At 39.2% G+C, this 72,089-nt stretch overlaps 1 protein-coding gene and 1 long non-coding RNA gene across 4 annotated transcripts; both read right to left on the bottom strand.

The window, feature by feature from the left end:
* Positions 1–1,648: 1,648 nt before the first annotated feature.
* On the bottom strand, positions 1,649–42,691 carry LOC121382800. 3 transcript variants are annotated; one of them, XM_041512418.1, is made up of 12 exons: positions 42,388–42,691; positions 30,859–30,918; positions 20,252–20,501; positions 17,335–17,429; positions 13,646–15,669; positions 13,199–13,279; positions 11,032–11,148; positions 9,228–9,369; positions 6,380–6,506; positions 5,218–5,330; positions 4,366–4,464; positions 1,649–2,638 (listed from the first exon to the last, which is right to left on the bottom strand). In XM_041512418.1, exons 1-12 carry the CDS (start codon positions 42,464–42,466, stop codon positions 2,574–2,576), a joined length of 3,252 nt encoding a protein of 1,083 aa, XP_041368352.1. In that variant the 5' UTR covers positions 42,467–42,691; the 3' UTR covers positions 1,649–2,573. The 3 variants fall into 3 exon arrangements, with proteins under 3 accessions (XP_041368352.1, XP_041368351.1, XP_041368353.1); XM_041512417.1 differs by having other exon boundaries at positions 30,859–30,924; XM_041512419.1 differs by lacking the exon at positions 30,859–30,918.
* A 26,864-nt stretch (positions 42,692–69,555) lies between these two features.
* LOC121384589 lies at positions 69,556–70,856 on the bottom strand. The gene is made up of 2 exons (XR_005959412.1): positions 70,518–70,856; positions 69,556–70,075 (listed from the first exon to the last, which is right to left on the bottom strand). It is a non-coding gene; the product is annotated as an uncharacterized LOC121384589 (long non-coding RNA).
* Between the last annotated feature and the right edge of the window lie 1,233 nt (positions 70,857–72,089).

Raw genomic sequence — 72,089 nt, forward strand, 5'->3', positions numbered from 1 at the left:
TAGTTAATTACACATCCTGAAATATGTTTTACATGACCACAGCTCGAAATAAACACTTGTCTATTTGTCCCGACAGATGAAATCTGCTCGGTTAAGTCAAATGTACCTCTGTGGTTGTCCAGTGGACAAGTAAAAATGTTCAATGAAGTTTCATTTTGAGCAATCAAAAACATTGTCCTTGAATAAAACAACCAGTTATTTGGACAAGTAAAAATATTGGCAGACTGTGAGACATCTAGAGATGTACTTGTTCAGTGAACTAGTGAAAAATTATGTTTATTTCTATCACTGATGACTAGAAATAAAGAAGTTACTATAAAAACCAAAAACAAAGTTGAAGTCAGAAACACCATGATAGTGTACACAACGCTGTAAGAGGACCAAGTATTTCTCCATCACTGTGTGTGTGTAGCTTACGAGTTTCCACCGACGATAGATAATCAGAGCTTCAAAACTGACTTATGCCTTCAAGAAATTCAGTCTGCCAGAGTGTGCGTGATATTTACAGTATGGTTATGGATACTCTGGTGTGTGTCATTTAATGTATGCCACATCTCCAGAGTGTGTGATATTTAATGTATGCCATATCTCCACAGTGATATTTAACATATGTCACATCTCCAAAGTGTGATATTTTATGTATTCAACATCAATGTCTTTCAGTCTCTTGTGCTGTTATATACTTATTAAATAATATTCTTTCCTAAATGAATGAATTGGTGATTATTAATTATGAATATTGCAATGTATGTTATGTAAATATACAAATACAGTGTATATGTATATACATGTATGTTTTATTTATTTTTTAACTCCAATTTTGTGCTTGCTTGCATTGTAAGATCGAACCACCTCAGTGGACCTTTTCCCATCCCAATCAATACCCCATGACTGGTGTATCAAAGTTTGTGGTATGTGCTGTCCTGTACACGAAAGTGCATATAAAAGATCCATTACTGCTAATGGAAAACTGCAGAGGGTTTTCTCTAAAACTACATGTCAAAAATGACCAAATGATTGACATCCAATAGTTGATGATTAATAAATCATTGTGCTCTAGTGGTGTTGTTAAACAAAAACATATCTATTTATGGTTCAAGCATGCAGTTCTGGAGCCACACCTCAGCTGTGTTGGCCGTCTATCTAGGACTGTGGTTATTGGTTATAGTTGTTAGTGGACAGTGAGAAGCTTGCATAGTGCTTTACCACTTAGTAATCAAGTTTTTAAAAATGTATTCTGGGTTTGATTCGTTCGTTATGTTTTTAACATGCTCCTATACCACTAAGGTTTTGAGCATGTCCACCCCGGGTTCGACCTCTGGAGGCCAGGGGCCCAATCCGGGGCAGACCTGGGTTTGAGCCAAGCTGGTTGACCAAAAAGGCACAAGATGGCTGCCCCCATTTAGCATGAATAATCATGTTTTTGTTTTTTTAATTTAACTTTATGTGTTTTTCATTTGTTAAACTGTCAGTATGTGTTTCTGGTCCAGGTATGCATTTTTCCAACACAGGGCAGGAAGGGGTCGGTACTGTGGCTAACAAAATGTTTAGGAAGGGTCAAGTTATGCTTCTCTCCCAGAATATATTGAAACAAATATATATATATATTTGCTTGGAGCCTGGTTGAAATCCACACACAATACAAAAATACTGTTTGCATTTCATGTTTTAATAATTAATATTTACAGCTGTTAACAAAGAATAAGATAAATAAAATATATAATATAAAGTAATCATTAACATATACAAAATGCAAATATTTTCACAAGATAAATTCACATAATCATTTTGTATTATCTAATATGTGTGTTTTGTATAATAACACAATATGTTTATTTACATGTCAAATAATAGCCCATCAGATTGTTTTTCAAATATACACTAATAGTTTATAGAAATATGCAGTGTACATCAATATTTATAATCAGTTTTTGTGCATGTGTCAGTTTGATTTAAACTATATTTTATGAAACTGTAGGTGCAAGTCCATAGGAACAATATCTGAAGTGTGTGTGTGTGTGTGTGTGTGTGGGGGGGGGGGGGGGGGGGGGGGGGGGTGGATGGGTAGAGAACAAAACTTTTATCATATATCTACATTGAGTAGGACAAAAATGCCCAAGTAGGGGTGAGGCCTGTGTTTGTTTCAGTGTATTCTGAGACTTATTTTCTCGCTTACATCCATTTAAGGCTCAAGCACACTGTCCTGGGCTGACACCTCAGGTATCTGGGCCATCTATCCAGGACATGGAATTGATCGTTAATACATGTAGTTAGTGAGAGAGAAGTCGGTGTAGTGGCCTTACACATACCCACTGAGCTGTTAAAACACTTGAGTGGGAGCCGGTACCAGGACGTGAACTTGGTCTTGCTGCAATAGCTCTGTTGTCATCTTAGCACTGGATTGTCGACAAACTGCAAACATTCCTTTCCTTTTCTTTCATATATGTGTCCAGTCTTTATATTAATCATTTTTTTTGTGCCACAGTCTCCTTAAAACACATGGCCATCAAGTAGATTCCTTAGCAATATTTGTCTTTTCATCATGTTAACAGTTTCCCACGGCCCTCAAATGGTCACCACAATTTTAGCAGTCCACACAAACACACTGTTAGAAGAGTCATCGATGCCTGGTTACAAACTGTAAAAAGTAAATTGGTTGATGTGTGACAAATATGTTCATCAATTTCCAATTCAGAACTGAAGCTATTATTGAAAACAGTTACGTAACGCTCTAGGGGATATCAATGAAACATGGAAGAGAGAAGGTGGTATATCAAGGCTTACATGTACATGTACATCATTTTCAAAACAATGTTTCACTTTAATTAAAATGCAGCCAGCTATTGCTATTTTGTTCTTTAACAGATGATTTTCTATCAAATATTTATTACCAAACCAAATAAGCATAAATACAAACAGAAAATGCAATAGTATTGGTCAGATTGTGTCATAATAATGGGGAAATTGGGGGAGGGGGAGGAATTGATAGCAGTTTAATTTTCAAGCATTAGTGGTCTTAGCATTATAAAACATTACTGGAATGGGGTACAAAAATACCAAATGTTTTAGTATTTATTGAATGGTCACCTTAAATTTAAGATGAGTGCATTTTATACAAGACTAGGATATTTTAAAATGTACTTTAGTGGGCATTCTATACCATACTGGTTATGTCTGTCTATATTCTGTAGTTCCATCCTAAACGATATTTTAAAATGTACTTTAGTGGGCATTCTATACCATACTGGTTATATCTGTCTATATTCTGTAGTTCCATCCTAAACGATATTTTAAAATGTACTTTAGTGGGCATTCTATACCATACTGGTTATGTCTGTCTATATTCTGTAGTTCCATCCTAAACAACTTTTATCCCAGTAACATTCTGTAGTCACATGCTAAACCAGTCATATATCCTGGCAACAATTTCATAGTCCCATACTAATCAAGTATCCTACTAACTTTCTGTAGACATGCAAAACCAGTCATATATCCTGACATTCAATATCCTGGCATTCTGATGATTCAGTATCCTAGTAACATTCTGTAGTCACGGGCTAAACCAGTCATATATCCTAGCAACAATTTTACAGTCCCAAACTAAACAGTCAATATCCTAGTAACATTCTGTAGACATATGGAAAACCAGTCATATATCCTGACATTCTGATGATTCAATATCCTGGTAACATTCTGTAGTCACTGGCTAAACCAGTCTTATATCCTAGCAACAATTTTACAGTCCCAAACTAAACAGTCAATATCCTAGTAACATTCTGTAATCACATACTAAACCAGTCATATATCCTAGCAACCATTTTATAGTCCCAAACTAAACATTCAGTATCCTAATAACATTCTTTGCTAAACCAGTCATATATCCTAGCAACAATTTTACAGTTGTATGTCCTAGAATCATCCTGAAGTTTCATGCTCAGCCAGTCGTATATCCAAGATTCATTCTGTAGACCCTTGCTAAATTAGACAATAATATATCCTAGAAGCATAATATACCCTTGTAAAACTTGTGTAGTCCAATATTATAGTTGTATATCATTGCAAAAATCTTATATATACTGAGCTAAGCAGTGATATTTTAATAAAAAATGTATAGTCCCATAATAAACAGTCATACATCCTAGTGAACATTTTGTAGTCCAGTATTATACAGTCATATATCATTGTCAAAATCTGAGCAGTCCTATCCTAATAAAAATCATATAGTCCCATAATAAACAGTCCTACATCCTAATAAAAATCATATAAGCATGTGCCAGACAGTCATTTTGTAGTTGTAATATTCTGCTGTTCTATACTGGTGTCACTCTAGTAATCATGCTGTTAAATATGCTTGGTATTCCTCACCTGTTCCACATACCACTGGGCTGAATGATCCTAGTACAGTCTTGTTAGACGATTTCAAAATATTTACAAACTGTATTTTCAGAGATGTGGCTTGATCACCTAAAATGGAAAATACAGTATTACAAAAAAAGAAAAGAAAAAAAAGACGACCCCCCCCCCCCCCCCCCCTAAAAAACAACAAAAACTACCAACATTATAATATCATTTGTTGTGTGTATTGGGTTATTCTTGTTCTCGCCAAAGCTCCACAGCTAGTGTTACAAAAGCCATTGCATGTACTATCCTGTTTGTGGAATGGTGCATAAAAGATCCCATGCTGCTAATAAAAAAAAGAATAACCCATGGAGTGGCAGCAGAGGTTTCCTCTCTTAACTATAACTCTGTGGTTGTTAACCATATGTCTGATCCCGTATACCCATATTACAATGTGTTGAGTGCCATGTTAAATAAATATACACAACTTCATATACATCGTTTTCGCTTCCTATTTGCGCAAAAATATATAGAAAGTTGTGAAGTTCTGTATTTATTACATACCTTCTTTTATTTAAAAAAACACCTTTTTTTAATTTAACGTCATAACAACACCTTAAATGATTTCATCAATCCTCCTTTCATGGATTTACTTAACCTTAAGAATCATACCCTGCGGCAATCTTGTGTAATGTTTAAAATACAATTTGACATAATTTGTAAATCAGACATTAACTCCAAAAAAATAAGGCAATTCCCCATTTACAAGTTCCAGTCCAGATCGCTTATGTGTAATACTTTATCACACAGTTTGAAAATGTCTGTCACTATAGTAAGATTAGATAGGTATGTAATAAAACATCTTTCTTTCCTACTGACCTGTGAAATAAACATCAACGGACAGACAGCCATTGTCATCACTGTTGACAACCACAGCGAGATTCCACCAGCCAGTTTGAAGGGCCTCAGCGTACTGCCGCAGTATGTCGCGTCTGTAACAACCAGAACTCTTATATTAACAGTCATAACTCTTAAACTAACAGTCATAACTCTTAAACTAACAGTCATAACTAACTCTTAAAGTAACGGACATAACTCTTAAACTAACAGTCATAACTTAAACTAACAGTCATAACTAATTCCTAAAGTAACGGACCTAACTCTTAAACTAACAGTCATACAGGGTATCTCTACTTTTAAAGTAACAGTCATAACTGTAAGGGCGATGTCACATTGTATGCAAATAGCCACAGAAATAATCAGTTACATATATCGTAATGTTTTTTTTATGTAAATCCGCTATTGTCGTACAAGACACTCGTATTATGTGGTGTTGCCTCAACTCTTCAAGTAACAATCATAATTGTTAAAGATCAAGACATATTAAAATACTGACACAGTATATGGTGCATAACATTAATTTAATAATTACATGTAACTCTAAAAGTAATAATAATAAATATTACCCACAACCATAAATGTTAAAGTAACAATGATACAGGTCTCTTAAAGTAACAATGATAACTTTTGAACTAACATTACTCTTAAACTAACACTCATAACTCTTAAACTAACATTCATATTTTTAAGTAGCATTCATAACTCTTGAATAAACATGCATAACTTTCGAACTGACATTCATAACTCTTTAACTAACATTCATAACTCTTAAACTAACATTAATAATTTTTAAAGAACATTTGTAACTCTTGAATAAACATGCATAACTTTCGAACTAACATTCATAAGTCTTTAACTAACACTGATAACACTTAAACTAACATTCATAACTATTAAACTAACATCCATCTCTTAAAGCAACAGTCATACTTACTTGTGTCTAGTCTGTAAAAATTCAAATACAAAACAAGTTACTTTTAAAATAGATCTAGCATTCATAATTCTTAAATACCACCAGCACATATGCCTATTAAAATAGTGTTCCAGTATATCACTGAAACAATCATAGCAGTGGCTGGTGTCTTTACTGTGATATATACGGTAGTATTGGTCGTATATTAACTAAAGAATGTTGTTATACTTGATCAGAGTGGTTGGTTTCTTTATGGTGACCTGTACTACGGGCATGTCCACGGCAATGATATCTGCACACGCAAGTCTCCCCGCTCCTCGGTCCGGCACATGGATCACAAACGATCTTCCAATAACTGAAACAATTAAAACTTCAGGTTAACAATCCTGGGGCCTATATCACAAAACAACGTAAGTTTACGTCTGCGACTAGCAGTTATACCAGACATACATTTACACGTGTTTGGCTTCTATTTCACGAATAAAATGACATCATTACGGAAGATGGAACGTTTTAAGAACAAAAGAAAATGAAATACGTGTACTTTTAACTATATATATACTACTCAAAAGAATTTAAGGGTCAAAAATTTATAACCAAATAAGTTTCAGAGTGTATTAGATTGATGATGTAAACTACACAATTTTTTTTATTTATTGTTCCATATTTACAAAACGCCACAAATAAACGTCACTGTATACAAGAAAGTCACACGACATGCTGTCAAAGTTGAAGGTTGTCAAACATGGATTTTACACATTAGAACATTCGTTTAATAGTGTGTGAATCCACCCCTGGCGCGAATACACTCGACACATCGTTGCCTCATGCTGTTGATCAGACGTCTGAAGAACTCTTGGAGAATGGCCTGCCACTCTGCCATAAGAAGTTGACCCAGATCATGAAGGTTGGCCGGAGGGGCATCGTTATCCCGAACTCTCCTGCCTAATTCGTCCCAGGCGTTCTCTATTGGGGCCAAGTCAGGCGAATATGCTGGCCAATCCATCCTGGCGATACCTTGTTGTCTGAGAAAGTCCGTTACCACCCTGGCGCGGTGGGGTCTGGCATTGTCATCCTGCAGAACTGCCCCGCCGCCAATCTGCTGAAGGCCTGGGAGAACCAACAGCCGGATAATCTCATTCAGATAGCGGATTCCATTCAGATTGCCATCCACCACATAGAGGGGGGTCCTGTGGTGGATAGAGATGCTGCCCCACACCATGACGCTGCCACCACCGAACCGGTGACGTTGTCTAACGTTAACGTCAGCGAAGCGCTCCCCAGGACGTCTGTAGACACGAACCCGACCGTTGTTGAACTGGAGACTAAACCTGGACTCATCAGTGAACATCACTCGACCCCACTGAACACGTTGCCACCGCAGATGAAGCGTGCACCAGTGACGTCTGGCCGTTCTGTGACGTGGTAGGAGTGGTGGTCGAACAGCCTGGCGACGGCAGCGTAGATTATTGGCTCTCAGACGATTGCGTATGGTTTGATCAGACACTCGAGTTCCAGTCGCAGTCCGCAGATTGTTAAGTAATCGGCGTGCAGTGGTTGTGCGTTGACGTAGAGCCATATTGGTGATGTAGCGGTCCTCTCTATTTGTAGTGCTTCGGGGTCTTCCCGAACGTGGACGATTTCGAACAGAATTCGTTGCTTGGTACCGTTGCCACAGTCGGCCAACGACACTCTGACTGACACCAAGTCTCAGAGCAACATTTCTTTGCGTATTGCCATCCTGAAGCCAAGCAATAGCCCTCGATCTTCGATAGTCAGTTGAAGTCGTACCATTGTCGAATTTGGAGTGTGCACCGTACACGAACGCAAGCTCCAATTATACGGAAATTCAGCATTGGGAACATGGAATACACGTGCAAAGCGTGCAAATGAAGCGCTTTGTGAAAAAGCAAGTTATGGGCACTTAGCAGACCTTTCGCTTTCGCCCTAATTTACGTGCAAATGTAAGCATGTTTTCGCCATTATAACTAGTCGACAGTGTCAATGACAGTGGATTTTAATTCATTTATGGGTTGCTTAGACCCACTTTCGTCAAAATGGAACAATACCATGCGTGACATTATGGTCTAGCTAATATAATTGACATTCAGAAAATAATGTCGAAAATATCGTCTGACCCTTAAATTCTTTTGAGTAGTATATATTTATCATACTATAATAGTAATAAGAATTGTTGTTAGTCGTAGATTTACGTTTACGTGCAAAACTAGGCTTACGATGTTTTATGAAATTGGGACCAGACCCGTAGAAACCTGGGTGGTGATGTTCGGGGGGGGGGGGGGGGAGAGAGCCTGGCTCCCCCTCCAAAATAAATATACTGCATGAAGAATATATAATGAACAAAACTAAGGTGGAAGGAAAGGACATGGGACCCCTATGTAGGGTGTAACATGTCACTACAAATAGTGTTGTTGTTGGGTTTTTGGTCATGTGTTATCTTCAACTATTGATAAGGTCCTCCGTTTACTAAGGTATAGTAACGTTATTCAAAAACAACAAGTCTCACCAAAATGAATCATAGTAACATTAGATCTATTCAGCAAAATTTCACACCGAGATTAGTAACATTATTGATAACAAAAAGTCACAGCAGATTGAGACATTAAATAAAATTTTTTTATCCAAAAGCAAACTGTCACACCAAAATGAGGTACATAAGCAAAACGTCACACTAGACTGAAGTATCAAAAAAGTACAAATATGTCATATCACATTAATACGCACCCGGCCTCGGCGGTGTCGTGGTTAAGCCATTGGACATAAAGCTGGTAGGTACTGGGTTGGCAGCAAGGTACCGGCTCCCACCCAGAGCGAGTTTGAACGACTCAATGGGTAGGTGTAAGGCCACTACATCCTCTTTTTCGCTCACTAACCACTAACAACTGCCCACTGTCGAGGACAGACAGTCCAGATAGCTGAGTTGTATTCCAAGAACAGCGTGCTTGAAGCTTAATAGGATATGAGCACGGAAATAAATTGAAATAAATGAAACTGATACGCGAGTAACGTTGAGCAGAAGCAAACAATCATACCAGACTGTGACTGTACGTTTTACCTGAGTAGGGACCCGACAGAGGAAGATCAACGTCGGTGAAAACTCGCTTTCCTCCACCCATGTCGTAAGTTCCCACTTTGTTGGCCTGATCTCCGAGTTCACACCTCAACGGATTGCTGGCCTTGCAGTTTTCATAGCCAGTCTGACAGAAATAATACCATCAAAATAAACAACTTTGTTCCAATATAATAAAATTATTGGTTTTCAGCCATTTTTGCAATACACGTAGTTTTACTCATCTAGTGTCTCACGAGTACTCGAGCACAGGCCGAGTGTAACAACACTCAGTCCGTTCATAGGACTATAGTACCCGTGTAAGAAAGTGCACTCTCATTTAATAAAATATCTCTTACGTCATTTTGCCAGATGCTTGCCGCCGGTTATGTTATACACCTATGAGACATGGAGGGAAAACAAAAGTCGAATGTGTGGAATGCAATACAATGGCAGGATTTGGTATCCATGTTTAGCGCCGGAATTAAGATGAAAAATGCTATTTTACTTTATTCCAAGGTGTCCGGTCCCCCCCCCCCCCCCCACACACCTCAAATTTGAGAAGTGCCCCTTTTATTTAGGATTTTTACAAATTTATTTATTCTGTCAATGTATAGATCACTGTAGAATACGTCTGCCAGCGTCCCTGTTGTAGCACTATTATATTATGGTCCATGTGAACCGTGTGTAATTTTTCAATAGTGCATTTTCATAATGTTATGGTGCCCTTTTTGTCTTGGACCCCCCCAAACTACCCCCCCCCCCCCCCCCCCCCCCGCATCAGAAAAGCTGGATCCGCCCCAGTAATCCGGATAATCAGCTTCCGGAACCGGACGGTCATAATTCTGAACCAAATGTAAAAAGTAAAAGCAAATTGCAGTGTGTGACCGGTCGCCACTGATTGAACATAAAAGCAATCCGCCAATTAATGCTAAAGGAATCGACAGAGATAAAATGGCTGCACAGGGTTTCACACCGCAGTTTATTTAACCATTCACCTGTGTTTATTTAACGTTAGTCGGGTAGAGCACAAGTGTTAACAAATGTTTTTGGTTTTTTAAATATAATTTTCTTGATCTATAGAAATGTTAAATGAAAGATTAAATACCGTATTCTTTAGTAAATGTCCGATTCATGAGTTAATACAATTTTGAGCAACAGTTGTCAACAGGTCCGAACATAAAAACAAATGTACGCCAATTATGACACAATTCGCTGTCAGTCACTATGGTCGAGTCAAGCAAAAAAAAAAAAGAAAAGAAAGAAAACGTCATGAAATTATTGTCCAAGAAAACAGAGAAATCTGCCGGTATAAATCGGTAAATCCAAAAGCGAGTCTGGATGGCATGTCAAAATATTTTGCTAATAGATTTGGCCAAGAAATAGGAAAATCAACAATTGGCGACATTCTGAACAAAAAAGGAAAATGGCCTAATATAGCTGAAGATGAATCGTCACTTTCTAGATCGCGACATGCCAAGAACCAGAAGTTAGAAGAGGATCTCCACCTGTGGCTAAGTGACATGTCCAGTCGGAATGCGGTAATCAATGACCAAATGTTTTGGTTTCATGGAAGCCCTATACTCATCCAGAAAAATTGCCAATTAAGGAGCCTTATTAGTTAACCATTCGGATAATGAATGAATGAATGAATGAATGATGATGATGATGATGATGATGATGATGATGATAAATAAATAAATGAAACATTTTCTGCAAATTATTTACTTTTATTTTTTTATTTTATTATTACAAAAAGTGTTTATTTTTATTTTTTAAAATTGCAACATGACCATGGACACGAGCTTACCGTAACGTTGACCATATACGGGTTGTAGTGCGGACCTACACTGCTGCAGACCTTGGTCGCTGCCTTACCATCTCCAGATATAGGCTTCTCGTGAACGTGCCAGTTGTGTTTTAGAGTCTGAAACAATGCATTAATATATACTTAAAGCTACAAATAACAATCAGTCAATCAATCAACCATTTGACTTGTGCTTTCATCCACTGAAGGTTCAAGGTTCGAGTGTCTTGAGCACATTCTCAGAGATTCTTTGGTGGACGTGTCCAAGATGGGGGGTGGGGTGGTGGTGGTGGTGTGTGTGTATGTGTGTGTGTGTGTGCGTGATAAGGGTATTATAATTATATATATATATGTGTGTGTGTGTGTGTGTGTGTGTGTTTACGTCAGTCCTAATTATGAAATAAATTAGTCATAAATAGAGCGGGCAGCCACAAACCAAAAAAATAAAATAAAAATATTTAGACTCCATTCCAGTCCAGGGGCGGGACGTAGCCCAGTGGTAAAGCGCTCGCTTAATGCGCGGTCGGTTTAGGATCAATCTCCGTCGTTGGACCCATTGGGCTATTTCTCGTTCCAGCCAGTGCACCACGACTGGTGTAATAAAGGCCGTGGTATGTACTATTCTGTCTGTGGGATGGTGCATATAAAAGATCCCTTCGAAATCGAAAAAGAGTAGCCCATGAAGTGGCGACAGCGGGTTTCTTCTCTCTATATATCTCTGTGGTCCTTAACCATGTGTTGAGTGCGTCGTTAAATAAAACATTTCCTCCTCCATTCCAGTCCATTGAAATTTCAGCAACAGTTTGTAATAAAGGTTGTCAGGATTAGTTGTAACTTCAAGTTAACAGGGATAATAGATTAACTTTCAATTCACCATATTATAATATAAACAACAAAACCGGTAACATGTTCAAAATCGTATCTTTGGAAAAGATGGAGTTCAAGGGATATTTGACAAGGTCATGATTCTTATTGTGAAGCAATGTTTTGAGTTTCGCTATTAGGAGGACTGCCACTTCCCAAAACGCTATCTCTATATCATAATTCACAGAGGCAAAATGCAAACAACTAGAGTTTAACAAGCATTCTGAGAGTACTGCTGAAGCAATACACGTCTCCTTATCAGGCCCAACACATTTTCGTATCTCCTAAATTTAAGGGCCATAACTGTAAAAATTGGGAAGGTAAACTTTTATCTGTAATAGTACATGATAAAATTATAAAGAAATTTTCAACTCAGTATTTCGAGGCACTGTGAAAACACATAGAGAAAACTATATGTGAGACAGACGGACCGACAGACAGACATATGGACGGACGGAGATGAAACCCCCCGCTAGCCCGGTAGGGGACTAATAACCCTGTGTATCATCGCACAAGAATATTTTGGCTCGGTGCATGCGCAGTTTAAATACATTTTTAATTTGTGGGTTGTGGGTATCTAAACATTATCTCGTCCCAATACTGGAACTTCCTAACAAGGGGGGGGGGGGGGGGGGGGGGAGGAGGATACGGGTACACATATATGCTAAAACGACGTCTGCTGCATGCTTGTAAAACAATATCTGGAGGAAGGGGGAATGGAGTGCAACATCTGTCGATTGGAGCACAAGCGAGATTTTTATCTTTATATAATTACAAACTTTACGAATTTATACGATTTACTGTATTCTGATTGGATGACGTCACTAAAAAAACAAGCGTTATCCTTCCATAAAGCTCATAAAAATACGTCATCACGGAAGACCAAGATCGATTGGAACTATTTTTAGCTGGATGGGCGAGAAGCCCAAATGACTCAGTTCGGTGATCGTTTTAAAAATAGAACAAGGAAGTGACCTGTTTTCTCGATTAAAAAAATAAGGGAAACTGGATGAGATATTCATGTTATAATTAAAAAAAATTACAATATATTTTTTATTTGTTTTTATTCTGTTACCCCCCCCCCCCCCCCCCCCCCCCAAACATCCAATAGTATGTATACATGTATTCCTACGCTTATTTACAGAACATGGTTGACGGTAAGAACGAAAGAAATTATTTTTGAGTGTTTTAAGGTACACTTCTTGTACTGTTTGTAATTATAGAGTAGGAAAAAAACAAACCTTTCGTCCCATAACCCATCCACAATCACGTTCTGTACTGTACATTGTATTCGTGTATTACTTACATGAGTTTTTTCATCCGGGTAGTTTATGTCCATCAGTATGTTAGTGTCACTGTACGAACCATCTGGATACACGTACTGACCCTAAGTGTATACAAACAAAACAGGTAAATGATTAGCAGTTATGTAGGCCATGACACAAACACAAAACCAGCACAAAAATAACAAACGATTTGGACTCATCCTTTTACGGGTATGGGTTAACGTTGCACACGACTATTATCAATCAAATTCTGACACGCTCTTTTTGAGACAAATTGAAATATATTTATTAGCCATCATCTGATCATAGATTCAACTTCTAGGATTACCAGATTCACTTCAAATGTTTATAAATCAACAACCTCCAAATAGTAAATAATTTGAAGAGCCATGACAAAATATTTTCACGAAATATACACACAGGTTGATAGGAGGCATGGGTTATTTTAAAAGACGTTTAATTCTTACCATTTGTATGTAACCTGTCAATGTAGTCTCGGTCACTCGGAACGTGGCTGATGCTTGAATGTACGTGCCTCCTGTAAGCGCGAGATCCTGTACAATCGATGCACAAACCCATCGAGACGAGGCAGCGTCATCCCTGTGGATGACAATCGACCGCCCCACGATGCTGTTCACCCCAAACAAGTTGAGATTGGAATCTGTTGACGTTCTGCTATAGATGATTCTGTTAGAGATGAGGCCAAACTTCCCGCTTAGGTCGCCTACCTCGTACTGGTCGTTAGTTCCTTTAGCTGGCGCCGGACTTCCGGTGAAGCTTACGTTGAATGGGTTAAAATGGCCGCCAACTGATTTACTGCTGCACGGATTTGTGACGTCACTTCCTGTCGGAACAGGGAACAGATGAACGTGATATTTTTCAGCCATGTTGTTCAAATTTTTAAGATCAACATTCATATCGGTGAATTGATGAATCACTCCAGCCGTTTGAGAGAATTTAATGAAACCTGTCACCGACTCCGACCAGCCATCCACCTTGGCCGCTTGTGTTCTCACTTCCTTTATTGTTGCGCATGCGATTCTGACGTTGGTCTTTAACCCGGAACCGTAGACAACAATAGATTTACCAATAACGGACGACGGACCGGAGAGCGGAAGATTTCCGTCCACAAAGGTGAATTTCCTAGGCACTGCTTTTCCCGGCGTCAAGGTCACGCTCTGAGACAACTTCCGGGTCAGATCGCCGACCCGACATCCCCGCTGGTTGCCTGGGAAACACTGATTCAGATTCCCGGTTCCCATCATGCTCGGGTCATACGTGCCAAGGGTGGACTGGCAACGGTCGAACTCTGCCGCCTGGTCATCGTAACCCACGGGGGAGCTGTGGATCATCCAGCCGGCTATGATGAACTCTGGGTGCTGCTGGCCATCGGTGTAGTCCAACGACACGAACACCGACGTCTCGACAAAGTCGTCGTCTCTGACCTGCCTCAACAACACGTGACCACTGACCGGATACTTAAACGTAGCCATGGCGGTGATGGTTGCTTTCGATTCTATTATGTTGGAGCACACCCACCTGGCCCCACTTGTGTAGTGGATGACCACCGATTTACCCATGATGCTGCTCGGCCCAAACATTGGGAGGTTGTTGTCCCAGTATGTGGCTGATAAAGCTGTTTCTCCGGTCAGTAAGCCGAACTTGCCACTGATGTCGCCCACCTCGTACTTGTCAAATGATTCCTTTTTTGGATCCGGATTCACCGTTATTCTATAGGGGTTGAAATGGCCCCCGACAGACCCAACGTCACACACAGACTGAGTCTCCAATGCTTTATACGGGACAGGGTAGGCGTGGATGTGATAACCAGCCGCTTTGTTTTGCAAGTTATAAACACTCACACGGACTTCCGTATAATCGAACGGAGATGTCTGAAGGAACTGAAAGTTGCCGATCACCCCGTCGTTGCTGAATTTGGCAACGCTGTGTCTCCCGCTGACGGCGACAATACGCGAACACCCCATCACTTCATCAGTCGTTTGATCAACAATAACAATGATTTTCGAGGAAATGTCAACGACGCCGCTAATATTGAAGCTAGTGTCACGGAATAAGGTCCTGGCCGAGCCGTAATTCGACCCAACCGGAACTTCCCCCAGCTTCCCACACAGGTCACCAACTGCGCACTTCTCAGGATCCGTGGTGGTGCAGCCATTGCCGGATACATGCAAAGGGTTGTAACTCTGTCGTGTCGTGACGTGAGAGCACGACGTCACAGTCTCGGCCACTATAGTCCAGTTGTAACTTCTGCTATGCGCTTTCTGCGTGTCGTGCACATAGAGGTTTGGTAAGATCTGCACGCCACCGCCGTCCACGAACGATCTGAACCAGATGGATCCCATGACGGCGCCCGCCATGTCGGCCACGTAGTAGTTGTACTTGGTGTGGACGTTGTTGACATCCACGTTGATGGTGGCGCAGGCGGTGTATGTCGTGCTGCCCGATACAACACTGATGTGTAGGGTTCGCCCTGCAATGAGAGAAGTCATGTGATGACGTAATATATACAAATGATAAAAACATTTGTGAGAATAATTTAATTATTTGTATATTAAACTCTCATATTACAGCCTCCATTAATGTTACAGCTATTATTGTCTCTTGGTACATGTTTCTCTTTACCCCTGCGCGTGCTGTAACCTCACCGTGGTGCAGGGGTGGCCAATACAGGACAAAATTGAAATTTTAAGTAAAAGTCAGTATCTATCTGTGATATTTGTATTTGTGCACAGTTATTTACACTGTTTTTGTTTAAATCTTGAATTCTTGTATTGATGTTGATCATCACTTTATTTGTTTGTATTACCATAGTTTGACACCCAATAGCCGATGTGTTTTTCGTACTGGGGTGTCGTTAAACATTCACTCATTCATTCATTGTTTCTCTTTACAGCACACAAAGGGTTAATTTACTAGGCTATGTAGCATTTCCATAACTACAACCTCAATTTCCTAAAACTAGACGTCCAGCCAGTTCAAATGAGAAAACAGTTTAGTATATATCAGGAATTAAAAATATATATTATTAAAAACAAATGTTTATATGGATCTGATGGGGCCGGTTTGAGGTTACCTAATGAATCCCTAACGCGCACGCTCGCTCGCTCGCTCTCGCTCGCGCTCTCTCTCTCTCTCTCTCTCTCTCTCTCTCTCTCTCTCTCTCTCTCTCTCTCTCTCTCTCTCTCTCTCTCTCTCTCTCTCTCTCTCTGTTCATCTAATTAAAATTAGCTCCACTATTACATGTGGATCTAACAGCAGCCAGTTGGAGCTCATGTCCACCAATCAAAACCTTACTTGCAGAATCATGCCAGTCATTTAAAAATAAATTGAAAACATTCCGAATTATCCTGAGGGTATACGACATGTTTCATGTGAATTACGAATGCCTTATTTAGACCAGTAGAACTAATTTTAATCAGATTGCTAACAACACTGCGTAGTCTCCAATGTCCAGGTAACATTTCGTCTGTAAATAATAATTTAAATATTGACCAATCACACTTCGCCTTTTATAATGTTATTTGGGAGCATACAAATTCTAAAAATATCGGGCGAGTCTATATTAGTGGCTGCAGTACAGCGAACCATACCAATACGTACGGGATGGGTTATCAGTCTTCAATTTTACATTAAAAATTATTTATTTATTTATTAAAAAACCCAAACTAAATCAGTCTTCAGTTTTACATTACAAATTATTTATTTTATAAAATAAAACATGTTTTAAGGCATTCTTAATTCACACGAAACATGTCGTATACCCTCAGGATAATTCGGACTGTTTTCAAATTATTTTTAAATCACTGGCATGATTCTGCAAGTAAGGTTTTGATTGGTGGACATGAGTTCCAACTGGCTGCAGTTAGATCCACATGTAATAGTGGAGCTAATTTTAATTAGATTGGCATATCTATATGCTGGAATGAAAACAACGAATTAAAAAACAAAAAATAAAACAAAAACAACAACAACAAAAAACTAAACAAAAATACCCAAACAAATATATCTAAGCAAATTGACAGACAACATTAACGATCTGAAAACTAGTATATATTTAATTTTTAAATTAAATCGTGAAACTACAAATGCAATATGCTATATTGTTCTATTGCTGCTCGTTTGACGTTTAACTCACCTTGTAGAATGTTGGCGTCATTTAGAGAACTGCCTGGTATTGTAATTCTGACAGGATCAGATCTAGAAGTGTCTGTACTTCCCAGCGCACCATACCTGTAAACGACAACAGGACATCTGAACGACAAAGCCATCATTTTGAAAACCGCATCTCTGCATAAGGCAGTGCCAAAAGGAAGTTTTGACAATATGACTGCTCCCATGTGCCTGCCAGGAAGACTGCTAATTCCCCACACACCCTTACTACTTCGCCTGTAAGTGGACTGCCACTCACAAGATCGCAGAATCGATCACTTTTCTGGACATTTGAAAATGGTAATTCTAATAGGAAACCCGGTAAAGTTTTCCATTATTAGTAGCAAGGGATCTTTTATATGTACTTTCCCACATACAGGACAGCACATACCGCGGCATTTTAGATACAAGTTGTGGTGTACTGGTTGGGACGGTGAAAAATAAATCAGAAAATATGTTCTCTGAAGTGATTCGATCCTACGATGCAAGCACCTAAAGCGAGCGTTCTACCCATTGAGCCAGATCCGGCCCCTGGACAATATAGGAAGTTTATTGAATTTTATTTTGTTTAACGACACCACTAGAGCACATTGATTCATTAATCATCGGCTATTAGATGTTAAACATTTGGTAATTTTTACATTGTCTTAGAATGGAAACACGCAATTTTTTTCCATTAGTAGCAAGTGATCTTTCATATGCACCATCCCACAGACAGGTTAGCACATACTACAGTCTTTGATATACCAGTCGTGGTGCACTGGCTGGAACGAGATATAGAACAATGGGATCATCGACGGGGATCGATCCTAAACCGACCGTCATATTAGATACAGATGAGTTGCACCAAGAAATCAAACTTCTCGGTGGGGCTGGAACGAGATATAGAACAATGGGATCATCGACGGGTATCGATCCTAAACCGACCGTCATATTAGATACAGATGAGTTGCACCAAGAAATCAAACTTCTCGGTGGGGCTGGAACGAGACATAGAACAATGGGATCATCGACGGGAATCGATCCTAAACCGACCGTCATATTAGATACAGATGAGTTGCACCAAGAAATCAAACTTCTCGGTGGGGCTGGAACGAGACATAGAACAATGGGATGATCGACGGGGATCGATCCTAAACTGACCGTCATATTAGATACAGATGAGTTGCACCAAGAGATCAAACTTCTCGGTGGGGCGGGACGTAGCCCAATGGTACAGCGCTCGCTCGATGTGGGGTCGATCTCCGTCGGTGGGCCCATTGGGCTTTTTCTTGTTCCAGCCAGTGCACCACGACTGGTATAACAAAGGCCGTGATATGTGCTAGCCTGTCTGTGGGATGGTGCATATAAAAGATCCCTTGCTACTTATTGAAAAGAGCAGCTCATGAAGTGGCGACAGCGGGTTACCTCTCTCAATATCTGCGTGGTCCTTAACCATATGTCTGACGCCATATAACCGTAAATAAAATGTGATGAGTGCGTCATTAAATAAAACATTTCTTTCTTTGTTCTTTCAACCGAACGCCGAATTCCGTCATCAGCCTCTAAAGATTCTCCAGTAAAATATAGTTTTACCTAGTATACTAAATTATGTGAATGTAATTTTAATGGGCATATAATTGAAGGTATAATGTTTACATTTCAAGGCAAAAGATAATAAATAATTTTGGCGCGAAGTCGCCATTATGCAAGTTTGAGACTGCACCTTTAAAGGTAGGGTCAACTCAAACAAGAGCCTTATGTGTTGGAAAGATGCATACCCGGACCACCAACACATACTGACACTTTAACAAATGAAAAACGCGTAATTTTAGAGTTAATTAAAAACCATGACTTCTTCCTGCTAACTGGGGGCAGCCATTTTTTTTCGTTTTTGTGACGTCCGGTGGAATAGCTTGGGGCGAAGTGACGTCAGCTCCTGGCCATCTCCTTAAACAAAAGCAGTAATTTTCGACAAGGCGCTTCTCTTTGATCAACCTGACTTGTAAAACAGCATAAATGACGTAATAATATAATAAACTATTTAACTAAATATATTTCAAGTTGCATTAACGGAACAAAATGGGGTTATAGTATTTTTCTCTGTTAAATAATCCAAAGGAAAAATGTACACTATTAGGCCTATTGATATGCTACGTTGGAGCAAAAACGACAACCCACAATACCCAATAATTTTCTTTTCTTTGGGACTACGTAATTGGTCAGTTCAGTGGTTTTAGATGGAAAAGTCTACTTAATCAATAGTTTTACAGAACTATTTACCATTTTAGGGGCGACAGGTAATATCCACAATACCGGTATATATTTTTGTGTCTAGACAGCGTCAATTAATTGGGTCGTCTGGTTACCAATCAAATACACACCTGCCAATCAGGAATCACAGGTAGAAGCAACTAACAGCATATACCAGTTAACTAAGAAAACACTTCGTGTATCATTTCAGTACGTAGGTTAATGCATGGACAAAACATTGTTAATTATTTCGACTTGTTGTGTAGCCACTTTGACAATGGTATTTTATTTTGTATTGAAAAATAATATATATAGTGCTGGATATACTTATTGCTGGCTTACTGGGATGTGTATTATTACAGAACATTGCAATGTACGACTATTTATCATCCCGCAAAAACCAGGTAGATTGTGTTTCTCTAGTTCTAAGGCTCATTCCTGACATTACGCGTTAAGTATTACGTAACCACCAGCTCTCCAGAGGGCGTACTCACTAAGATGGTACAAAATGGCTGCGCCCGTTATATATAATAGCCGTCACATTTAACCGTTTTATTAATTAACTATACGATTATACTTGTTGATATTAAGCAATAATGTGCATTATATATCGTTGAATATGCATACCGGGCCAAATGCCTTAATTGTCACTTCCTTTAACGTTCTCTTACCTCATCCCAGCACTGGCGCACTTCTCCTTCACCGACAGGTCTACCCAATGGTTTCGGATTTCCCACGTGACGTCACCGGTTACTGGCGTAGTCGTAACACCTTTCTTGATGGTGATCTCAAGAGTTACATCCCCTAGTAGCGCCACTTGGCTAAATTTAGCATCGCCAGATATTCCTCCAAGGTTAAACTTGGCCACTAGTCTGGTGTTCACAACAATACTGGCATTTGTCAACGGTATGGCTGTATAAACTACGTTTAGAGAGAGAGAGAGAAAGAAAAAATCTGTATAAGTATTGAACAATTTAGTCATCTGTAATTTGAACGTTTTCGTATAATAATAAAACATTAATCATATGATTTAAGCATAATAAAACAATTTAAGGAAAAGTAATACTCGCAAGGCAAAGCGAACAGCTATAGTAGTTTTACCACTGTACGTGTAAAAGTAATAAAAGCAAGCTGTTCTGTTGATTTCATAAAGTAAAACAAAACACATTTCGCAACTGTCCACTAAATTCTACTTGTCCAGATTTTAATTTGTTTGACCAGTCTTAAGAGTGTCAGTCCTACAAAGTAGGAAATATAGTCCACAAGAGCGGCCGCCTATAAAAGTAGAGTGAAATGTTATGGAAGGATGACAGTCCTCTTACAAAGTAGGGCGTATTGTTACAGAAAGTGGCAGTCCTGTTACAGAATAGGGCGTATTGTCACGGAAGGTGCCAACCCTGTTACAGAATAGGGCATATTGTCACGGAAGGTGGCAGTCATGTTACAGAATAGGGCGTATTGTCACGGAAGGTGGCAGTCCTGTTACAGAATAGAGCGTATTGTCACGGAAGGTGGCAGTCATGTTACAGAATAGGGCGTATTGTCACGGAAGGTGGCAGTCCTGTTACAGAATAGAGCGTATTGTCACGGAAGGTGGCAACCCTGTTACAGAATAGGGCATATTGTCACGGAAGGTGGCAACCCTGTTACAGAATAGGACGTATTGTCACGGAAGGTAGCAGTAATGTTACAGAATAGGGCGTATTGTCACGGAAGGTGGCAACCCTGTTACAGAATAGGGCGTATTGTCACGGAAGGTGGCAGTCATGTTACAGAATAGGGCGTATTGTCACGGAAGGTGGCAGTCATGTTACAGCATAGGGCATATTGTCACGGAAGGTGGCAACCCTGTTACAGAATAGGGCGTATTGTCACGGAAGGTGGCAACCCTGTTACAGAATAGGGCGTATTGTCACGGAAGGTGGCAGTCATGTTACAGAATAGGGCGTATTGTCACGGAAGGTGGCAGCCATGTTACAGAATAGGGCGTATTGTCACGGAAGGTGGCAGCCATGTTACAGAATAGGGCGTATTGTCACGGAAGGTGGCAACCCTGTTACAGAATAGGGCGTATTGTCACGGAAGGTGGCAGTAATGTTACAGAATAGGGCGTATTGTCACGGAAGGTGGCAACCCTGTTACAGAATAGGGCGTATTGTCACGGAAGGTGGCAACCCTGTTACAGAATAGGGCGTATTGTCACGGAAGGTGGAAGTCATGTTACAGAATAGGGTGTATTGCCACGGAAGGTGGAAGTCATGTCACAGAATAGGGTGTATTGCCACGGAAGGTGGCAGTCATGTTACAGAATAGGGCGTATTGTCACGGAAAGTGGCAACCCTGTTACAGAATAGGGCGTATTGTCACGGAAGGTGGCAGTCATGTTACAGAATAGGGCGTATTGTCACGGAAGGTGGCAGCCATGTTACAGAATAGGGCGTATTGTCACGGAAGGTGGCAGCCATGTTACAGAATAGGGCGTATTGCCACGGAAGGTGGCAGCCATGTTACAGAATAGGGCGTATTGTCATGGAAGGTGGCAACCCTGTTACAGAATAGGGCGTATTGTCACGGAAGGTGGCAGTCATGTTACAGAATACGGCGTATTGTCACGGAAGGTGGCAGTCATGTTACAGCTTAGGGCATATTGTCACGGAAGGTGGCAACCCTGTTACAGAATAGGGCGTATTGTCACGGAAGGTGGCAACCCTGTTACAGAATAGGGCGTATTGTCACGGAAGGTGGCAGTCATGTTACAGAATAGGGCGTATTGTCACGGAAGGTGGCAGTCATGTTACAGCATAGGGCGTATTGTCACGGAAGGTGGCAGTCATGTTACAGCTTAGGGCATATTGTCACGGAAGGTGGCAACCCTGTTACAGAATAGGGCGTATTGTCACGGAAGGTGGCAACCCTGTTACAGAATAGGGCGTATTGTCACGGAAGGTGGCAGTCATGTTACAGAATAGGGCGTATTGTCACGGAAGGTGGCAGCCGTGTTACAGAATAGGGCGTATTGTCACGGAAGGTGGCAGCCATGTTACAGAATAGGGCGTATTGCCACGGAAGGTGGCAGTCATGTTACAGAATAGGGCGTATTGTCACGGAAGGTGGCAGCCATGTCACGGAAGGTGGCAGTCCCCATAAAGACACCTGGCAGTGATTCGTGGATTCAATCACGATCATGTAGAGATACGACTTTTAACACGTTAATGGTTTTGTCGTTATGATGGTATTTTCGAGACGATCTAGAGTGTAAAGAGAGGAAACCCACTGTCGCCATAGAGACTACTCCTAAGAGAAAGCAGCAAGCGATCTTTTACATTCACTTTCTCAAGTAGTGTACACTGAGCTCGGCAATCGATCCGTCGACCCGTTGCTTCTCAGGCATGCTCTCCAAGACACACACACACACACACACACACACACACACAGACACACACACACAAACACGCACGCACACACACACACAGACACACACACGCACGCACACACACACACACACACACACACACACACAAACACGCTAACACACATGCGCACACGCACGCACACATTGCGAATTGTCTGGACCCTAGTTGTCGTCTAATGCCATTAACATATATAACGATATGATGGTCTGAATAGTGTTTGTGTTACATTGTGATAGTGATTCTAATGAATACTTAGCTAACCTGTGTCAAAACATCTAAGACATGTTGAACTGATCAGTGAAATATATCACAAATATCACTTGTTAAACCTATTGCAACCAGGCCATAAAAGTAAAAAAACCCAAAAAATTCTGATGGGACAGGGCATCTCCTAAAATCCGACCTGGACACCCCTAGGGTGAATCTTACACCTGGAAACCTTTACAGGTTGCCAGCTCTGTCATCGAACTACAACCTTCCCCCTTTCTTCACATAACTACCAAACTAATAGAAGAATTAAAACTTTGACGGACGGTAACCCAGCATGTGTAATCAGTTTAATCCTTCAGATGACGATAGGTCGCTCCATGCGCGTTTTTAATCTGACACCTTTTCTTTTGATGGCATAATGAAAGCAAACAAGTTCGCTGAGGATGTGGTAGTTAAATAGATTTTATATAACGCGTCTTAACGTCGTGTAGTGAAATGAAATAAACGTCCTTTAATTTGCATAAATGATCTCTACTGGGTGTGTCTTAATCTATAAGATGGGTTAAAGTTGTTGAAATCATTCTTTAAAACCGGAGCTCATCCAGAATAACAATGGATGAATGAATGAATGAATGAGTGTGTGTGTGTGTGTGTGTGTGTGTGTGTGTGTGTGTGTGTGTGTGTGTGTGTGTGTGTGTGTGTGTGTGTGTGTGTGTGTGTGTGTGTGTGTGTGTGTAATTGTGGTGGGTGGGGTGGAGGTGGCCGGTATGAGATATTGGAAGGGAAAATGAATGAATGAGTGAGTGAATTAATGTTTGACATCCTAACAGACAAAAAAACCCAACATGTATACAATATATTTTCCGGGGAAACATGACTCGATCCCCTATAAATTTCGCTCGCCACAGCCTAGACCCTCAGCAAAATGCCCTGCACATGCACCTGGTGATTTGGTGTCTTTGTCTTTATCTGGGTGTTTCTAGGCAAGATTCTCCGTACATAATATATAACGTATAGTGCACCTTAGAATAGTGGAGGTGCCCTTTATTAAACTTGCACCCCTCTTAAGAAACATCGTGTAACCGCCCTTTTGTTGTTGATTTATTTCACCTTGATTATTTGACATGGACATTCAGGATCGCGTATCAACACACACACACACACACACATATGTCTTGTCTTTTGTGCTGAAATGTGGCCTGTCTGAATTTATATTAACGACAAAGGAGGACATATTCTGTGCACATTAAAGTGTAAGTAATTGAAAAATATCCACTGGAAATGTTTGTACCTGGGCTTAAGAAGAATTATAACGAAAAGGTGAGTGAACCCGAACAACAATGGCAAACAGAAGCACAAACACAAACATACACAACAGAGTCATAAAGCATTGTTCAATCTGCCAAGGTTATTTCGAAATATTAATTATTAACGGATTTATTTGCACCTGAGCGCCCTAGCCCGGGCCACAAACAATAAATAAAACAAGCCCAGATTCACACATCCCTGCGGTTTTTAGTAAATTCACATTCTAAACTGACCGTCAAACAAGTGGAAGGAGAAATTGAGCTGCTGGACAAATACATTGTTGTTGTTTGAATGGTGCTTTGTGTTACAAATATGAGATACGTATCAGCCTGGACAATACGCTCTGTATGCCACACGCGATCAAGCAGTCTCGTAGTGTGCACCATTGTGTAGCAGCACACACACACACACACACACACACACACGCGCACACGCACACGCACAGGCACACGCACACACATACGTCTGTGTCTGTCCCACAAACACATAAACACGCACACAAAACACACATTCTTTCTCACTCCCTCTCTATCGCTCTGTCTGTCTCTCAGTCTCTCTCTCTCTCTCTCTCTCTCTCTCTCTCTCTCTCTCTCTCTCTCTCTCTCTCTCTCTCTCTGTCCTTTATATTCTAATTTACACAGCTTCCGTTGAGACATGCTGTAACATGATAAAAAAGCCTCCCACAAAATGATAACCAGTAATCATAGCCACCATTTAGATTGTATTAATGGACTACATACATCCTGCAGGGCTCTGCTGCTAAAACTAATTTACTATAGACGCGACTTCGAGGTCAAGGTGAAAGTTATAGTAACGATCTGAAGGCACCTGTGCAGGATATTGTTGGGGGGTCTAAACTGTGACGAACAAAGTTGTCGTTTGTTTTGGGTGGGTTTTTTTTTTTTTGGGGGGGGGGGGGGTTTGGGGGGAAGGGTGTGTGTGTGTGCAGGTCATTCTTAACGTGAAAATACATAATAAAAAAAAATCGCCTGGAGCACACGCAATCAAACTAATCAGCGAAAACGGCTCACTCAATCAAAACTATCGTTCTAGCAATTTGCAGAGGCCTGCAAGTATATTTAATTTCCAATGACTCCAGAATAAGAGGTTACACACCACCATTGATTACTCCATGCAGTTCAATACAATTTCTATGTTATATATTCTTTAAAAAAATACAACATGTTGAGGGTCATGTAACAACTAGTTTTAGAGAGTGTTCTTCTTTAACAGTGGCGGTATACCACTTACACAGCTGTTATCAGTTAGTAGTAAATCTGACAAATAACTTCAAACCAATGGGTTATTTAAACACTACATAGGTCAACCTACTTGTCCCAGTATGTGCCCAGGACAGCGTGCTTGAACCTTAATTGGATATAAGTACTAAAATAAGTATAAATAAATGTAACGGCACGACAAATGGTGGTGTGGTACCAGAAAGGTAGGATTAGCCCAACTTTGACATACAGGGTTCAATTAGCCCAACTTTGACATACAGGGTTCAATTAGCCCAACTTCGACAAACCCACTAGTCCCCGGTGCCGGCTGGTAAATGCCTAATCTGGGCTACCGTCGGTGGACCCATTGGGCTATTTCTCCTTCCAGCCAGTGCTCCACAACTGGTGTGACAAAGGCCGTGATATGTACTATCCTGTCTGTGGGATGGTGCATATAAAAGATCCCTTGCTGCTAATCAAAAAGGGTAGCCCATGAAGTGGCGACAGAGGGTTTCCTCTCTCAATATCTGTGTGGTTCTTAACCACATGTCTTACGCCATATAACCGTAAATAAAATGTGTTGAGAGCGTCGTTAAATAAAAAAAAGTCCTTCCTTCGTCTGGGCTAGTGGAAATTATCAACTGTATTACTTTAATAGATAGGGCACTAGCCAAAGCTTCTGTGAGGGCCAGTGACTTTCTCAAACATTTGTCGGACACTGCCACATAACTAATCCTAATCACCAGTAAAGGTATACAGCAGATGGTTGTGGAAAGTTGCACCGTTAGAACACGCCTTAAGAAATCATTCAACGATGTCCACATCAGACTGTTGGTCGTTGCGCTCTCTAGCTCGAGTCACATTTATTATCCAAGTTACGTGAGTTGGCAAACAGAAAGCCATTTACTGACAGTCTGCTGTTTGTCAAAATGACTATTTTGTATACATCTGAATTAAAGGGACTGGTCCTGAGTTTGCTGCAGTTGTTAAGATGTTGCCAACTAACAGAATTTTTAACGACAATAATTACACACGCACAGGCACGAGCACATACATGCATGCACACACATAAATTACATTGTATATATATATATATATATATATATATATATATATATATATATATATATATATATATATATATACACACACACACACACACACACACACACACGCACGCCCCCCTCTCTCTCACACACACAAATACACACACAGATATATATATATATATATATATATATATATATAGTCAAACCTGTCTTAAGCGGTCACACAAGGGAGTAGATAAAAGTGGCCGCTTAAGACAGGTGGCCGCTGATTACAGGTTGCGACATATAGTCTTTAAAACATATGTTATTGTTTCTTGATTTAGCGTCTTTACTGCTAATTAATGGATGTGTGCTTCACAGTTTACTATAAATAAACTTTTGACATGTCGCCTCCTTCAGAAAAAACTGCAACTGGAATGTATTAAATTAACAGTTCTCAGCCAGTTTGTTTTCTCTTTCTCAGAAATTGAATATATAGACACTGATATTTTATAGCTATATTGGTATTGTGTGTCATGGGTTTTTTGTTTGTTTTGTTTGGGTGGGTTTTTTTTTTACTTTTCATATTATTTTAACAAGTTGTGATCACAGATGAGATCGAACTATTGTTTCGGTAAACTTTGACCCGTGATATACACAACAATCTTGCACATGATGGGCTTTTCGTGCATTTATGAAAATTATCGGCTAGGATATTTAACACGTAGTATAGGTTTATAGCGATACTTGTTATTTTATTCGCTCTAAATTGCTGTGTAAATCATTACGTTTAAGAATAGGACACAGTTGAAAAGTTTGTTTTATTTAGCGACACCACTAGAGCACACAGCGTCGACACCTTATAAAGGAAGAAGCTGTATTTAAAAATTTTTTTATTAAGTATTTAAACAAACATACCGAAACTATTTACTTGTCCTTAATTAGTTTTGTTGAGTATCATGTCAAATGACGCCCTATGTTATTTATCACCGAGGTTCGCCGACTGAAGAAAACAGAAATCACGTGGTGTTAATTTATTTCTTACTCTATACAAAACGCTCTTTCCGACAGGACAGGTTTTCCTGTCATGGACGGAAGAGCCGGCCAAGGCCGGCTCTTGTGCCCACGACAGGTGTGCGCTACAACAGCTTGTTCTGAATGTGCACATAAAACCCTTTGACCTGACCCGACCAGGACAGGTTTATGTGGAAATATCATCTTACGCCACTCTGAATGCTCTGATTCACAACATAAACGTTGCAAAGGAAAAACGAAAAAAATCAAAAAAAAAAATCCATCAGCACATTAAAAAACCCCCAAAACATGTACAGTCAAACTTCGATAATTTGAAACTGCATTACAGCTGGATGATTTCGTTTAATATTGTAAGAAGCGTGCCTATCTCTAAATTCTGAAAACTACACATCCTCAGTTGAAATAACTGTCACCAGACTCCCTTTGTTGGCATTTTCCGACGCCTGTGATGCATTTATTTAGCGTATATTGCAAAAGTAAGTAAATAACAATACAAAAAAGATAACCCATATTAATTTCAAATACATATGCTTGGGCATATACATGTATTTATTGACAGAAAAAAACAATAACGAAAAATGAAGGCATTCACATACATAAGAGGAAGTAAACTGAGGGTTGGAAATATAATTACGCATGTAAGATAATTAGGCCCAATTTATGTTTATGAGTTTTAACATTGCTTATTAAAGAGTTACATTTCAATTCATCGGTTCCCTGTTGACGCAAACGGACTACAAGGGGAAGGGGAGACTAGCTTTTGACGCAAACGGACTACAAGGGGAAGGGGAGACTAGCTTTTGACGCAAACGGACTACAAGGGGAAGAGGAGACTAGCTTTTGCCCGAATTAAACGAAAATGCCGAATCTGAATCATAACGTCTATTCATATTAGCACTACTACCAAACAGCTATATAGTGTTGCAAACAAAGCACTACGCGTTTTTATATGGATTACAACTAATTTTGAGGGTACAATGATAGAAATACACGGTAGAAATGTCTCAAGTTAGCACATTTTGCCCGAATACCGAATTTGAAGTTTTACTCCAGCACTAGGGGACAGTTTGCCCCCTGCCTCCTGTCTCGTACGCTAATGACTATAGTATTAATAGCAATACAACATAGCGTCAGCGCTGTCCTCGGTCATATTAATAGTACCGGTATTCAACACACGTTCCTGTTTTTGGCTTTTAACGAAATCTTCAAGTATGCGTTATTATAGACGGTGTACGGTGTTTAGTTGATGGGGATACGTCTTTAATAACATAATTAACACTTTAACTTAGCAAAATTAAAGTTGCGTTCAGCCTGCGAAGCAGAAAAAAAGTGAAACACCCCCTCAAAAAAAAAAGAAGAAACAAAAAAACAAACAAAACATAAACAACCGTTCGGTTGCTTGGTTTCTGCGCTTCACGTTAAACTGAATGACCACATCAGGAACCAATCAAATCGTTCTCGAACGTCAACGCTGTTTGCTTTCGCCGAGGTAGCAGTATCGTATACAGTTAGCTCTCTTGTATACCCTGTCACGAAAACAGTTCACGTGGGTTTATTTGTGTGTGTTGTTTGTTTTTTGTTGTTGTTCTACTCATTAAATTTGGTCGCTAGATTAGATCGGGTGGTCAAAAAGAAATTAGATAAGATCGGTGGTCTGACTCGGGATGGAGAATGGGGGGGGGGGGGGGGGGGGGGGAGGTAGAGTTGAAAATGGGCAGAATTTTGAAAATAGCAATTAGTAAAAAAGTTAATAGACTTTAAAAAAAAGAAGAAGAAAAATGTTCCAAGCCAAAATTAAAAAGAATTGACTGCTCGGTCGAATATTTATATAATTTGGAGCATTTTAGAAAGACAGTCCAAAAATAAATAAGAGAAAGAAGAGAGGATCGGACTGTTTAATAACATTAAAAAAAGAAAGTAATTTCGACATAAACTTTTGAACGAAGGTCTAAAAGTTTAAAGTCCGATCTATATGTCCACGTGAGTGGCCTCGTTAAGTCCGTTATGGTGCACAGCTTGTAGGGACGAGATGGGTTGCATCCCGTCAAAAAAATCCCTAGATTGACAGTCAATAGACGTTGAAGGTGTAGTGTGTGCTGAAATACAGATCTTGAGAAGCCGGATCTGTCTGAACGAGAGAGAGAATCAGACTAAGGTATAGTCCAGTCGTCATGGGTTGGTATAATGGTGCGGACGGGCCTGACTCCGGAGGATACGAGATGGTATCACAATAAAACAAAGTAAAGTCTAGAAAAGAGTAGTAGGGGCCGACCCCGCTTCCTATTTCTTCTTAGAGTGGGGCGGTCAATCTTCCAGTGCTGCAAGGACAGGCTCGGACATGTAGAGACTAAACGCGAACAACCGTGGCATTCTGCAGAATGGCCGTCATACGAGTCACGAAAAAAACAAGTCAACATAGTCAGACGGAGAAATGACGCGGAGGAATCTCGCTAAAAAAGAATCCAACCTGGTGGTGCAGACTGTCGAAACGAGAAGCGTTCCAGCGTTCAATCAGTTCCAATGGCCGCATACATCCCAGTAGAAAACTTCACTTCGTTGACAAAAACAACAAAAGTGAAGGATCCCCAAGTCGAGCCGCGAAAGCACGTGCAGTGTGCACAAACACGTCTTACCGCGACGAACTCCAGACTGGGAATAACCAGGAATGCAAACGGTTTTGCTGTAATAAGGCTTGGTATTCAAGCACCAGGTTTTCCTTGTGGCAAAAATGGAGCGGGATCATTTTGGGTAATTTTCAAACAAGCTGATTTTGTGAAAATTTTAATAGCTTAACCTTTATTCAAATGAGTATTTTTGATTTGATGATGTTAAAGTTTACACAAATATATGCGTCATATCCGACAACACCGGCATTGGTTGGGGACACATTTTGGAAATTTGGGTATATTATTATGGAAGTAACACAAAAATTAAACTCAAAATATTTAAAATGAGTCCGACTAAAAATACATGTATCTTTCTTTATTTTTAAACCATAGGTGGACTTTATCGTTCATTTATAATGTGACTTCATTTACTGAAATACATGTATGTACCGCCTTACCTGTATTCTGTTTATGGTGTAACATTATTCCAAGAACCATGCATCCGATTAGCAGAAGTCCTATAACTGAATATGTCAAAAATATAAAATGGGAAAGGCATTTTAGAGTTGTTTTTTTAGGTCCTCCTAGATCAGAACAGAACTTTATTACACTCAGGGCCAATGTTCGATGAACAGAACTTTATTACTCTCTGGGCCATCGTTCGATGGCATTTGAGGAATACAAATATACATATATAATATAATAGCATCAATATGACAGGGTTTGAGAAAAAACAATTCATAAACTGTAAATAATGAAAGTCTTAGGAGGAACAAAAATATTTGTTGATAATAGTTATAAATCTACACATATTTCTATGGGTGCCTATATTTTTGGAATTAAAAAGCTGCTTAAATTTGTTTACATTTAGTCATGTAAAATAATGTTTGTGAATATATTTACATCTGTCTTCTGTAAAGTTTGTACATATAAATAAGTAGTGAGGTTACGAAATTTTAAAAAAGGTTATCAAAGCAGCATGACCAGCAATTAGCATATAATTAGTATTGCACACACTCAGGTTTTATATACAAAGGATAAGTTTGGTAGGTTTAGAGTGGCTGAAGATAATATTAATTGATAAACAAGGGAAATATTAATTGTATTTTCCTATTCAGGACAGCACATACCACGGTATTTGATGTATCAGTCGTGGAGCACTGGTTGTGGCGTTGTTGCGGATAATAACCCCAGTTCATTGAGGACGATCGATCCTACTACCCATTACACCATTGGCGAGGGGTTTTTTCTAAACTTTTATTTTTTAAATTTTTTTTATCTCTGAGCTGCATCCCTCCCCCAACCGACGCGATATAGCATATCACCATCAGGCTCAAATAAATATAACCTGAGATCAGCAACACATACTAATCTTGTATTGCCAAGACCCAACACTGAATTGTATAAACACTCCTTCAGATATTCTGGTGTTGAAACATGGAATACAATCCCAGATTCTATTAAAAAAAGTGTATCCTTACCTTCATTTAAAAGACAATATAAAAAATTCATAACAACACTGGCTCTTGATAATGTTTAGTAAAATCTTTACTCAGGAGTCTGTACGTTTAAATTATATTTTTTTATGATTATATCAAGTTGTGATAACATTGGTTTGTATATGTGAAACAAACCCAATTGTATTAATTATGTATGCATCATGGGCATTTACCTTACAGTTTCGATGCATTTAATGAAGAATAATTATGTTGTGTTTTGTTATTACACTGTTTATTTCATAAGATTATTATTATTATTATTATTATTATTATTATTAAATACAATTTGTTGAGTGCGTCGTTAAATAACACATTTCCTTCCTTCCGTCTCCCAAATATTTTTTTTATTAAAAACGTCCATAAAAATAACACACACATAATTTAACGTACGTGGAGCCATTATTATTATTTTAATTTTGGTTTTATTTTGTTTGCTTGTTTTTGTTTCTTTTAATAGTTAAAAAAATCCCATGTAAAACTAATTACTTTCAAGTAGAATGGAATGTGACGTTGTAAAAAGTCAAAAGTACTGTTTTGTTTAACGACACCATTAGAGCACAATGATTAATGAATCATCGGCTACTGGATGTCAAACATTTGGTAATTCAGACTCATAGTCATCAGTGGAAAGCCGCTACATTTTTACTTATGCAGCAATGGATATTTTATATGCAGTTTTCCACAGACAGGAAGGCACATACCACGACCTTTGACCAGTTGTGTTGCACTGGGTGGGACGAAAAAATCACCGTCGGTGCACCACGACTGGTATGGCCGCGGTATGTGTTATCCTGTCTGTTGGATGGTGCACCACGACTGGTATGGCCGCGGTATGTGTTATCCTGTCTGTTGGATGGTGCACCACGACTGGTATGGCCGCGGTATGTGTTATCCTGTCTGTTGGATGGTGCACCACGACTGGTATGACCGCGGTATGTGTTATCCTGTCTGTTGGATGGTGCACCACGACTGGTATGGCCGCGGTATGTGTTATCCTGTCTGTTGGATGGTGCACCACGACTGGTATGGCCGCGGTATGTGTTATCCTGTCTGTTGGATGGTGCACCACGACTGGTATGGCCGCGGTATGTGTTATCCTATCTGTTGGATGGTGCACCACGACTGGTATGACCGCGGTATGTGTTATCCTGTCTGTTGGATGGTGCACCACGACTGGTATGGCCGCGGTATGTGTTATCCTGTCTGTTGGATGGTGCACCACGACTGGTATGGCCGCGGTATGTGTTATCCTGTCTGTTGGATGGTGCACCACGACTGGTATGGCCGCGGTATGTGTTATCCTGTCTGTTGGATGGTGCACCACGACTGGTATGGCCGCGGTATGTGTTATCTTGTCTGTTGGATGGTGCACATAAAAGATCTATTGCTACTAATGGAAAAATGTAGCGAGTTTCCTCTAGATGTCAAATTTACCAAATGTTTTGACATCCAATAAATTAATATGCTCTAGAGGTGTCGCTAAACAAAAAAAACTTTGATGCAGGTGTTTAAACTGAACCACTTAAAATATACAGATGGTAAGAAACACTGAATTACACCAACACTAACAGAAAAGAGACTGCAACCAAAGACCTCAACCATAGTGACAGCAAGTTATTTTTAGAACTGAAATTGAGTCACTGCTCACGACTGACATTCATTCCCCATTACACATTGTACTTTAAAGGGAGGGTAAACTCAAATAAGAGCCTTATGTGTTGGAAAGATGCATACCCTGACCACCAATACATACTGACACTTTAACAAATGAAAAACACGTAATTTTAGATTTAATAAAAAACCATGATTATTCCTGCTAACTTGGGGCAGCCATTTTGTTTCGTTTTTGTGACGTTCGGTGGTATAGCTTGGGGCGAAGTGACGTCAGCTCCGTCCAAATCCTCTAAGCACAGTGTAAACAAACGCTCTAATTTATGACAAGGCTCTTCGCTTTTATCAACCTAACTTGTAAAACAACATAAACAACTTGATAGTATAATAAACTATTTATCTAAATATATTTCAATTTGCATCAATAGAACGAAATGGAGCTATGGTATTTTTCTCTTTGAAAAAAAAATCCAAAGAAAAAATGTTTATTATTAGGCCTATTAGTAGGGTACGTTCGAGTAAAAACGACCACTCACGATACCCAAGTGATAATTTTCTTTTCTTTGGGACTACGTAATTGGTCACTTTTGTGATTTTAGATGGGAAAGTCTACTTAATAAAGGTTTTTACAGAATTACTTACAGTAATAAAGCAGGACGGCTAATAATGTCCATTACGATTTGAGGGGTGTCCGCGCGGCTATCAAACAATACCTCGTGATCTTAATAAAAGAGGCACGTCTTTTTAGTATGTCTAGACACAGTGTCTGGGGACCGTCTAAATATACACCTGCCGATCAGGAACCACAGGTACAGACCACGTCACATTTAACCGTTTTATTAATTAATACGACTATACTTGTTGATATTAAGCAATAATGTGCATTATATATCGTTGAATATGCATGCCAGGCCAAATGCCTTGATTGTTCCTTCCTTTAATACATTACGATGCTAACTGGTGACTGATATGTGGTGCACAATACCAAGTGTTCCCTTATTTCGTGCTCTCAGTATATCTAAAAAATGCACATTAAATAGTTATAATACAACACACTGAAATAGATGCCCCGGAAAACGTACGTTGAACACACAATACGCTCCAGCGTTTATCGGTCTTCTACGTATAACGTATACAATGTACCTACAACAGCTTGTCACGGCCTTAACCAGTTGATGTCAGTTAGGCGGGCTATTGAATTTTTAAGGGGGCATACTCAATTGAGTCATACACATAATAACACATTCCAGCAGATTCTAAGGGGGTGGGTTAGGGGGTGGAGGTGGTTGTTCCTTGCGTCACAGGCAAACTCTCTCAGGCGCGTGTTGAGGAATTTTAACAGGTGTGTGTGTGTGTGTGTGTGTGTGTGTGTGTGTGTGTGTGAGGTGTGTGTGTGTGTGTGTGAGGTGTGTGTTTGTGTGAGTGAGTGTGTGTGTTTCTGTGTGTGTGAGGCGCGTGTGTGTGTGTGTGTGTGTCTTTGTGTGTATGTGTGTGTGTGGTGTGTGTGCGAGGTATGTGTGTAAGGTGTGTGTGTGTGAGGTGTGTGTGTGTGTATGTGTGTGTGAGGCGTGTGTGTGTGTATGTGTTTGTGTGTGTGTGTGGTGTGTGTGTGTGAGGTATGTGTGTAAGGTGTGTGTGTGTGTGAGGTGTGTGTGAGGTGTGTGTGTGTGAGGGGTGTGTGAGGGGTGTATGTGTGTGTGTGTTTGTGTGTGAGGTGTGTGTGTGTGTGAGGGGTGTGTGTGTGTGTGAGGGGTGTGTGAGGGGTGTATGTGTGTGTGTGTGTGTGTGTGTGTGTGTGTTTGTGTGTGAGGGGTGTGTGTCTTGACTGAAGTGAGCGAAATGTATGGGATGTGTGTCAAGACGTATTGAAAAAACAAACAAAGAAGAAATGTGGCTTGAGCGGAGGGGGTGGGGTTTAGGGTCTCCACAGGTACTCGAGTACTAGGGCACGGGCCGAGTCTAGTAAGACTCGAGACCGTTCACAGGACTCGAGTACCCGTGCATTGAAGAGCACTCTCATTTAATTATACTGTTTACGTCATTTTGCCGTATGCTTACCGCCGGTTATGTTATACACCTATGAGACATGGAGGGAAAACAAAAGTCGAATGTGTGGAATGCAATACAATGGCAGGATTAGCGATGTAATTAAAATGCACAATGCTATTTTACTTTATTCCTTAGTATAATTATTGTCAATGTTTTGGACTCGTGGATGCCCTAGGGGGGTTCGACCCCCAAACACTCCCTTAGCACGCGCGCCTGTTCTTTGCTTCCGAGATAAATCCATAATATAATTAAAACTAAACATTATCAAAATCCTATACAGATAGAAAGCTAAATTAACAGTGTTTAATAATAAAGATTTTGGCTGCCACCATTTTTGTAACGCAGCGGTGTGTTTTTCGAAGCCAGTGCATCACGACTGGTATATCAAATGCCCTGGTATGTGCTATCCTGTTTGTGAGATGGTACATATAAAAAATCCCTTCCCACTGAGGGAACACGTTGGCGAGTTTCCTCTCTAGGACTATACGTCAAAATAATCCAAACGTTTAACATGCAATAGCCGATGATTAATAAATCAATGTGCTCTAGTGCTGTCGTTAAACATAACAAACCTTCTTATTCGACTGGTACCTTACTCGCCAGACCCAGACCGAGCTCCAATGTGTTTTCTAGGCCAAATTGAGCATCCCCACTGGTTCTACAGATGTCGACGAGCATACACATTCAACTGGTTATAAACTGAACAACTTTTAGCCTATTATTATTATACATGTATTCATTTTTTTTAAAACCGTGATACAGCATTTGTACACGAGTTCACACCTTATTATCAGATGTATAGAACAGGTCTGCGAGGTTGAAAAGTTAAAGTTTGTTTTGTTTAACGACACTACTAGAGCACATTGATTAATTAATCATCGGCTATTGGATGTCAAACATTGGTAGGAGTTTCCTTTGGCACTGTCACGTATAAAGGACATTATAAATACTTATCATAGAGAGTTAGGGTTAGGGTTAGGGTTAGTGACAGTGCCAAAGGAAAGTCCTTCCCAAACATTTGGTAATTCTGACAGTCATCAGAGGAAACCCGCTACATTTTTCCATTAGCAGTAAGGGATATTTTATATGCACTTTCCTTTGACCAGTAGTGGTGCACGTCTTGGACAGAGAAAAAACCAATCAGTTGAATGGATCCACCGAGGTGGTTCGATCTTGCGAAGCAAGCACCTCAGGCGAGCACTCGACCGACTGAGGGATGGGGTTGGGTTAGTCTTTAGAGCCTTTGATATAGAGGGGTACGGGTCAACTATTTTCTAAAAACATGCACTTTCTAAACATGTGTATTACTCATATAGATAGGTAGCAGTATACGGAGAAGCCACTCACCCGATCCGAATACCACAAGTTTAAATAGAGCGCTGAATACTGCTGTGACGGCCATAGTGGAGATACAGGTGGGTTCTCTGGGCGGCTATCTCGTGTAATGGGAATACCGTACAACGCAGCTAGTATACAACCAACGAAAAGGCGATTTCTGGACAAATCGTCAATGTTGAAGGACACGCTGAATCAGGAAAGAAAATCAACCCAGTATTTTTGGTCAGCTTCTCCTTTGTTGTTTAAGCGGTCTCTTTTAGTACTTAAAGTATTTGACTGGTTCTCTTTGTTTCCTTAGCGTGGGTCGTTTTTAATCTGTTCACCGGACATGTGTTTGTTTTTAGTCTCATTTGCATTTTTGTTATTACATTCCTCTGAGAAAGTTTTAAGTTTTCTAAAAAGAAATGTGATTTAAAGAAAAATTTCGTTCAAGCATTTGGTAATTTTGACATACAGTCTTAAAGAGGAAACCGGTACCTTTTTTCATTAGTAGCACGTAATCTTTTATATGCACCATCCCATAGACAGGATAGCACATACCACGGACTTTGATGTACCAGTCTAGATGCACAGCTGGAGCTAGAAATAGCCACATAGCTCACCGATGGGGATCGATCCCAAACCGACCGCGCATCAGGTGAGCGCTTTACCACTGGGCTATCGTCCCCCTCCCCCCACCCCCGTTTATGGATAGAGTCAGATTTAGGGTTAGGGTTAGTTTTAGAGCTATAATTCGATTTAAGCTATTATAAACACCAGAACAGCCAGAAAAAACAACCAAAAAAATTAACGTTTTCGTAACATAATTTTATAAGGTAAGGAGTCACTGTGCCGCCATAGCTCGGCAAAGCACAAACGACAGCCTGTTGTCAGTTTCAGTTAACACGTGCGTTTGCCGATTTCAAATTGTAGGGTTCGTCTCAAAAAATTAAAAGAGAAATCTTGCGCTGTACGAAGAACGTTCGGTTGAGGATACGGTACTAGAGTCTTTAGTTAAAACCGGTTTGATCTTGACAACGTATTATCGACAGTCGTACCTTCCTATTTCAGAATTGATCTTTTATAAAGTGTTAGTAGAACTTTCAAAGTTTAGTTTGTATACTAGTAACACATTAATCATGTATATATTTTAAAAATAAAATATACTAAAGTAGACAATGAACGTTTTCACTTCTTAATTTTACGTGTTAAAATCGACAAATTCAAATAAATATTATTTCGTTTGGAAAGGGTAAAATTAGGGGGGGGGGGTGTGTGTGTGTTGTTTAACGACATCAAAGATAAAGCATATTGATTTAATAATCATTCGACCCCATACAACCGTAAATAAAATGTGTTGAGTGCGTCGTTAAATAAAACATATCCTATCTTTCCTTCCATCTGCTGTTGGATGTCTAACTTTTGGTAATTTTAACATATAATCTTAGAGAGGAATCGGGTGCATGTGCAGGGGGAGGGTATTGGAGGTCGAAACCCTTACTGACCAAGCTTAAAAAAAATTGAAATGTATTTTTGGGGGGAGCATGGCCCCATATAAACTTCGCTTAACACAGTCTATAACCCCAACCCCGCTGAAATCCCTGCACACGCGCCTTGGAAACCCGCTACATTTTGTTTTAGCAAGGGATTGTACCATCCCACAGACAGGATATCGCATACCATGGTCTTTTTGTATACCCGCCGATGGGGATCGATCCTAGACTGACCGCGCATTTCCAAAAAACACCTTTTTAGGTCTAAGTAATGAATAAAAATAACATATAGTCTTGAAAAATGTTACGTAAATCGAACACAGTACCCGCTTCCTCTACCCCTAGAGCGTTACGTAATTAGTAACACCCCCTTACATGTAACGCGTATGCCAACAGCTGGCCACTGTCAAAATTTCACGGCAAATCCCCCACTCACCGACCCCTGGAAAGGCGTTGTACCATACCTCTGTGGATATAAATATGTTTTGGAGATATGAGACGACCCTTCACTCAAGACAGTTAAATTTGTTCAAAAATTGCGAAATCTCACGTGATCTTTTGTTGGGGAATTCTATACTTGTGATAAGCCAATGAAAACCAAGATCGGTACGAGCCCGTCAAAAGTGTTCCACTTTCAAAATCATGGCTTTGTTTTTGACCTGGATAAGCCAGCGTAGTGAAACCAATGCGGAGTGTGGCGTCATATATGCACCAAACGTAATTATTTTTCTGTTCTATATGCTTAAATAATAAAAATATTCCAGGGAATGTAGTTTTAACGGACCAGCAAGTGTTGTTTTATCATTTGTTGATAATTGTGACGTCATTGGTTTGCGCTGCTCGCAAGCTTTAGAACAAATTACGTGCGCGGCTATTGATCACTCTACGATATAGTTCGGAGTAGTTCGGAAACGCTTTTACAGCCGCTGATTGGTGGAATGGCTCACTGGCAGATGTCTCGCTACTTGTTGACATGTGGTAATCTGAATCCAGATTGCAAAGAAATATATACCACCCCAACCCTAATTATATAAGAAAGTGATAACATAAAAAAGGGAGTTTTACGTGCACCATGCAATATTCAGTTAGCACCACCTCCGCCCCCCCCCCCCCCTCAAAAAAAAAAAAAAAATATATATATATATAATAACCAAACCTAAAAACCCAAACCGTTTTAAAAGTAAAACAATTTAGATTTTTGTTTTGTTTTATGTATTTGCCACAAGCTTTCTACGGGCGACCAAACAAGCCATGAGTAAAAGACCGTGGTACATGCACTCTGCAATGCTCTAACCAGGACTCGAACCTACATTTTGTTATATATACTGACGTTTGTTTTTGAAGTTTTGAAAAAGTAAGGTAGAATTTAATACTGACACATAACTTGTTGTGACTAGTATATTTTGTCAGCAGGTTGAGTGAACAATCCGTAACTGGGTCATGTGCTAACCGTATTTAACACCAAAACACGAGTCTACCTCGTTACTGCTGAGAAGGGATGACAGAATCGACTGTCCTGTGTAGTCTGCACATACAGTGTGGGCAGAACACAACTTGTTCGGTGACGACTATCAACAGGTTCACCACTAGGTCTACCAACCAAAATGAAAACTGCTTAAAGCCGCACACCCTAGTTCCATCCAGCGAAAATAAATTATAATTTGGTTAATCTACAAACCTGTAACACACTTAGAGCACGTTTTTATCAAATGGAGTGAAAAAGCAGGTTTTATATCGATAAATACCATGGGAATCCCCATGTCCCAAATGCTTGAAGTAATTTTGAAAGTTTGTATTCTGATGTCACCGGTAGATGTCGCTCGAAGCACAACAATGCCTACGTCACGACAAATTTCACAGACTTGGGGTGCGTTCTTTTCACCTCTCCTGGACATGTTCCAACTGTTCTGTCCTGGTTGTATCCCCTCTCCAGATATCGTAGGACTTAGCAAAATTATTGGTTTTAAGGGTTTGTAACGTTTTGTATTGAGATACTTACTTGTCTGAACTTTATTGTTACTGAAAATGTTCACGAACTGTGAAGAAAAATCTCACAAATGAACAACAACAAATCGGATGTTGATTGCGCGAACCGTGCACGAGAAAACAAACCGAACCAAAATGATAACGGTCACGTGGTATACCAACGTCTGTGACATTGAAATGGAAATATCCCGTCTAAAAATAGATTAGACCTTGTCTGCTCAACGTTTTTTTCTCAAACGTGCGTCCGTTTTTCAGAAATACGAAAAATGCATTTTGTGGTATTACAAACACCAGAATTACCAGGATTACCAAAAAACACTTCAGGTGAATGGAAATGTATATTCTAAATAATAAACGGTAAGTAAAGTGCAATTTTATTTGTGAAAAAATGGGTTTAATAGCGAAAAACAACGCCGTAATGGTTAACAACTAGCCGTAACTAGGGTGTGTCCCTTTAACAGGTGCCTATCTAATCAGTAAACTGCTTTCTATGAAGCCTATGCTATTTAAATGTGCCATTTGTGTCATCTACGACCTCCCCACCCCACCAATATATTGATATATTACACGTATGTGTAGGTTCTAAAACCTTAAAATCCACTGATATGAAATATGATGAAATGTGACCGTCATTTTGAATAAATTCAAATGTGTTCTTGTTCAGAACAGAACCAAAAATCCACCGGATTCATAATCAGTGACCAAAATGGCCATACAAGTAAAATTTGTTTTGTTTAACGACACCACTAGAGCACATTGATTAATTAATCATCGGCTATTGGAAGTCAAACATTTGGTAATTCTGACTCGTAGCCGGAGGAAACCCGCTATATTTTACCTAATGTAGCAACGGATCTTTTATATGCACTTTCTCACATACAGGAAAGCACATACCACGGCTTTTAACCAGTTATGGTGTACTGGTTGTAACGAGAAAACCCCAATCAGTTGAATGGATCCACCAAGGTAGTTCGGTCCTGCGACGCAAGCATATCAAGCGAGCACTCAACCGACTGAACTAAATCCCACCCTAAAATTGCCATACAAAGTGCTAAGCATAAAAATTCGACCTGGATTTGCCCAAGCCTATGTTATTATGCTTACCATGTAAAAATACCGTCTGCCACTACAGGTGAATATAAAACATGTTCTCTCACACCAGGTGAATATAAAACATGTTCTCTGACAAGTAATGTATCTATAAAACGTTTCAATTATTCATTAGATACAAAAGCAGGCCGCGATCACATTTCAGTGCACCAAGCTAAAGTTGTTATTTTGTGTTTGATAAGCGACAAAAAGGGTGGAGGACATCATAACAAATTAGTTATCAAGTTGGTTATGTGAGGCTTAAAATGTTTTCACCTCCCCTTGTACACGCACACACATACACGCACGTGCTGAATCTCAACGGGTTTAGAGGTGAGCATGTGAGCACACACATAATACATATATACACACACACTCATACATACACGCACACGCACGCACACACACACACACACACACACACACACACAGAGACAGCGTAGGGAGACCAGTTTCGATGAGCGTAAGCATTCAATTCTAAAGCCAATCAATATTTATAAATTATTTAATAGCTAATTGTTATCCAAATAGCTACCTTTTTATTAGTATATCTGCACTTCAAATAAGCACTTAAACTGGTTCATGCGTGTTAATTACGTCACCTGTTTTGCTGGATGAAACGTTTAGTAGCATAGCTTACAATACGAGCAGACCTACGACGTACGTAGTTCAACAAAACATGTACATGTACTTATAATAATAGTAGTAGTAGTAGTAGTAGTAGTAGTAGTAGTAGTAGTAGTAGTAGTAGTAGTAGTAGTAGTAGTAGTAGTAGTAGTAGTAGTAGTAGTAGTAGTAGTAGTAGTAGTAACAGCAGCAGTAATAGTAGTAGTCGTAGTAGTGTCACTACTATTACTGCTATTATTAATAATAAATAATTAAATAAATGAATAAATAAAATGCAATGAAATCAACTGGTTCATTCAAAGTAATTACTATTTACCTATGATTATAAGTATCATCCACGGGTGTGAATATCGTCTGTGAATTGGTCCAATCCGTTCATTCTCGGGTTGCGCCATGCTGGTAATATCCGAACAAACCGAGATCGACTGTGTCAGAGTGAAGTGGTCACACCGCGGTGTCTCTTACTCTTCCGCTAGGGTCCAGTTAACACACGTCATTAACCGCAAACGAACGACACGCGGTGGTACAATGGCCGACTTATTGAATCCAATATTTCTCCCCGTCTGTCTCGAGGTGAGATTTCGCCAAGTCACCCCGTGAAACAACGCCAACGAGTAACCTGCGAACGTCGTCTTGTTGACAGATATAACATATGGCTCACTTTGCATAAACATTCCAAGGTCTAAGCTGACTATATATAGATATATGTATAGATATAGACAAGGCAATCTTAAGAATATTTGAGGCCCCCGTGCAAAGCAATGTACTGGGGACCCTAATCCCCTTATGAATCTTAAATGTTATTTTTAAAATTGAATGTTTGGGGCCCTAAAATCGCGAGATCCCCGGGCAACTGCCCAGTGTGCCCATGCGATAAGACGGCACTGGATATAAACATCCATTGCCATGTATGACGTTAGATTACGTCACATCGTTCCACCCCTCTTGGAGTGTATTTCATTAAAAAGAGGAAGCAAAATGGCAGAAGGCAAAACTATGCTTTTTGTCCTAGGATATCTCAGTGAAGTCAGTATAGACAACAATCTTACTACCTAGAATGTGGATCTGTGTCATTGTAATGGTCTTTTTACGATTTCTGTCTGGACAAAAATGTGGGGGGAAATCTAATGGTAATTAAAGGTAGGAGAGTTACAGTAAGTATATCCGATGGCTTAACCACTACATCAGTCCACCTTTGTGTCCAGGACTGGAGTTGATGGTTAATCGTTAGTGAGAGGGATGCCAGTTTAGTGCCATTAAAGCTCACACTGGGTGTAATCCAAACGTACGTTCAGCCACTAAATGGTTTCAAATTAATTTGATTGGTTCCTGAAGTGGTAATTCGGTTCAAGCGTAAGCTGGATTCACTCCAGTAATGGGATGCGAACTCGATATCTACCAGCCTTAAGTCCAACTGATGTACCACTACGTCACCGAGTCTCAGCATTGTATGTAGGATCTCTCAGAATGGAGTACAATAATAATAATAATAATAATAAAAAATTAATAATAATAATAATTTTTTTAAAAGGCACTCATATTATTCTAAAATCAACCAGCATGAAACACTATATTCTACACTATAGTGTAATATGCATTGAAATTTCGTGGCACTTCGAAATTCAGTAGGGGGTCGGTGTGTGTGTGTGTGTGTGGGGGGGGGGGGGGGGGGACTCCGACAGAAGTCACCTCTTCTTTTCGCGCCAGAAGCCGATATTCATTCTCTGCTGTTAAAGTCTGAGATGGCTATTCATATGAATTCTTTAGATGTAACCTTGGTTTAATGCAATCTGATTAAAATTAGCTCTACTGGGTCTATCAGTAATAATGGAGCTAATTTTAATTAGATTGGGTTTAATGCAAGGAGAAGTATTGTCCCCGATATTATTGTCTTTGTATTTAAATGATATAAAAATGAAATTTATTGTAAATGGATGTTGAAACATTTTATTTAGAGATTTGAGTCTTTTCTTGTTGTTATATGCAGATATAGCTCGAGTCACCTTCATCCCTACCCTTTATTGATATTGATATGTGTGGGGTAAGGCTAGAGGAAAGTCTATGTAATGATTTGGCAATTGTCGACTCCACATATCAATATCAATAAGGGGTAGGGCTGGAGGTGACTCGAGCTAATGCAGATAATATAGTTTTTTTCTGATACTATACAAGGGTTACAACAGATGCTAGATACACTATACAGCTATAATGAGAAATGGGGACAAACAGTAAATACACTGAAAACTAAATTATGATATTTAGGAATCGTGGTAAAGTGAAAGATGAGGGGAAATGGTTGTACAATGGTGTATTGGTTGATGTTGTTGACCAATTCACTTATCTTGGTATTTTACTAAATTATAATAACAAATTTACATCTGCTATTAAATGTATATCTGAACAAGAAAAAAATAAAAATAAAGTATAGTTTTTCATGAAAAAAAAGGACTTTATTTTTGAACTACAGTTGATTAATGTAAATATTCATAAGCGTACGAGACGGGGGTTGGGCAAAACCTCAAATTCGGGCAAAAATGATACAGATATTCGGGAAAAATGTATTTCCAACATTTTACCCTAAAAATTAGTTGGTAGGCGTGTCAATATACCACCTAACCCCAAACAAATTGCAACAAAACGTTTTATGATCGTTTATTGTATTATTCGATGTGGAGAACAACATATCAAAAGTTGGACAATTTTGATACATGGGAACATTTTTAAAAAATGACATTAAAAAACAAGATGGCCGCCAGCAAAAAAATAACAGTAGTTCCTGGAATGGACATTGCATTTGTACTGGCGTCAAGACGTCATCAATGTCGTAAACAAGGCACAACTCTGGGAAAAGCACTGACGTCATGACACATACTATCCTATCTTATTGTTTCTCAGACGCAGTCTTGTTCATCATCCTTTTCTATCATGGCTCATTTGTCATATTGTCAGTTGCCATCTTGGCAATGCCCACATATCGGCTTCGGTGGCACAGTGGTTAAGCCATCGGACAACAGGCTGGTAGGTACAGGGTTCGCAGCCAGGTACCGGCTCCAACCCAGAGCGAGTTCTTATCGGCTCAGTGGTTAGGTGTAAGGCTACTACACCTTCTTCTATCTCACTAACCACTAACCAACTAACAACAAACCCACTGTCATGGACAGACAGCCCAGATAGCTGAGGTGTGTGCCCAGGACAGTGTGCTTGAACCTTAATTGGATATAAGCAAAAAAAAAAGTTAAAATGCCCACATGCACTGGTGCATTCCATCTCATGCTTTCTGCAGGTACACTTTTGAGTAGTGCACCCTCCCGAACAGTTGCAGCGAATCATCTTTGTCCTCCCCTCTCCCCCGGCTCCGTCTGGTCACACCAAGGTTCGAAATATGATTGGTAATTCTTATAACTTTTAAACTTTTCTAATATAACTTTTCTGTGGGCTGGGGCCAACCCTCCTACCCTTCCTCCTAACCTCTGGGGTATTAATTAATTTTATATTTTTAATTTAATTTAATTTTAGACCACCCATCTAAAATTGCGTCAAACTATTTATTATTTAGTTATAGATTAAGTGTATATATGTTTAAAGACGCAGTCAAAATTTATTAACCTCCCCTCACCATTATTTTATTATTTTTTGGTCCCCAATCTTATCGGAAGCCGGACTCGAAATAGGCGTGTTCGAAACCATAGAAGTATATGAACATGTTAAAAACCTAGCCTAGCCAAGTGAATGATCTGAATAAGTGCCTCTGGAGCAGGGCTTTTTGTCTGTCATCACCAGAATGAGTTTTTTACCTTCTAACTTCCATCCCCACTCAGACGGCTCCATTTCATTATTACAGCCCATCCACCCCATAATCTAATAGTAAGTCCGCAGGGAGTAAAGTTTACAGGCCGAGGTGGTTGGTAGCAATCTTTCAGGCGTGACGAAAGACTTGGCTCTTGCAACTTTTTGCATAGCATATCGTTGCTGAACTAAGAAAACCTTGTATGTGCAGTTTTGGCGATTTTCACTTTTTTATTCTTTCAGAAGCAGAAATCTATTATCTTTTTGTTGTCAAAACCTCGTACATGTCCAGGCAATGGAAAGTATAGAAAATGTCAAATAATTAAAACACGTATTTGAAAACCACTTTTGATCTGTTATGAAAACCTCATATCTTCCAATTGATTATGTTTATCCCTATCATATTTCAACCTTTTCTATCAGGTAACGGTAAATTGTTAGTGCCAAAGTGTTTATATTGTATATATATGTACATATTATGTATTTAACTGGTGATCAAGGAAAAGCTATCATACCAGAAAAGAAGTGTAGGCCTACCAGGAACTTCCATATTTAAGGTCCAAGCCTAAAAAAACTAAAAAACAATCTTGGCGAAGATAAAGGATTATCTAAAATTAAGCCTGGGACTCACATTAAGAACCTGAAAAAAAGAGAGTTATACATGGACATATATTAAAGGTGAAAAGTCCAAGTTAGGGTAGTAGCAGACTACATACATGTAATATCATTCAATGACAAGGCAACACATGTTTCAATACCATTATGTAGCACAGGAGGAACCGTTATTAATTTTAATTTCATCTTGTGAAGGGCAGTGCTTATATATATTCTAGACGCCTAGCCGTTTCATAGTCGAGGAAAGGGTAGGGATACACCCGACGCCTATAGATATAACTGTCTGCTTTGGGTTATTTTAATGGATACCTGATGTTTACTTCATGTAAAATTTCAGTTTTTAGGTGATGGATTCTTTGGGAAGCCACTGCACAGGTTTCACAATATCGAGTTATTATATACGCAAAAATTATGTATGGTATCGATTAATATGTAGGTTTATTTGTTTATTTTACTTTATTTTATTTCATTGTTATTTTTATTTATGTAATGAGAGCAAACATGATGATGAATCTTTACTTAAATTTCGTTTAAAATCTCTCGTTATAAAATTTCCTCCAGTTACACAGTAAATAAGATGTCATCTGATAGCCTATGGGACATTTCTATTAAGATATTATCTGAATTCATGTCAATAGTCTTAAATGCGGCGAATGTTCCTGTTTATTTTTACCTATGGGCTTCATTTCACATGAATCCCACTAATCTTGGGATGAAGTAAATGTTGCTGAACCTATGAATCATGTCCAAGATTTTAAACATTTTAGTTTATTCCTAAAAACGTGAGACAAGTATGTTCAGCTAAAAAGAAATGTATTACTTAGAAAATATTTGTAGATAATCTCTTAAAAGACACATTTTCTAAATCATTGATGAATATTCTTGTTAGTTAACTTAAATAAACAATGAACAATTCGTATACACATTATATTGTTATACACCCTAAAAAGTGGCAGATAGCCACCCTATGGGAAACCTACCATGTAACTTTTAAGGTCTAATATACAACGTTTATTAAAACGTTGATATACCTAATCTATTGGTGACTCGGGGCCAGTTTCACAAAGGCATTTACTGTAATCATCCGTTAAGCAATCGCTAGTACAAATGTTTTCTTTGGTCATTGTGCCACATTCTTGAATGTAGCAGACAATACTAATGAACATTACACATTTCTAGAAAATACAGCTTTAAAATTTGGCCCTTACATGTTGCAGCCTGGTCAAGAATGTGTGTAGGGTGGGGGTGGAGAGGAGGGTTCGTTGAAATGCCCCTGATTGAAGCGATTTAAAAACAAAATATTGTCCGGGGAACTGTTCTATCTATAAACATCGCTTAGAACAGTTTACGCCCCCGTCCCTGTACAATGTCCTGCATACGTACCTACCGGTCACTTTCATTTTTTTTTTTTTTTTGTACCAACAACAGATTAACAGTCAGTTAAACTAAACAACCTTTATGTTGTTGGCCCTAACTGATTGGGCAAGACATGTTTTTTAAAATTAATTTTAATGAGGAATTCCTGGTCCAGCAAAGGACACCTGGCCATGTGCGAGGCTTAACTGTTGAAAATAAGGTCAAGTACACATGGCAAGTACGCAAACTCATTCAGGGACGCGTTCCATGAAGCGATCTTAGCGTTAAGATCACCTTAAGTACAGAATACATAATGTTACATTTAAAACCTCAGGGTAATGCTTTGGAAACAGTGAAATTTAGCAAAATAAGGCACTGGCGGCTCTTTTTTTAACGTCAGATATTTTTGCTTTCCCGTGCTCCATTTCTGTCCAACTTTTAATATGTTATTCAGTATGTCTGAACGTACACAAAATGGCAATAAAACGGTTTGTTGCAATTTTTTTGATGTATGGGTATGTTGGCGCTATATTGACCCGCCTATGTAATCCATGTAAAAATACGTAGTGATTCGTTTGCAAACATACTGCATTTTCGTTTAATTCGGGCAAAATCCAGCCTATCCCCCTACAAAAATAGGAGTCCGTACGTATATGCAAAATACAATTAAAAAAAAAATCAGTTTTAACCAATATTTAATTATACGATAATTACGTTCATAATGCAATGGATATCTTCCTAATTCAAAATATATCATAATATTTGTTGTAGATCCGTTAACCTTTAGTACATTTAAAAAAACCCCAGTCTAGATGTATATTCTCAATTACCTCTGCTTTCTGAAGTCCCCATATCTCACAACCATAAAACAACACATTAGATACATATATATCAAATAATGTATAGTGAGTTAAAAACTACACATATAAAAAAGAATAATTGGGTTACGGTACATCTATTAGAAAATTATTATATAAATTAGGTTTTGGATACATATGGGATAATCAGGAACATCTTGGTAGAAATAATAACTATTATTTGTTAATAATTAGGCAAAGGATATTTGATCAAGCAAGGCAGAATACGTCTGCGAAATGTTCCACTTTGTACAAAGTTTTGATTGATAGTTTAAATATGAAGCATTACTTGATTAAATCAATATCAACCAATTGTGTATAAAGTATGTATTACTAAATTAAGACTTATCTGCACATAACTTAGTAATTGTAACTGGCCGATATAGAAATATTAATAGATTTGAGAGAGTCTGTCTATTATGTATTACTAAATTAAGACTATCTGCACATAGCTTAGTAATTGTAACTGGCCGATATAGAAATATTAATAGATTTGAGAGAGTCTGTCTATTATGTATAACTAAATTAAGACTATCTGCACATAACTTAGTAATTGTAACTGGCCGATATAGAAATATTAATAGATTTGAGAGATTCTGTCTATTATGTAATAGTGGAGATGTTGAAGATTAATATCATTTTGTGTTATGATGTTCTGCATTTAGTGATAAATAAAAATAAATAAAACGCTATCATTGGTTTAGACCTTCTATGTTTAAATTTGTAGACTTGCTTAACTGTTCACTTGTAAACATGCTTTGTCATCTGGGAAAATATTTGGTCAAAGCCTTTAAGTACTGAAATTTGTAATTGGATAATTTATTAATATATCATGCTCTAATTGTCTATTTATATTCTTCACTAGCCATACTTCTGTCACGATTGATTGCTCATGTACATGTATATTGTTTGTACCAATAAGCAAATGCTTACGGTAATAAAAAAAAAATGAATATGGAACATCGGTGTGTGTGCGCGCGCTATAGAGTGAACAGTGTGTGCTATATTTTTTCTCAATAAAGATCGTGTTTGCTTTATTATGTATTCTGTTACGGAACGTCAGTAGGCTACTGGTAAAACAGGTCACACTAGTGTTACATGTATTGAGTTAGTGTTACTTACTATATTGACCTTTTGTGCGAGGCTCACCACTCGTTTCGAGGTCGCATTGTACCAAGAAAGTTTCGTATCAAGGTTGAAGACGCACCACCGGCCTCAGTGATGTCGTGGTTAAACCATCGGACTGGTAGGTACTGGGTTCACAGCCCTGTACCGGTGTAGCATTTAATTTGCACTCCCCAAGAATATGCACTCACCAGTTATTATTATACATATAATTTGCACTCCCCTTGTTATTAGTATACATATAATACGCACTCCCCTTGGATTATTTGCACTCCCCTGGTTATTATTACAAATATAATATGCACTCTTCACTACTATGTTTAAATACTGAATGCATTAATTGTTTCTTAAAAGAACTTTGGATTGATAATAATTTAAGTGCTATTCAATGAATATAATCCACATTCATTATTAGACCCCTATCGATCCAACCGGAGGGGTTATAGGTTTCAACTCCGTATTTATGTCCTTCCGTCTGTCCCGCATAAAGTTTTCTGGATGTTTTCTTTTCACAATTCCTCGATATATTGAGCTGAAATTTTTTATACAATTTTATCATATACCATTACATATCAAGTTTGACTTTCATGACGATTTACACATTTTGACTAAATTGTGATCCTTAAACTTAGTATACAGAAATTTGTTTTCCAGACTCCTTCCCCACCCCACCAATGCCTCAATATACTTAGCTGAAATTGTGCGTGTAGCTTTATAGTGTACCATTACAGATGAAGTTTGACTGTTGTGACAATTTACCCATTTGTAACAGAGTTATGGCCCTTGAACTTAGGAAATACAAAAATTGTTGGGCCCTGTAAGGGATATGTATTGCATTAGCAGTACTTTTAGAATGCTTGTTATACATATAATCTACACTCCACATTCATTACTATTCATCATTAATATGCATTCCGCATTCATTAGGGTATACATGTACACACCCTATTCATTATTATACATATAATTTACACGCCCGGTGCATTAGCATACACTTAACATTTATTATAAATACATACAATCTACATTCTACATGCTTTATTATACACATGATTTACACACTTTTCTTTTATTATTTATACAAACTACACTCTGCATTCATCAATATAAAGGTATTCTGCATTCCACAATTATGATTATATATACATGTATACATGTATAGCAATGAATGGAGAGTGTATATTATATGTATAACAATGAATGAGGAGTGCAGATTATATGTATAATAATTAATGGGGGGTGTATATAATATGTATAATAATGAATGGGGAGTGCATATTTCATGTATAATAATGAATGGGGAGAACAGATTATATGTATAGCAATGAACGGGGAGTATAGATTATATGTATAAAAATTAATGGGGAGTGCCGTTTATATGTATAGTAATTAATGGAGAGTGTAGGTTATATGTATAGTAATGCATGGGGAGTGTATATTATATGTATAATAATTAATGGGGAGTGTATATTATATGTGTAATAATTAATGGGGAATGTATATTATATGTATAGTAGTGAATGGGTAGCGTAGATTATATGTGTAGTAATTAATGGGGAGTGTAGATTATATGTATAGTAATGAATGGGGAGAGTAGATTATATGTATAGTAGTGAATGGGGAGTGTAGATTATATGTGTAGTAATGAATGGGGAGTGTAGATTATATGTGTAGTAATGAATGGGGAGTGTAGATTATATGTATAGTAGTGAATGGGTAGCGTATATTATATGTATAGTAGTGAATGGGTAGTGTAGATTATATGTGTAGTAATGAATGGGGAGTGTATATTATATGTATAGTAGTGAATGGGTAGTGTAGATTATATGTGTAGTAATGAATGGGGAGTGTATATTATATGTATAATAATGAATAGAGAGTGTAGATTATATGTATAGTAGTGAATGGGTAGCGTAGATTATATGTGTAGTAATGAATGGGGAGTGTATATTATATGTATAGTAGTGAATGGGTAGTGTAGATCATATGTGTAGTAATGAATGGGGAGTGTATATTATATGCATAATAATGAATGGGTAGTGTAGATGATATGTATAGTAATGAAAATGGAGTACAGACTTGATACTAATAGATGAGTAATAATTAATGTGAGTTCCATGTTGTGTTTAATAATTATCTGTTTATTATTACGCGCGAAACTCAATACATTGTATAACATTAACTCACTGCTCCTAGGCTTGTGCAATATTTTTTTGTTTTGTTTTTAACGACACCACTAGAGCACACTGATGTATTAATGATCGAATATAAGATGTCAAACATTTGGTAATTTTGACATACAGTCTTAGATTTAGCAAACCTGCTCCATTTTTCCATTAATAGCTAGGGATGTTTTTATATGCACCATCCCAAAGACATGATAGCACATACCATGACCTTTGATTTACCTGTCTTCTGCTTTCTTATGAATAATCATTTTCCATTTTCAACGGAAAATCGTTTGCAAGGTCGTCTAAAATTCGACTTTCTTCCTTTGTCTTTGTCTACAGCTTTCTTTATTAAAACAAAAATGTTTTTAGACAAACAATGGTTGTCAATATCGGATCCCTGATATGAACAAAGAATGCAGAAATGATGATGGGCATAAGGTGGCACTTAACTGGGGTAGGGTGTGTCTGAACTAATGATTCTTTGGTTCTAAAATATGAACATGTTCAGACAAAGCTTTGCAATGTTATCTCCACATAATTTCTGTCATATTAATCGAAATAAGGGAAGCAAGTAAGTAAGACCACTACACCCTCTTCTCTCCCACTAAATATGTGTCCTGGACACACAGCCCAGATAACTGAGGTGTGTGCCCAGGACAGCGTGCTTGGATCTTAATTGGATATAAGCAGGAAAATAAGTTGAAATGAAAAATGGAGACGCACCGTCAATTATACGGGGCGGAGGATTACATTAATTTTGACCCAGGTGTTCAACGATTTCAAAAAAAATAAAAATAAAGTGTGAAATTATTTTAGGCAAAAAACAGTACTGATCTAATGAAATCACCAGGATGACCAGAAATACACTAAATGCATAACTAGATATTCATATTCTATGCAGAGTAGTAAGGGGCCTACCGGGTGCCATGACCTACTTTTCCGTGATCACGTGACCTTGGTAGGAGACAATGGCTACGGTGCAGGTGTGCGACCTTGGTGTGCAGATGCGTGACCTTGAGTCTTGGTGTGCAGGTGTGTGACCTTGGTGTAAGTCTGACCTTGGTGTTGGGAGGCAGTGACCTTGGTATCCTTGGTGTGCAGGTGCGATTTCCCCCTTGATCTAACGTGCAGGCAACTAGCGTTTTCTTTTTCTATTTCTTGTATAACGTCTGTTGTGTTGTTTTTGTGTTCACAGTGCACACACACGCGGGTGATTTTTCACAGTGCCTTTTTTATTCTAGTTGACTTCGACACCAAAAATAATCAATAGCCATAAAAACCATTTCTCGTAAAAAACAAAACAAAAAACAAGTACCAGAAAACATTACACGTTTGCAGACGGTACGGCCACTTTGTGTGTGTGTGTGTGTGTGTGTGTGTGTGTGTGTGTGTGTGTGACAAAATGCGTGTGTAGTGATTTTCATTCATTTGTATTTCTTTCACACATAGTCGACTTTTTTTTTGTGATCTTAATTGCCGTTGAGCCATTCATTCATTCGTTTAATAATAGAGGAGTACAAAGGATGAACGATCAATAGCTTTCTATTCAATCTGTAAACCTTTATTGATAACCATATTACAACTGTCAGACCACATCCAGAAACATTTTTTTAAGACCACACAGTGTTTATGAAAACACGTCGCCACCAGGTGAACAGAAGTAATCAAGCAGCGAAAGAATACCGACGCGTGTCCGTCTTAAGCAGCAGAAGAAATTCTTTATGGTCTGCACACTGAACGTTAAAGTTTGTTTTTGTTTAGCTACATCACTAGAGCACATTTATTTAGTAATCATCGGCTATTGGATGTCAAACATCGTCGCGTGAGAGCTAAAAGGTCGTAAGTGGCAGATACGACCTAAAACGTCATTTTTTTTTGCATATTTAGAATCGCCATCCCCGATTACATATTGTGACAAATAATCGTAGATGTGTCCCTAATAGCATCGCTTATACAGAAGGATTTACATGGTCGTAAGTGAATCACAGATACCAATTTGCACGAAAATAGATGTAACTGACACATACGATTTTCCTTCGATTTGCTTGCTGTCCATTATATGAACACGACTGGTCGTATGTGGTAGCTACCCCCTTTTTAAATACAGTTCGTTATATAATTATGTCTGACATAGATCGTATGTGCCAAATACGACCCATATGCATTCTTTGTTATCGGTTTGTGATAGAAATTACAAATGCGACGTACAATAGAGCATACATTATGTCGATATTTTTATGTGCTTGAATCCTAACAATAATATGACTTTTGTCGTTTTGAGAGCCCGGTCTAATATGGAAAAAAACATTGATACTGCATGCAACGAACCATTTGACAACAGACAAGAATCGTGTCTGTATTTATAAATAGGAATTGCAGTAACATTAATGTTTGTATGGTTTCTATATTACGTGCACCATAATTATGATAATAAACATGTTTTGGTGAATTTTCTTGAAAAACATATATCTATTTTGAAGTTTTTTTAATCGAAGCAAAGTTTCCAACATGTAATTTGTATCTGTAGATACAATTTTAATTCATAATAAAGTTGTATGTGGCATATACGACCAAACTTCAAGCATAATTACACTGATTTTGGATGTATATGATTGCCCTACATGTAGGCATTATGGATTAACAATATTGCACATACAAACGTCATTGTAAGTTATCCAGGACAAAGTACAGTAACAAACATTTAATCAGACATAAGGTTAAACAGCAAATAAAGTGAATGTGGCCTCAACATAAACGATAGGAAGATCTATGAACTTTGATTAACTTTAAAGTTAACAAATATTTGCAACAGAATATCCCTGTCTTGAGTCAGACACCCGATCCTATTGGAGGCCTAGTGGTATATGGACTACGGACACGTTAAACCAGTTACTAAGCTAAGCTAAGCAACAGAATGTTGAACGTGAACATGACACAACACACACACACACTTCAAAACATTAGAACAACATAGCACGCACAACAGAAGCTGAACATGACATAGCACACACAACATAAGCTGAACATGACATAGCACACACAGCAGGATATGAACATGACATAGCTCACACAACAGGACATGGACATGACATAGCTCACACAACAGGACATTAACATGACATAGCTCACACAACAGGACCTGAACGTGATATATAACATACACAACAGAACTTGGCACATCAGTGACAACAAGACCTGAACATAACATAGCAAAAAGCTCAATATGAGAAAATAATCACCATAGACAGTTTATTTGTTTGTTTTGCTTAACAACACCACTAGAGCACATTGATTAATTAATCATCGGCTACTGGATGTCAAACATTTGATAATTATGACTCGTAGTCATCAGAGGAAATCCGCTACATTTTTCCTAATGCAGCAAGGTCACTTGCGACAGAACCTGAACATGACATAGCACCCACAACAGAACCTGAACATAATAGAGAACTCACACACAACCGAACCTGAAGAAGAACATGACAGAAGACACATACAACATACCATGATTATGATGTAGCACACACAAAAGAACTTGAACATGACATATCACTCTCAACAGACCCAGAAAATAAGTTAGCACACACAACAGAAACTGGATGATTGATCACTTAACACTCAATAAAACACGGAGAGAACACTGCACATAACATACTCTGGAGATATCACTGAACACACATCATACATAATCTGGAGAGATCTCTGAACACAGTAGAACCTGAAGAGATAACTGAACACGATAGAACCTGGAGAGATCACTGAACACACAACAGAACCTGGACATATCAATGGACTCACAACAGAACCTGGATAGATCACTGTACACACAATAGAACCTGGAGAGATCACTGAACACACAACAGAACCTGGAGAGATCACTGAACACATATCTTAACCTGGACAGATCACTGAACACACAATATAACCCGGAGAGATCACTGGACACACAGCAGAACCTGGAAAGATCACTGGACACACAACAGAATCCGGAGAGATCACCAAATACACAACAAAACCAGGAGTGTACACTGAACACACAACATAACCTGGAAAGATAAATGGACACACAACAGAACCTGGAGAGATCACTGAAAACACAATAGAACCTGGAGAGATCACTGGACACACAACAGAACCTGGAGAGATCACTGAACACACAACATAACCTGGAGAGATCACTGGACACACAACAGAACCTGGAGAGATCACTGAACACACAACAGAACTTGGAGAGATCACTGGACACACAAAGGAACCCCGAGAGATCACTGGACACACAACAGAACCCGGAGAGATCACCAAATACACAACAAAACCAGGAGTATGTACTGAACACACAACGGAACCTGGAGAGTACACCCAACGCACAGCAAAAGCTGTAGGGGTTACTGTTCCCTGAATATAACCTGGAGAGAATCCTGCATACTCAAAAGGTGGACATAGTATAGTGTACACTTCTTCTGGATTTGATATTCACTTGAACCCAGTGTAAAAACCAATAAGCTGCTAAACATAGTTTCTTCATTAAGGGTACCAGCTTCAGTTTGCTTAACTATTCTGGTTTGTCTGTTGCACTAGCTGATAAACCAGGTATTCTTGAAACTAGTGAAGTACATCCAGAGGCAGCAGAACCAGAAACTATCTGCAAAAGGAGTCCCATGGCTCAAAGAATACGGAAAGAGCATTGCACACAACATGACATCAGCTTTTCTGATGACTCATCAGGAACGAATACTTGCCCAGAAAAAAAGGTTTTGTATGGACAAGTCATCTGATTCTAATGCACCATCATAAAACAACGAACATGGAGCACTACCACCACAGTGCGTATGGCTCTATGGAATTGAATGCAACCACCGTCAACAGGGGTATGGGGTCCTCCCTCAGAAAGAAAATGGTTACGTTTAGGGTTAGGATTAAGAAAACCATACAGTAATGATAAGAGTAATTAATTTTGTCAAAAAGTTAACTTAAAACAAATTCTGCAAAACTATTTGGGTATGGCACCATACCTTTTTACCCTCTGGCAGAAACCCTGCACCCGACTTAGTCACACAAAATCATGGGTGGGTCAAAGAAAACAAGGATTTTACGGGTCAGAGTAGTTTGATTTTATTTATCGTATTATTATTAACAAAAGTAAAATAACTGTTCTCACGTAATATTTTGTTTAAGCGGTGATTTTATTAATACGTACTTCTACTTGTATTCCTTTTTGAATGTTTGCTTCTAAATATGTTCTATTTACAAGCTTTCTCCTTTTTAAAAATAAATATGTGATTTGCAAAACTGAAATGTTTTAGAAGTGATGGTTCTTTCAGAATACATTTTCAAAGTTACTTGATATACTGTTGGTCGTAAGTGACGCATTTAATTCAATCATGAATAACTGTCGTAACTACAACTATTTAAGGAAATAACTAAAACACCTAATATGCTATAAATACCGCAAATATACAAAGAAATCGTAAATGTGTTCAGCTTTCGTTGTCATTAAAAGAAATTCGACATCTTAACTACTGATAAAAAAAAAAACGTTTTCCTTCATTATCTCGGCATTTTAATAATAAATTTTGATGCACTTACGTCCTTCTGGCTCTCACGCGACGACATAATTTTGACAATTTTAGAGAGGAAACCCGCTACATTTTTCTATAAATAGCATGGGATCTTTTATATTCACCATCTTATAGACATGATAACACATACTACGGCCTTTGGTATACCAGTCGTGGCGCACTGGCTGGAGCGAGAAATAACCCAATAAGCCCACCGATCCCAAACCGACAGCGCATCAAGCGAGCGCTGGGCTACGCCCCGCCCCTAATAACCATCAAAGTCTACGACTGTCGAAATAAGAAAACAAAAAGTAACAAAAACACACTTCACCACTTAACTGTTTTTATTGTATTTAACTTCTCAGACGAAGAAGAGTGAAATAACGCCTTTAACAATGAGAAATAAACATCAATTTTGTTGTACAACACGTATATAAAATGGAAACACATTGAGTTATATCGAGAGGCCTTAAGGGCAACAGGTGAATGTTATTATAGTAGTGTCGGAAATACAATAAAACTGATTTTTGTCGATTATTTCTTTCATATTAAACTGACAGGTAAATATTTTGTAAATATCTATTTAATGATACTCTACCTAATTTAGCATTAACTTGTTTGGACTCTCATTGATGTACAAGGTGGTGTTTACTCTTGAAATTAAAAGAAAGATATCAGTAAACAGGTGATTTGCTATCCCAAATTTCGCGTGTAGCATTCTGTTGATCCATATAATGAGTACGCTTCTTCTCATCTTGTTTGGTAGCCACTATTTTAAATTTGACTGTATGTCTTTCTGAACATATGCAGACCAAGACGTCGTCCTCGTCGCTACTGCTGCTGCTACTAACACTGCTCGAATATCTAAATGCCATTTTCTTCGTATAAAAATATAATAATTTTCTTCCCCAACAGTTATTTTCTTTCTGGCGAAGTCTTGGTTTCTCCACAACAGTTGTAAGGTATAAGATACATTTTCTTTCAGCAAAAATGAACGTAGATCTCATCTGTAGATTTTTCGGCGAGCGAATGACAATGAAGCCAAAAAGCACACTTTTTATCAATCTAATTAAAATTAGCTCCACTATTACATGTGGATCTAACAGCAGCCAGTTGGAGCTCATGTCCACCAATCAAAACCTTACTTGCAGAATCATGCCAGTGATTTAAAAATAATTTGAAAACATTCTGAATTATCCTGTGGGTATACGACATGTTTCGTGTGAATTACGAATGCCGTAAAACATGTTTTAAGACGTAACCCAATGGTAAAGGGCTCGCTTGATACGCGGTCGGTTTGGGATCGATCCCTGTCAGTGAGCCCATTGGACTATTTATCGCTCCAGCCAGTGCACCACGACTAGTATATCAAAGGTCGTGGTATGTGCTATCCTCTCTATGGGATGATGCACATAAAAGATTCCTTGCTGCTAATCGAAAAGAGTAGCCCATGTAGTGGCGACAGCGGGTTTCCTCCCTCAATATCTCTGTGGTCCTTAACAATATGTTCGACGCCATATAAACGTAAATAAAATGTGTTGAGTGTGTCGTTAAATAAAACATTTCCTTCTATTACGGTGGTGACAAACACAGGACAGTCCCGTTAAACACGATGAAAAGGCTCCCGTACCACACAGCCATACATCCCAGCTTACGAAATGGTTGACACGTCATATACATCACGCGTGTTCACAGACAGGGTTAATGTGTCTTACTTAGTATGACGTATTTTCATGCTTTAATCATAACTAATGGATATGAGTAAGATACTGAGAATATTACACGAGTATCCGTTAAAGTTTGTTTTGTTTAACGACATCATTAGAGCACATTGATATATTAATCATCGGCTATTGGAAGTTAAACATTTGGTGATTTGACACAGTCAGAGGAAACCCGTTACATTTTCCCATTAGTAACAAGGGATAATGAGGAAACTCTTCTCAATTAAAAAGGGTTCTAAACAATACTATTATATATTAACAAATAAAAATAACATTATAAAGGATGAATCAAAATGGGAAGAATTATTTCATTCCGATATCAACTGGACAAAAATATATTCAAAGCCGTTTAAGACAACCCCAGATACAAAGTTAAGATGGTTTCAGTGCAGGTTACTACATAGAATTATCACAACTAATCTGTTTTTATTAAAAATCCTAACACTGCCATTTTATATTCTGGGGACAATAAAAAAAAAAAAAAAAAAAAAAAGAAGAAAAAAAAAGGGATCTTTTATATGCATCATCCACGGACATGATAGCACATACCACGCCCTTTGTTAAACCAGTCTTGATGGGCCATCGATAGGGGTCGATCCTAAACTGACTGCGCATCGGGCATTCACTTTACCACTGTACTACGTCCAGCCCTGGGGTACTGTAGTACAAAGCTCGCTCGATGCGCGGTCGGTGTGGGATCGATCCCCGACGGTGGGCTATGTTTCGTTCCAGCCACTGCACCACGACTGGTATAACAAATGCCGTGGTATGTACCACCCTGTCTGTGGGATGGTGCATATAAAATATCCCTTGCTGCTAATCGGAAAGAGTGGCCCATGATGTGGCGACAGCGGGTTTCCTCTCTCAGTATCTGTGTGGTCCTTAACCATATGTCTGAGGCCATATAACCGTAAATAAAATGTTTTGAATGCGTCGTTAAATAAAACATTTCTTTCTTTTTCTTTTTCTTTTTACGTCCCGCCCTCAAGTGTACCTTAGATAGCATTTATCCTAAGAGTTGTATTTAACGAGCGAAAGCGATTTTTTTTTGTAATTTTAACTGTTTTAAAAATGGACTTCGTTTCGCTTTACCGGCCTCGGTAGCGTCGTGATTAGGCCATCGGTCTATAGGCTGGTAGGTACTGGGTTCGGATCCCAGTCGAGGCATGGGATGTTTGATCCAGATACCGACTCCAAACCCTGAGTGAGTGCTCCGCAAGGCTCAGTGGGTAGGTGTAAACCACTTGCACCGACCAGTGATCCATAACTGGTTCAACAAAGGTCATGGTTTGTGCTATCCTGCCTGTGGGAAGCGCAAATAAAAGATCCCTTGCTGCCTGTCCTAAAAGAGTAGCCTATGTGGCAACAGCGGGTTTCCTCTAAAAACAGCGTCAGAATTACCACATGTTTGACGTCCAATAGCCGATGTTAAGATAAAATATCAATGTGCTCTAGTGGCGTCGTTAAATAAAACAAACTTTACTTCTTTTTGCTTTTCGCAGGCCGCTATTTCGATCCCTGTATTGTAAAGCCCGGTCCAACAGAAGGCCGGCCACACTAAGACCTTCAGGACAAACACCATCCTCCCGCCAATTCATGGAAAAGTGTCATGTATGTATGTATGTATTGATGTATGAATATCTATATATTGTATGTATGTCGAGGTTGACTTGTTACATACATAGCTATTAACGCACTGGCACAGGGGATAATTAAATCCTTTCTGGCCTCACAAATTGTCCCATGCCGTTGCTGGGACACGAACCTGTGGCACCGAATCGCCCGCAAATTGCAAGATTGACCACGATGCGCTCTGAGCTATCGAGGTATCCATAAAAAGGATGCTCTTTAACTCGACCACATGCATTGGGCCTACAATCTACGCGGTCGATATGTATGTATGTATGTATGCCCACAAATGACTGTCAGGTCAGATGCTGGGAATTAACGTGCTTATATCAATTTAATGTTCAAGCACGATTTCTGACCAGGGCCAGAAACTGTACTCAGAAGAAAAGCCGTGGGGGAGTGTTAATAATAAATAAATAAATAAATAAATAAAATAAAAAGTAAAACAAGTTTTTTAAAAAGTTAAAAACATTTATACAAATGATTAGATAAAAAATACTTAATTGATGGTTAAATAAACTTTATTTATAAGGAAGTTAAAAAGGGTTAGTATCATGTCATGTAAGCCTCCATATATGGAGAGATGTGTTCCGAGTTTTGAGACAGCCCCTTAATCAAAGCAGTTATAATGGGTGTTCAAGTATAACACGAAAAATTGCGCGCACGCACAATTCAAGTAGCCTAAATTCGTGCATTTTGAGGTAGCCCGCTAAGGCTATTAATGTGAAAAAGGGGTCTGCATACCGTATATATTATAATAGATGGCCGTTTAATGTGGGCTTTTCACGTATTACTCGATTAAACACACGGCGTATCAGTGAGCCGTGCCAGCTGTTCTATACTATATATAAAACACACATTAACCCCCCACCCCAAGCTTTAACCGCTCAATGAACTCGTGGTTTTTATATACATATCACAAGGCCATCACTAATCAATATACTGTCATCGGTTTATTAAAGCAACAGTTTAAGACCGATAGCCTCCATGTTCGTATCCGAGGCGTTTGCACAGAGAGAGAGAGAGAGAGAGAGAGAGAGAGAGAGAGAGAGAGAGAGAGAGAGAGAGAGAGAGAGAGAGAGAGAGAGAGACAGACAGACAGACAGACAGACAGAGCGCCGCTGCAATCACATGGCCTACTGGTTTTAAGATCATTACAATTGGATACATCGACCAGAATTACAGTGTAGTGTTTTGTGAATGTACGACTGGTAGGCTACCTTTAATTTTATTATTTATTCACCTGTCTGGCAGCCGTGGCTCAAGAGAAAACGAGAAAAGGTCAAACATAAATACGGTCCTCTGACGTCATAATTAATGACCCTTGTTAGTAATTAAAACTGAAAATTAATTAAGCGTGAAATAAACTTGTAAACATCGCTTTTTATATCTTGAGGGCTATTTGGACACAAATGTACACATACAATCAGAAAACCGGCTAAGTAGACCGCTGTTTACATATATAGCACCATCAATATAGCTCAGTGGTAGAAGAAATGTTTTATTTTACGGTTATATGGCATCGGACATATGGTTAAGGACCACACAGATAATTAGGAAGGAAACCCGCTGCAGCACTGGATTACTCTTTTTGATTATAGCAGCAAGGGATCTTTTATATGCACCATCCCACAGAAAGTAGGGAACATACCGCGACCGTAAAGTTTGTTACATGAGTTGTGGAACACTGGTTGTCACGAGAAAAAGCCCAATGGGTCACCGACGGTGATCGATCCTAGACCGACCGCGCATCAAGCGAGCGTTTTATCACTGGATTACATCCCGCTCGAAAGGAGGGGAAAGGAAAGAGATAAAGGAAAGGAAGGAAATGGTTTATTTAATGACGCACTCAACACACTTTATTTATAGTTATATGGCGTCGGACATATGGTTAAGGAGCACACAGATATTGAGGGAGGAAACCCGTTGTCGCCACTTCATGGGCTACTCTTTTCGATTAGCAGCAAGGAATTTTTTATATGCACCATCCCATACACAGGATAGCACGTACCACGGCCTTTGATGTACCAGTCGTAGTGCACTGGCTGGAGCGAGAAATAGCCCAATGGGCCCACTGACGGGGATCGATCGAGCCCTTTTACCACTGGGCTGCGTCTCGCCCCATAAAGGAAAGGAAACAGATGGCAGGCGTTATGCCAGAACATTATTTAATGGTACGTAATAAAAACAAAACGGATCATAAGTGCCCCTCTAGATAGTTAAGGGTTATCTTCTGAAATTAGATGCTGCATTTCGTGTACTTTAACACATTTTAAACAACAGTCCTCTTAATATAATCTCTCAAAAATATATAAAAAATTAAGGTATCCATTAATTTTCAAGAGTTTAGGGTACATAATTTTACCCTTCGTCCCATAAACCCTAGATGGGCTGAACTACAAGCTAGCCGAGTTTCGATTGGTCAAAAAGGCCATATAGACAAAGGTTAAACATCACATTGCTCAAATGTAACAGACACAATGCGGCCCGAATTGCAGTTTATTCAGACTGCTGTAAGTTTAAGTAAACGATACTATGATTGGTTGAGTGAAAGGGTTTCTAAGCACTAGTTAACAATTACTCTCGTGACTGAATAGTCTGAACCGATGTTTTGATAGGACAAGAGAAAGGTCACGTAGAAAGGTTAACGATGATACCAATCAGACCTACTAGCGGTAACTGAATGATCTGAAACGAAAGATTTCAATCAGATTGCAATAACGTTTACTCGATTAAAACGTTTAAGAACATTATGACAATCTTGAGATAACGCATACGAAGTTACACCTTATTACGATGGGACTATGGAAAGCAGATTTATATACGGCTTTAGGGCTTTTCGGATGAAGTGACGATGAATACGTATCACCTGCCACATTAGTTGTACTTGACCTTCGCTGTATGACGAGAACGAGACTTGTGGTGGGGTTTTATTCATGACGAGTGTGCGTGTAATCCATCTATCATCTATGGACGAATTGTATGTTCTAGACTACAGCGAGTACACTCTAAAGGATTGACACATTCCAGCATAAAATATCCTGGCTGTAATACAATTGCATTAGGAGCCACTCTAATATTACATAATGCTCAAGGGGATGGAGGTAATAGGTGTAGGTCTAAACCTTATGTTTAAGGAAGAGCATTACGTTGATCGTAAAGTAAAGTTTCATAATTTCTTCTCCCCTCATGAATGTTCCATGTTATATCTACAGTGTGTAATGTCGTACACACACACACACACACACACACACACACACACATTTCCCAAATGGTAAAACAAAAGGTCACAATACATATAGCGGTTGCATATAATATCGGGCGGGATTATTTCAGTCGGTTGAGTGCTGGCTTGAGGTGCTTGCATCGCAGGATCGAACCACCTCGATGCATCCATTCACCTGATTAGGTTTTTTCATGTTCCAATCAGTCCAGCACAACTGGTCAAACGCCGTGGTATATGCTTTCCTGTCTGTGGGAAAATACATAAAAAAGGTCCCTTGTTGCATTAGAAAAAATGCAGCGGGTGTCAGAATTACCAAATGTTTGACATCCAATTGCCGATGATTAATCAATGTGCTCTAGTGGTGTCGTTAAACAAAGCAAACTTTAACTTTGTTATTATATCATATCCCGATCGCGTATAATTATAGTTTATTACATGAGTCTTGTTTGTAAAGGGAAGAGTATTTTATGAGGTGTATTTCCGGTGATGGGGTGAGCGGGCCAATGCGCACCTGTTAAGGATGTCTCGTGATTTGATGGATGTAACAGATGATAGAAAGAATAGCATATGCCCTTCTGAACTACTCGTGAACAGACACTCTTAGTCTGAAATGAATATCAGTAAAAATCACATAGGGAATTTAAAGTATACCAAAGTGACAAAGTCAATTTGAAAAAGTTGATCTCTTTGCCCCCACCAGTGGGTAAAGTGCACCTAGTGGTCACAATGCCCCATCCAGGCGTGGATCTAGATTTTGATAAGGTGGGGTGCGTTATATACTCGCATACCTCACTGAGCACGGTTTCACTTGGCAGCTCAAGGCGGTTAAACTCCTTAACCCCCTGCCATCAGTATTGTGCTAATTATTTATCAAACTCAAAGACAGATTTCACCATGTTTCATTCTACAGTGAACTGGTGCAGGAGTGAGAGAACCACATTGCTAATCGAATTCACCAAACTACACTGTTCTAAATTAAAATATAACTAGCGAAATCGTAAGTATACATGTAAAAGATCATTCTTTGTTTTAAAGGGACATTCCCGAGTTTGCTGCATTGTAAGATGTTTCCGAATAATAAAAGATTTCTACGATTAAACTTACATATTAGATATATTTTCTTGTTTAGAATATCAGTGTCTGTATATTCAATGTTTTTGGTTGTTTTAATATTTGTATAAAGCCCAAACTGGATTTTGTCTTCAAATAATTTCGTACGTACGAAAAAATCTTTTTTAGGAAATAAAATGAAATTTAACCTAGTATAAATATTAGAACGATCAAAAACACGTTTAATATACAGCCACTAATATTTTATGCAGAAAAATATATTTGATATGTAATTACAGTCGTCAAAAAGTCTCTTTTAGTCGATAACATCTTAAAAATTGAAGCAAACTCGGGAATGTCCCTTTAAAATATTAAATAAAACAAATAATAAAACATCTCTGGGCGTCGTCATAAAACACATGCTGCATTTCTACAATGTAGTTTTGTTGCCAGCTCTCCTGTGAACACATTCAGGAGCCTCCCGAGTTTTCCTCGAGATACAACTGCACCCTTTGCATGGCGTTGTAACGTTTTTCGTGGAATATTAAACTCATGGGATGCCCGTCTAAATGAAGTACCCGATTTAATTGCACTGAGCGCCCTTATTTAGGGCATCCTGTCTGTAAGTACCATGGTTTGTCTTTCGTCTATAATTTTGAACCATTATCCCGACGCCCCGGGGTCATTCTACAGAAAGCACCACTTTACAAAATACAAATTCAAAATAAACCAATTAAAAGATATATAGAGAATAATACACGAGTGGCCGTTAGATACCATTTATCTCACAACGAGTTGTTTTAAAATGTATCTAATGAGCGAAAGCGAGTTTGATACGTTTTTAAACAACGAGTTGTGAGATAAATGCTATCTAACGGACACGAATGTATTATTCTATTTCTTACATATCCTCAAAAACATGCCGACATTTACATTTTTTTCGATTAAAAGTTATTTACAGCCGTTGCACTTGTAGGGAACTTACGCGTCACAAACACATGATTGTCAGGTTGACTATACGTCACAGTGTAATCTAGTTCCACCGTGTCATCACCTAGGAGCAGCCAGTCGTATGCCTTGACATTTTTAACATACGTACGTGTGTTAACAACCCATGTGTTATCAAAAATAATGCATGGTGTTCTTAACGGGTGTGCAAAAAAAACGTTGTCCCTAATAGCATATTATATGAAATAACTTTAGCATTAGAAACTATCCATGGGTGCAATATTGCATTTCCACACAGATACATGTCTTCTATATGTGACTTAAATTATACACTATGGCAGTTTTAATTATTTAAAAATATGGAGTCCTTCAAAATAAATTTCTTCAAAGTTATAAAGGTAGAAGGTATGCTTTCCTAAATAAACAATTTAAATTTCAAAAATAAAGTTTCTTGAGAAATGACAGCTAAAATATTCTTGCTTAACACCAATGACAAAAAATGTAACACCAATGACAAAAAATGTAACACCAATGACATTCAAGACTACAGGTATTCTTGAAATTTACCACTAGATCTACTTGTTATGCCTTGTTCACAAATGGCCTGCGGCGTGTTGGCGGCGACCGTAAGTCCCCAAAATTGCCATAACCGTGCGGTGGCCGCACGGTAGAATACGGTAGCCGTGAGGCGATCTCAAGTTTTTTTTGCCTGTCGCAGGCGCAGGGGCTTATGATTTTTTAAATTTGACATTAAACTTTTTTTCGGAAATCGTAAGGCCGTGGGCCGGAACCCCGCCGCATGTGGTATCGCAAGGTCACTGTACGGTGGCCGTGAGGTGACCTCAAGGTCACCTAACTGTTTTTACCCTGTCTGGTGTGCCTAAAAAATCGTACGGCAGCCGCAACAACCGTGAGACCTCCTTACTGTCACCTCACGGTGGTCTTGCAGCCTCCGTGAGATGGCCGTACGATGTTCTAAATAACCGTGTGGGCGCCTTACGATTGCCTTGCGGTCGCTATGAGGACGCTTCGAGGTTCGTTAACTAGCGCCTTGCGGTCTCCTCATGCATTTTGATTTCATGACTTTTACGATTGCCGTGCGGACCCCGTAACATTTGTGAACACTGCTTCCGCAACCCGCATAGCCGTACGATTTGTAAAAATCCCATCTACAAACCGCAGACCGCAGAACCGTGCGGCGACAGCATCATGTGACCGAGGCAGTAGCAAAAGTATGTAATTACGATTTCCTTAAATGTTTTTTTTTTCTTCAGCCTACAACTATTAAAGGCCTATTAGACTAATTGTTGTTTCTGAGAACATATTGATAAGATACGGCCGGTCAGTAAGTTTAAAAAAAAATATACTAAATTCAGAAATTTAGATTGCTACAAAAGCAACACACTTTGCCCGCCCGTTCTGCAAAAGTGTTCCGAATGATCGGAATATTCCTATCGACAGTATGACTTCCGCTTACATACATTCAATGAATACAGTTGATGCTGTTTTCTTTTTCTGAACGAAAACTTATGGTTTCAGTTTCAATTTCTCAAAAATTATATAAGTTAACAGTATAAAATTTTCACCTTGCAAATTTTTAAAGGAGGTTTTTTAGTGCCGCGAGATATGTTTTATGGGCGCTATACGGGCGTGGGCGCGATCGCGCCCGTCAAATAGCAGTCACCGAGTTGGGTACGATATACTATTTATATTCCAACAGAACATTTATCTTACCCAAAGTGCCATTATGCAACTATAATGCTGCACAAGTCCCTTTTATTTTCAAATCATCTTCCAAAATATGCAAAGCGATGAAAACGGCATCTTATTAAAACGCATTGTCATTGGTGTTACTAATGGTCATTGGTGTTAGTACCTGGTAACACTAATGACAGGTAACACTAATGACAGGTAACACCAATGACAAAATAAGTAAATAATAAATTTTTGCTCTCTAAACAAACAGTTGAGTAAACTGAAAAAGTGCATTTTGTAGCAGACATACGGTGTCTATAATAACATACAAAAAGTTTCTTAAAATTATTAACCATTACATAAATACGATTGTAACACCAATGACTGTGAATAAACATATTTTTATATCTTGACAACACATTCATGACATTTAAAGACAACTATTCACAATTGTTCATATGTCTGCTGTGTTTGACAAATAAGTTTCATAGCCGATATCTACTGGTGGAATGTTTCATCCGGAGAGCATTTGGTTTCTTTTGTTTTCTCATAAGTATATACAGTAACACAAATGACATAAAATTTCAGGGACAAGCTTATATTGCCCACCATCTTTTGAATACGGAAACTATAATGAACAGCATTGAAAAAGCACGACCAGTTGATGATAACACATGTGAATGGGGCGTATATCAGCATTAAAAATATCAATGAATAAGTACCGAACTACCTTATAGACCATGCATGACGACGAATAACCGAATAACTTACAAAAACGATTGCCTGAACACTCCGTGAAACACATCACCAAAACACAACATATTGCATGCATAGCATGAAAAACGTAAATTAAATGTGCAAATCATGCTAATTGGGGCTATAAAAGATGGTATCTGAAAAGCCACCTTCATTTATGAAGTAGTCTTTGAGGGAACGTTAAACAAGTGATGGCAAGGTTGACAGCTGAGGAACGTGAACGTGCCTTAGGCATGCTCCAAGTCGGCATTTCGAGTAGTCATCGCACAGTGGTTTGGATGCCACCATTCAACAATCACTAGACTCCACAGGAGATACCAGCAGACAGGAACCACCAGAGAATGCTGATTGTCGGTTGCGGGTGTGTCGTAGGCGTGGAGAACGTGACCACAATAACTGCCTTGTCCAGACGGATCGTGGGTGGAGGGAGTGTCACTGAAAAGCACTATGTTTGCCGTGACAGAATGAATGCCATTTACTACCGGGATAACGTCTTGCAAAATCGTTATTTCCTTCTTTCATCAGCATCGGGATATGCACACATTTCAGCAAGACAACGCCTGAGCGCACACAGCACGTGTTACAACACAGTATCTAGCGAACAAATGTCCCTTTGCTTGAATGGCCAGCATTGTCCCGATTTATCGCCAATTGAGCATCTTTGGGATTACCTTGGTCAACGCACCTCGCATCGTCCACAAATGAATAACCTTAGAGAACTAGAAAACGCACTACAGCAGGAGTGGAATGCTATCCCCCATAACACTATTCGCAGACTTATCGGGTTGATGAGAAGACGATGGATGGCTTGTGTTGCTGCAGATGGTGGTCATACGCGCTATTAACTGTATTATCTCCACAGGTCTCCACAGGTCTTTCATACGTAGATGAATTAAAACTAATCAATGATTGTGCATCCTTGTCACAGATGGACGAGTGATTGACTATCAGTAAGACATATTGTCCAAGAAACAAGTCAAACAAAAAAACATTTCAACAAATGTATATACAAAATATAAATATACACAATGACGATTTCACTCCAAATATCACTACCCCAACCTTAAATTAAACCCCCCAAAAAACTAATCTGGTGTCCATGGTAAACCAGTCTGAGCCAACTAGCTTCTAGTCAATGTTCGAGCCTTAGTTAAATAATCATGTTAAACCAGTTCAGTTTGTATCAGTATAAACTCATCTGAAATTCACTGTCATTGCGAATACTATCAATATCTTGATGTCGACCAGACACTAGCACATCTTGGATGGTTGGCTGTTGACATCTCTTGCAGACATCCTAACAACAGTCCGCCACCACGCTAGTCTGTAGACATCTCTTGCAGATGGTCCTCCTACAGTTCCGCTGGTCACATCTGTGTCATCCCTCACACCCAGTTATAGCTCACATAGCTATCATAGCTCTCGTAGCTCACATTCTTCTCATGGTTCTGGCTCACGCTCAAACCCAAAGATTCTCGTGGTTCTGGCTCACGCTCAAACCCAAAAAGCTGAAACAAAAATGTCTACAAATAGGCTCACTTAATGTAATTATGGCAATAAAATACCTCATTATCAAGCCCGTCTGACACTTATAAAAACTATTGTAACACAATAAACCAAATTAACCTTAACCCTTGTTTTGTACCATATTTACTCCTGGCGCACAACAACACAAATTACGCTTAACCCTCTAATACGGTCAGTTACACAACCGAAAACATACACTATACACACACCCAAGTATCCTATAACAAAGTAAAACTACCTAAGTTATAGCACCTGATTATGCACTAATATACAACACCACTTACATGTATATCTAAATACAAACAAATAAACAACCCTATTAATAATCACCACAAACAAATTACAATTAACTGAATTTCCCTGTATTTGAGTCTTGGGGGAAAATATAGTGAAACTATCTGTCCAAAAGACTAAACCACATACCTCCTAAGAGCCATTTCCCAGTCAACTTGCCTGCTGGAAACCTTCTTGGCAAATGCACTGATGAACAGACAGGTGACATTTACCTTTCCCACAGCCTGCATGCTTTTTACCTGCAGCTTAATTCCCCACTGAAGAAACTCAATATACTGCTCATAAAAAGTTATGACAACGTTTTCACAATTTACCCAGTATGCTCATGCTCTACCAGATATGGACAAAATATTGGGCATTTATTATATACTCTTCAAAAAAAGAAACGCAAAAGGGTACAAATGGGTTATAACTCCGATTTTATGTTTCCTACCGGTTCATGCTTTGTGAATATAAGGTCATTGCATGTCCCAAACACATTCCCACGGTTACATTCGATAAAACGCAGCTACTGTACAATAAAGTTCCAAAATGTGAATATTCGCAAAAACGCAGCCACGTGCAAACCATGTCACCACTGCACGTGCGTTGTCTGCACGTGCAACATGAACACTGACAGTATAAAAGTGCAGGGTGTTCGCTTGCCTGGCCTCTGTATCTGGCCGACAGTTGACAATCCAGGACATGCCACGTCTCAGTGAACCGCAGAGAAACAATGCCATCGGCCGACTAGACGCAGGCGAATCCAGAACGGCCGTTGCCAGGGCATTCCATGTGTCCCCAAGCACCATCTCCAGACTGTGGGACCGTTACCAGCAACATGGATCAACACGTGACCTCCCTAGATCCGGTCGACCACGGGTCACTACCCCCGGGCAGGACCGCTACATCCGGGTACGCCACCTTCGGGAACGATTGACTACTGCCACCTCCACAGCCGCAGCAATACCAAGTTTGCGCAGGATATCCGACCAGACCGTACGGAACCGCCTACGTGAGGTAGGAATTCGTGCCAGACGTCCAGTTCGAGGTGTCATCTTAACACCACAACACCGTCGACTCCCGACTGCAGTGGTGCCAGATTCATCGACAATGGCCTCAACTGCGATGGAGACAGGTGTGGTTCAGTGACGAGTCCCGATTTCTGCTCCGACGTCATGATGGAAGATGTCGCGTGTATAGGCGTCGTGGTGAACGTTATGCTGCAAACTGCGTGCAGGAAGTGGACAGATTCGGCGGGGGTAGTGTCATGGTGTGGGCAGCCATCTCACACACTGGCAGAACTGACCTGGTCCACGTGCAGGGCAACCTGAATGCACAGGGCTACATTGACCAGATCCTCCGGCCACACATCGTTCCAGTTATGGCCAACGCCAACGCAATGTTCCAACATAACAACGCCAGGCCTCACACAGCACGTCTCACAACGGCTTTCCTACAGAACAACCTTAATGTCCTTCCTTGGCCGTCGATATCACCGGATTTGAACCCAACTGAGCATCTATGGGACGAGTTGGACCGACGCCTCCGACAGCGACAACCACAGCCCCAGACCCTGCCCGAGCTGGCAGCAGCCTTGCAGGCCGAGTGGGCCACCATCCCCCGGGACGTCATCCGTACTCTGGTTGCTTCAATGGGCAGGCGGTGCCAGGCAGTTGTCAACACACGCGGAGGCCACACCCGGTATTGACTCCAGATGAC

Source organism: Gigantopelta aegis, chromosome 10, assembly GCF_016097555.1.
Source record: "Gigantopelta aegis isolate Gae_Host chromosome 10, Gae_host_genome, whole genome shotgun sequence".
Taxonomy (NCBI): domain Eukaryota; kingdom Metazoa; phylum Mollusca; class Gastropoda; order Neomphalida; family Peltospiridae; genus Gigantopelta; species Gigantopelta aegis.

Bases quoted from the DNA above. Each gene is read 5' to 3' on its own strand.
- LOC121382800 (XM_041512417.1), bottom strand. From the start codon at position 42,466: ATGGCGCAACCCGAGAATGAACGGATTGGACCAATTCACAGACGATAT. The intron at 6,507-9,227 runs GTAAAACGTACA...TAATTGTTTCAG, and splicing joins TCTGTCGGGTCCCTACTCAG to TTATTGGAAGATCGTTTGTG. The intron at 4,465-5,217 runs GTCAGTAGGAAA...TTTCCATTTTAG, and splicing joins CGTTGATGTTTATTTCACAG to GTGATCAAGCCACATCTCTG.